The sequence below is a fragment of the Amphiura filiformis genome, chromosome 12, assembly GCF_039555335.1.
Source record: "Amphiura filiformis chromosome 12, Afil_fr2py, whole genome shotgun sequence".
Lineage (NCBI taxonomy): Eukaryota > Metazoa > Echinodermata > Ophiuroidea > Amphilepidida > Amphiuridae > Amphiura > Amphiura filiformis.
The window spans coordinates 59303901-59375989 of NC_092639.1; the positions used below are offsets into that span (position 1 = coordinate 59303901).

The 72089-nt window shown below is 36.0% G+C and overlaps 1 protein-coding gene across 1 annotated transcript; it reads right to left on the reverse strand.

Moving 5' to 3' along the window:
- Positions 1-29364: 29364 nt before the first annotated feature.
- On the reverse strand, positions 29365-38403 carry LOC140166959 (uncharacterized). Its single transcript, XM_072190441.1, has 3 exons — positions 38352-38403; positions 33292-33608; positions 29365-31149 (listed from the first exon to the last, which is right to left on the reverse strand). Exons 1-3 carry the CDS (start codon positions 38401-38403, stop codon positions 29365-29367), a joined length of 2154 nt encoding a protein of 717 aa, XP_072046542.1.
- Between the last annotated feature and the right edge of the window lie 33686 nt (positions 38404-72089).

Consider the following 72089-nt stretch of genomic DNA (forward strand, 5'->3'; position numbering starts at 1 on the left):
AAGCAGTTAGCTGCAACTTGTGTATCACACCCATCCCGGGTTCAAACCCTATTGTGGTATTCTATTGTTAAGCAGCTAAATAGGGTGATTCATCATTTACTTTGAGTGTGACGGTCTCACACATATTTTGTTTGAGGATAGCTTGATCAACCTCCTCTTTATTACATCTTCTCTGATCATACATACACATGTGCTGAGGTCAAAAAGGTAAAAATTTTGTTTTTGACCCCTGACTCACCTGTCATTCCAAACAACCCCTTAAGGGATATGAATGCAGTCACCGTGCACGCATGTGATTGATATCCGATCCATACATTGTTTACTTCAACATAACATAACATAAAGGCGGATATATTTTAGCCGATAATATGACTAGCACAACCATGACAATAGGCTATTATATACGTATATGGTACTATACACTAATTTGTGTCCTTCCTACACTAATGATGAATCCAAGGGTCTTTTTATCTTTTCAGTTTCCGTAAGTCTTTTGTTCAGATACGAAAACGCAAGGGATTCAGTAAGTTACTGTAATCTGACTTCATTGTTAACTCTGAATAGAGAAGATGTACCGTCGTTTTATCTTTTCAGTTTCTGTTTCCGTATCCGTAATAGTTTTTGTAAGTCATTGTTATTCTGAAGTGGTAGTCTCCCAGGTATGACCAATCTTTTACTCTAGCCTTTTGTTAGTTACTGAAAATTTGAAGCTCGTGAATTTCAGTTTTCGTTTTGTAAGTTATATTGATTTTTACATAAAACCTTGAGATGTGCGGTTGGGTGCCAATCTAGACAAAAGAAGAGTCTAAATTTTACGGTCCTAAATTCGCGGTAAATTGTACGGCTTCAATTGACATGTGTTTGGTGTATATGCACTTACGCCTAGACGTAAGTGATTCGTAAAAAAGTCTTGCATTGAAATATATACTAACCATGTTGCCAAGTTATAAGCAAAAGTCTTTCATATTGGCGATGAAACGAGCGTCTAAAATAGTCAAATATCTCCCAATGAGGCGCGTACAAGTGGTGATTTAGTAAACATGTTTTATATTGAAATGCAATACAAAAGAATTGCATTGGAGCAAAGATAATTTATTCTATTCATGGCAAGCTAATCTGATAATTGGTTGGGCCTATATGCAAGACTCGTGTTTATTTTAAAAGTTTATTTTTGCAGAGCTTATTTTCAGTCATAAATTTCGCGAGGGGGAGGGAGGGAGATACTTAAGTTGAGACTGAACAAGCGAGAGTGGGAGGGTGAGGAAGAAAGAGGGAGAGGGAGAGACGGAAAGACTAGAAAGAGAGAACTTGAGAGGAGAGAGTAGGGACCGAGGGACCGGGGAGGAGTGGGGAGACTGATCATGGGGGGGCAGGAGGAAGCAAAATAGGGAGATAGACATTGATACGAGGGAAGGGCGACACTGTGGCCCTGCACAAGTGCATTGGGGTGCGATATGCTCATAAGCGGGCCTTTTGTGATTTTAGAGCTTATTTTCAACGTTTTTACAGAAAAAAGTGGACTTTGTCATTCGGATTGGCATGCATCAAAGACGAGAGGGCGCTAGGCCATTAAAAACAGCGGTGTTGTCTCTCCCGCTTTTATTGACATAAGCAACTGCCTCTTTTGAAATAAGCTGATTGGTACTTCAAAGTTAACAATGAAGTCATGTTACAGTAAACTTACTAAATCCCTTGCGTTTTCGTATCTGAACAATAGACTTACGGAAACTGAAAAGATAAAACGAGCCGTAGTACCAATCAGCTTATTTCAATACAGGTGATTGCTTATGTCAATAAAACCGCGAGAAAAATTTATGTTAACACCAGTGTTTTTAATGGCCTAGCGCCTTCTCTCTTTAACATTGGTAAATTGATCTACATTAATTTCACAAAATGCATGCCAATCCGAATAACAAAATCCACTTTTTTCTGTAAAAACGTTGCAAATAAGCCCTAAAATCACAAAAGGTCCACTTATGAGCCTGTCGAACCCCAAAGCACTTGTGCATGGCCACAGTGTCGCCCTTCCATCAATGTCTATCTCCCTATTTTGTTCCTGCTGCCCCTCCCCCATGATCAGTCTCCCCACTCCCTCCCCAGTCCCTACTCACTCCTCTCGAGTTCTTCTCTTTCTCGTCTTTCAGTCTCTCCCTCTCCTCTCTTTCTTCCGCACCCTCCCACTCTCACTTGTTCAGTCTCAAGTATTTCCCTCTCCTCCCTCTCCATCCTTGCGAAATTTATCAGTATGATCCATGACTGAAAATAAGCTCTGCAAAAATATAAACATTTAAAATAAACCCGAGCCTTGCATTATAGACCTCACCCAACCAATTATCAGATTAGCTTACCATTGGTACGAATGAATAGAATACATTATCTTTGCTCCAATGCCATTCCTTTGTATTGCATTTCAATATAAAACATGATTACCAACTCACCACTTGTACGCACCTCATTGGGAGATATTTGACTATTTTAGACGCTCGTTTCATCGCCAATTTGCTTATAACTTGGCAATATGGTTAGTATATATTTCAATGCAAGACAATTTTTACGAGGCACTTACGTCTAGGCGTAAGTGCATATACACCAAACACAAGTCAATTGAAGCCGTACAATTTCCCGCGAATTTAGGACCGTAAAATTTAGACTCTTCTTTTGTCTAGATTAGCACCCAACCGCACATCTCGAGGTTTTATGTAAAAATCAATATAACTTACCAAAACGAAAACTGAAATTCACGAGCTTCAAATTTTCAGTAACTAACAAAAGGCTAGAATAAAAGATTGGTCATACCTGGGAGACAACCACTTCAGAATAACAATGACTTACAAAAACTATTACGGATACGGAAACAGAAACTGAAAAGATAAAACGACGGTATTACTCCATTGCTGGGCGAAACGGGCTTGGCATTTGCCCAATAAATGAAGTAGCAGCGCTTTCCCCAACGTAACAAAAAGCGCTCTGCCTCATTGCCTAATCGCTATCGCTCAGTGATGAAGCATTAATTCAACTTTCGGTGTTATGATTGCAGACAAAATCTGCTCCTGTTTTTAATTCCTTGGTTTTTGGTTTCTGAACAAAAGAGAAACTAAAATTGAGAACTTGAAACAAGGGATTGCTGAGTTTCCTATTCCTGGATATCCTCACACAAATAATCGCATTCATAGTCGTAGCTCGAAATAAAACGGGATCTTTATGAGCAGCTGAAATTTGAATGAAACTTGCCAACAAATTGCTATAAATTGATTTGTTAAGATTTATATTTTGATGAAATAAATATTGATCGATTTGGCACGAACTTCTTTCTTGAAATTGATTCACACATATTAATGATAGCTCACAATTAAGCACACTTTCAAGTTACTATATTCCTAAACTTTGTGATCATATTTCATGTGCTAAAAAGGCAGCCTCTCTTTGTTCTGGAACAGCCCAATATTACAGATTCAACGATCCATATACTAATTGTTAATTGACCCTAGTGGTTGTTACCTGATGATTCATTGAAATTCCTGTAATGTACTCTAATAGGCAATTCTTCCAAGTTCTCTGCTAAAAGGGTTCCATTTGTCATTACATAGGTTTCGTACCGAAATGTTCATATTGTTAAAAGTTCTAGTACTGCCTTCATTACACACCGTTAAACTTGCATGTGAGCGGTAAGAAATCCTGCGGGCTTTGAGCTACCAAATGCAATTGATTTTTAATATTCGACGTGATAAATAATAATATAACCCAAAGTGCTCCACTTCAATATGTAAATATTGTAAGTGTGAATTAATTTCCTATTCATCATACAATATCAGAGCAGTATGGTGACAGTAAATTTTGTTTACCATGTTTACGATCTATAATGAGACTATTGACTGGCTGCTCGTAACTTTAAGTAAATTCAAGATCAGGAATATAATTTCACATGGAAAAATCAGCATTGTTATTTTTTAAATGGAACTTTCTCAGCTAATATATCACGAGGTTTTTACTTCATGATATTGGTTGATTGTTATTGAGTTATTGGGCACGATTATCGTGTCTAAAATACGAAACTGCACATCATTTTGCCTCTTCTGCTAAAACCGTAGAGTAGGTAGACATTATCTTAACCATATTCTAATTTGAAAGATTTCCTATCGATTCATAGGTATTAATGAAAGATCCCAATACGCACACCTGCAAAAGATCCTTTTCCACAACCTGTGATTTAATTTCATTGTTCACATTCATTGAACTCTTTTACACACATTTTTTGCTTAATTTCCTTAATTGCTAAACTACTTTGAATTGCACTGACACTAATTATCAAAAGAAGGCTTGACAAATTGTTAAGTATTTTCTAAATTATACACGGTATAAATGATGTCATTATTAAGTTAGTTGCTTAGTCTTTACAGCTACAAATGAAAAAGGAGACAATCTGGTCTATTCACGCATGATGTTGTGGGAACGGCTCACGTGTTGTTGACAGATCCGAATTACCTACAACTAAACTTTGTGATCACCGTTTCATTCGTTATTAAAATTTCCTCAACCATAATTGGATGGTTAAACGTTCCTTATACAGCATTTATTTGTTCGCTGACGCAGTTATGCGTGGTCTTCAACCCGCTGTCATTTACTCAATAATTTAAACTACATGGTGATTAACTTACGAAGAAACCTGTGAGAACTGAATCACAAGTATTGCAATTGATTTCAAGCATTGTTTTGCATCTTTTATATGATATTTCCAATAACTGCATCCCAGTCTTTCTTAACCTTTATATTTTGGAAACCGAATTGCTTTATTGCTTCACAATTCACAAATTTCAACAGTGTAAATTTTCATGAACATATTTTGAATCAGCATGAAAAATGCATTACAATGAGTGCAAGCAAGACTAGTTTTGGTTCAGTAGTTCTTAAGAGAGCTCTTGATATTTTGAGAAAATATCTCAAAACTTGGAACTCTTTATGTTGAAGTTTATGGCTAGCACGCAGAGCATTAGGATATCAGTCGCTTGCGTGACAACAGCCGTGTTTCATGAGATTTAAATTTACATACCGTATGCGTATTTTAGACCAATTTTGTAGGTAATACAAAGTATCTTCATAGATGCATCATAGATAAGGGCACTTTTTGGTTATGAAATTCTAATATGTCGCTTAATTAATAATTATAATTAAGATATGATAGATATTCTAGCAAAACCAAACTTTATGACATGTTAAATTATGGTCCCACTAAAACTACTCAAATCATTATAAATATGCTCATTTATTTTTATTCAACAACAAAGGTATGAAACCTGGTTTTAGTACCAAGTAGTAAAACACAAATTGTAAATTCTTTTACACCAACCTTGGGTAGCCAAGAGTAAGACGATACCACACAGGAGATGGCATACCAAAATACAAAGTCGTAGAATCCACATTCTGTCTCGTCCACTTATGATCCATACACATTAAAACGCTTAGATCGGTCATCTACCGTAGATATACCACTTGATGAAGTATTGCTGCAGTCACTATTGCATACCCTACCTACGCTGATCTATAGCATCTCAGATCCGCTACTTAACTACACATTTGTAGCACACAGCAACTACCCACGGCTGTGTTACCTGTACGAGTTCTGATATCAGTCTGTGCAAGTATGATGTAATGTGTTCCTATCGTAGAGCTATCTACACGTACGCTCTTTGGAGCTACAATTCATGGCACGGATCTTAGTCCATGGATAAATAGGGTATTTTGTTAGTAGTGGGTGTCATTGACTAAACGATTGACGGAATCGATGACAGGTTATATTGAATATGCTTGAGCAAAATGAGTAACATGTCGGCTAAATTGATTATGTGTTAAGGCTAAAAACTGGAAGCCATTTCTTGTATATAGACCATTTTATCGGCGGCATGCGTATTGTTAATTTCAGAAATGTTTCGTCCAATTTGTATGGAACTTAAAGAAGGAATGGGCATCGTCAATTGCAAGCAACAGAAAATGGTACAAGAAAATATTTTAGTTAAACAACACACTGATTTGACTCATTGTATCACATAATGCAATACTGGGCCACGAGGACATCCCCTACTCAGGCACACAATTTATATATATCATTTCGCTAATGGAAGTAGGCGTTTAGGGATTACCTAACCAATTCCATACTATAGAACCTATTGAAAGAGAAGTAAGGGTTCAACATAGAATTTTGTGGAATTTATGACAGATATTATGCACCGGTGCATAATGAAATCAGCGGCTCTACCCTTACACTTCAAATTACCCCTAACCTCATGAGGCATAAAAGAGGTTAGCAAAAATGGAAAAGTTATACGTAAGCCAATAAAAACGACAACGTACATGTCACGAAGCTTCATACTTACCTTTAAAATGTTTTCAACAAATTAAATTTACGTAATGTCTGTAGATATGTAGGTATGATAAAATGTGTTAAACAAAGAAATTAATTTAGCAATTCTCTGCCATACATGGTATCAAATATTAAGAAAAATCAAGTTGTGTAATGTTCCGTTGAAAAAGCCTAAAACAGGTCTTCAATGCAAATGGATTTACTACGTTTGTTTAATGTGTTTTATAAGATACAAATCATGCCCCATTATTTAATCAAAATAAATGTACATTAAAATGATTATGATGAAAACATTAGCGATAATAGCTTTTAAGCTCACCATTATTGTAGCATGCATGTTTTAAAGGTAGTTAGTCCGATGTAATTACACAACGTTTTTCACCTTACACGGAAACCCTTCACCAAAGTTAAGTCAAATACCAAAAGTGGCTTCGATATTCCAAACGTGTTTAAATCATGGCCTAAATGGCTTGCTCTACCTCGAAATTTTTATTCGAGGGATAAGAGCCAGAAGGCCTTATCTGCAATAGCTCACTTATAGACATACGATAATTTATACATTCTATATTGTATTCAATTCTAAAAATAGGACACATGGCAGCTATTGTAGATAGGACCCTCCGGCCCCAAACCCACAATTTGATGTACATGAAGGCGTGTAGCAAGCCTAGGATCCTGTCTACAAATGCAACACACCAACCTTTGCAGTTGCCCCGACTTGCGGTGGATCAAGGGTGGGTTAAGGGGTGGGGGTATGAACGTTTGGACAGTATTTATTGTGGGACATTAGAGCACATCAGACATATCGAATTGCATTCTGAATACGAAGAATGTCCTTCTGATATCAAATAATTTAGATTTTTGAAATTCGCAATGTAATACACATTTTATGGCAAATGATTAAAATTGATATTTTGATATTTAACAGTACTCGAAATAAACTTTATAAATCTGATGATTTATACTTAAAGTGTATGTAGGTGGGATGAAAAGCCGACGATCAATTGAAAATTTTGACCTTCGTATTGAAGATATGGATTTTTTTCCCAAAACACCAAAAAAAATTAGGTCTTTTTGGAACAAAATCCATATATGAAAGGTCAAAATGTTCAATTGATCGTCGGCTTTTCCTCTCAGCTACATACACTTTAAGAATATGTCATTAGATTTATAAAATTTACTTCGAGGACTGTTATACATCAAAAATGTGAAAAATATCAAATTTTAATAATTTGTCATAACATTTGTATTATATTGTGAACATGAACTTCTCAAAGATTTTCTCAGTTAACGTATACGGTATACTATGACCTGAGAATTTTCTTGTTTTAAACCGCTGACGAGTAAAGACCACAAATTTACAGCGCATCCTCCTTTTTGCGACATGAGAGGAATACACCGGTAGGGGTTAAAATCGATGTCCAGTGGATGAATTTGGGGTAACTTTTCATCAAAAGTGTTAAATAGTGATAGAAAACATTCTGCACATTACTCTGAAATTTTCAGATTTTGGGCCATATAGCTTGGTATTCTGTAGTGATTTTAAAGCACCGTTTTCAGTTGACCCACAAGAAAATAGGTCATTTTGTTTTCATGCACTACCCAACTCAATAGTGGTATTTAACTTACTGGTACTACATATTGGTAGATCTCGGTTGCTGTGTGTCCAGAAATAAGCTGAAACAGGGCTGATCACCCGTAAAGCTGCTGGGACTGGACCAAAATAATTCCCAGCAAAATTCATGATTACGAAAACTACAAGCAAATCTTTGAAAATACCGAGGGTAGATGAGCGGCAGTCTACTGTTGACTTCATGACGGACCAGCGGGAACTCAGCACACCATCACGAACTGTTGGCCCTGATTATTGTCGCCTGTCTACCTTCAAACCTCTTGTAATATCTACTTATAATGTCCGTACTGTAAATCAACAAGGGAAAATGCGTCAGCTATTCATGGGCTGTGCTGATGCAGGTATTGACATTGCCGGAATTCAAGAACATCGTCTCATTACACCAAGCCCAACCGATGAACTTTGGTCAGATGATAGGAACTGGGTTTTATTATTCAGTTCTGCTACCAAGCAAAGGCACGGACGAGTTGGTCTGGTCTGGTCTGGTTGAAGCTGTTTCCGAGAGGATACTATTTGTAACATTCCATGGCAACCCTCCGCTCAGCATCACTGTTGTATATGCACCCACTGAGTGCGCAACATCTTCTGACAAGGAGGAATTCTATTCATCTCTAAATGACCACCTGGATGGTATGAAAAGGCACAACATCCATCTCATCCTCGGCGATTTTAATGCCAGAATAGGAACAGACAGTCATATTTCCCTTCCTTGGGTCATTGGTCCACATTGCTACCATGATTCAACAAATGACAATGGTGAGCGTCTGGTCAACACCTGCCAGGAGTACAATCTCAAACCGGCCCAGATGAGATTCCCCCAACCCAGGAACCGTCTCTGGACTTGGACCCATCCAGCTGGATCAACCCATGCACAGTTAGATCACATACTAATCAGTGGACTTCGGGTATATATATATAAATGCGCATTTATAAATGCGCACGTGACATGTACAAGTCGCCATACCGTGTTCAACGATGTAAGGTACCCGGATGTGCACAAATTCCACACGCAAAAGTATAGGCGAAAATGACAGGTTACAAGGAAAATTGGTTTTGCAAAATAGTGGCATTGATTGCAAAGGGCAAAATAATTTGACCCGAAACATAAACTCTTTATTTGGATTTTCCATTACGGAAAAAAAAAAAAAAATTATGACGGAAAAGCTAGATATAGCTGATTTAAAAAGTTATATTTCATTATTTCCGTGCTAAATGGGCGTGGCAATTGGCCATATTGATGACGAAATGTGATTCTTACTGGCATTAAGGTCAGAACTGGGTAGCTGCCGATGATGTTATTTGATAATGTTTGCACGTATGGAACTTAGGGGGCTGTCATTTTCTTCGGAAGGAAGGGGTCATGGATTTATTTATTTGGGAGTCAAGATAAGTATCCCCCCCGTAGCGCCGCCAATGAACATAACTCTGACCCTAATTTTAACTCTAATTATAACGTAAATTGAGGAAACTATAACTTTAGCCCTTTTCGGTATAATGACCCTCTCAAACTAATATAGGCTAGATGTCCCCGCCCGACTTCCTCAATTCCTTCCTTTTTGTGTCCCCCATGCTAAATCGGTAATCTGTACACCCTTTGTCACCCTTTGACGTACAATTTAGAGTATAAACACGTAGATGACTGTACATGATCTAATCATCCCGGCTGGAAGACTCGTATGCTATACATCACGCTCATACGTTATATGACAATATGACGTACAATCACGTATGTGATACATGGTTTGAGGTTTATTCAGCTAGTAAGTTAGATCTCGTCATACACATTATTGTCATGGTATATTGTAATTGTATAGGTCAATTTTGTTCAGTTTGATTCAACCGGCTTATAGAGTTTTACTTTACACGGAAGGGGAAAGTTAGCAAAAAAAGCAATTAATTTATGAGTGTAAAAGGGGAGGGGTGGTTTAGGGGAAAGGGGGGGAGGGGCAAATAATATTTATAAAATTATAAGTAAGGCGAGAAAGAGAGAAACCCTGTTCTATGGGCGAACGGACCTTTCAAGTAGGGTCGGTCGGTCGGTTGGTATTTTTTTTAAATTTTTTAAATAACCCAAAAAATCACAAAAATCTGTAAATAAATTTCAATTTGAGAAAATACAAAAAAAAATTGTCCTGAAATTTCCGAAATTTGGGGTCGGCATTCATTTGTACAGGAAAAATTTGTTTGTTCAAAATAGAACATGGTTGTCGTTTTTCGTCGCATAAATAACTAACTAACTAAATAAATAAATAAATAAATAAATAAATAAATAAATAAAAATAAATAAATAAATAAATAAATAAATAAATAAAAAAATAAATAAATAAACATTAGTTATGTTTGTACATAGGGGTGCTGTGCAATAATCATGATCCTTTGATATCCATGATTTATCCTTGCAAATTTATAGCATCGAACCTCCAGCCAATGTTCCTTGCCAGTGCTAGCCACGAAACAAGGTCACAACTGTAGCCACTCCTTCAATGGTCGCCATTTCAGTGATTGACAGTGATGTAATGCAAATCTAGCGCTGGCCATCTGGTCACGTGCGCATTTATAAAAGCGCATTTATATATACAACCGAAGTCTACTGCTAATAAACAGCAAGTGGGTAAATTCTCTCCGCAACTGTCGAGCATACAACTCAGTAGAAGTGGACTCCGATCATCGTATTGTGAGCATCCGTTTAGCTGCCAGTCTGCGAACTAGCAAAGGAAAACCTTGCAAGAGACCAAAATTCAACTGGAAGAAGTTGCAAGATCCTGATACAAAGGAGGAATTTCAGCTGGAGCTATCAAACAGATTCCAGGTCTTGAGCATGGATGACACCACACCCATCTCTGATAGGTATGAGACCTTCGAAACAGCGTTCCGTGAAGTTGCTGAGAAAGTTATTGGAAAGCAAGAGCCATGCGGACTACCAAGTTGGGTATCAGATGCAACCATCAGACTTAAACTTGAAAGGGATGAGGCCAAAAAGCGGTACTCCATTTCAAAGTCTCGTCAATCTAGAGAAAGATGGAGGAACTTGAACACCAGCCTTAACAACTCTTATAAATATGATGAGCTTGCTACCCTCAATAAGCAGATGAAAGACCTGAAGCTGGCCGACGAGATGGGGAACTATACCACCACCTGGAACATTATACACTCGCTTTCTGGGAAGAACTCAAGGAAAGGGGTGAAAGTCAAAAAGAGAAATGGATCAGCTCCAACCAGTGACCATGAACTGCTTGAGGAATGGAAGGAATATTTTAGCTCACTCCTTAACAACGACAGTGGCACAGCAGCTTCAGAACTTCCTGCACCAGCTGTTGAAGATCTTCCTATTATCACTGAGCCCCAACTCGTGAAGAAGTAGTCAAAGCAATAGCAGCCATGAAGACCAACAAGGCAGCAGGATTAGACTGCGCTATAACTGCAGAAGCACTTCAGGGAAGAGGGGATAGCATGATTGATATGATTCTCGAATTCTGTATGGAAGTATTCTCAACGCTGACACCGCCACGTCAATGGGTTACGAATGTAATCATTCCTCTACCAAAGAAAGGTGACCTCTCTCTCATGAAAAACTACCGTGGTATTTCGCGTATGTCCATTGCCGCAAAAGTGTACAACAAGATCCTTCTGAACAGGATCCGACCCCACATTGATCGTTTACTGAGAAGCAACCAGGCTGGCTTTAGATCGGGTCGCAGCTGTGCTCAGCAAATACACATTTTGAGGAGGATTATAGAAGGCTTCAAGGAGTACCAACTTCCCTTAACAGTCACTTTTGTTGACTTCAAGAAAGCCTTCGACTCCATCAACAGGTCCGTTATGTTTTCAGTGCTGCGGCATTATGGAATACCAAAGGTTGTGGTCAATGCCATCCAGGTGCTCTACAAAGACTCCAATAGTGCCGTTATGGTGGATGGCAGTATCTCAGAGCCTTTCCAAGTAACAACTGGAGTGCTTCAGGGTGATGTGTTGGCACCATTCCTGTTCATTATCCTGGTAGACTACCTTCTGATGAAATCAACTTCTGGAATTGACGCTGGAATTGTTACCTACCCACGTCGGTCAAGCAGTTATCCTGCCAAGATGCTGAATGACCTGGATTTTGCTGATGATATTGCCCTGCTGGAATCTTCCATAGCCCGGGTCCAGTCACAGCTTACTAGGACTGCAACTGCAGCAGCAGATCTAGGCCTTGTTATCAGCGCACCTAAGACAGAATATATGACTGCAAACTGTAACGCCCAACCAGCACTTGAAGTCTATGGTAGTACCATCAACCATGTCACAGACTTCAAGTATTTGGGTTCCAAGATGGGCTCTAGTGTTGGAGACCTAAAAAGAAGACAAGCACTAGCCTGGGCAGCTTTCTGGAAACTGGAACGCCTTTGGAGAAGCCCGTCCCTGCCAATCGAAACAAAAATCAAGCTGTTTCAGACAACGTGTGTTACTGTCTTTCCGTACGGGTGCGAGTCATGGGTAACTACCAAGGACATGGAAAACAAGATCAATGCATTTGCAACATCTTGCTACAGAGTCATGTTAAACATCAAGCGTGTGGATCGGATTCCAAATGAAACCATCTACAACCTGACCAAGACAACTAAACTGGTTGCCAGAGTCAAGATTCATCAACTCAAATTTCTCGGCCATATTCTGCGTCTTGAAGATGGCGAGCCTGTGAAAGAATATGCGCTTTATATTCCACCACATGGGAAGAGGAAACCGGGACGGCCGCGCACACTGTACTTACAGTATGTCCAGCACTTCCTGGGAGATACTGAGGGGATGCTGCAGCCAAACAAAATTGTTTCGCTTGCCCAAGATCGCATTAGTTGGAGAAAGCTTGCAGTAGCCTGCTCCGCAGCCGACTGATGATGATGACTACATACTCTTACGGTGGTAAACCTCCAGTACCCTGCTACCACGTATTTCATACATGTACAATCTATTAAAACGGTAAGATATGATGGGGTCGAGTAGAGGAAATATTAATCGGTTCACCCGTGCACCTTTAATCTTCCTATGTAAGTATAGTTATATCATTCTGGTCTAAGGGGTTTCAATCATCATTACTAGGGGAGCGTGTTGATACTTTACTCCTGGCAATACTAATGCTTTGAACCATGTAATGAGTTTATGTGTTACTCTGCACGTAATGTATTCGTTTTCATTCTTCATCACTCAGAATATGCAGCCTGTATACTTCTCCTATTAAACCCATTTGGGTATGTTTCGTCGAAACATGTTTGTTACAGCCCTACATAGCGGGTGGTCTTCTTGTACATTTGAATGCAAATGCGGTAAACAATTCGAGACTGTGCAGCCAGCAAAATTGTGATTATATTGTAAATATTTTTGCCATCGGCATAAACTTTGAAAATAATGTTTTTGATAACATATTACAAATTCGGAATCCCCCATGTGTAATGATTATGTTGCTATTCAATCAATACTTAAAATTGATGATATTTATCTAAAAAGTTCCTATCCTTTTCAATTACATGAGGGTTAGGTTACGCTTGCTGGCTGTGCTATGTCGTGCCATGGGTAACGTGCGTATTTATAAATACTTATAGTCAAAGGTATCTGGTGACCGACATTCATAATTATTTCCTCATTTGTGGTCGTATACACTGTAGCATCTTCATTGAGCACACGTACTTTCACCGTACGTTTCAAAACCCATTGTAGACATAATCAGCCCAGGAAACACAAAAACGTTTTTAAAACGTTTTAAATAAGTTATATTTTGGATTTTGGTTTAGGTAAAAACGTTTTAATAACATTGAAATATCGGGTTATATAAAGGTCATGAAAACGTTTTAAAACGTTTTGTATGAAAACACACTACAACAATATTTCTAAAATGTTTTCAAAATGTTATTGTAAACTATTTTTGCAAACATTTTTGCCAAATATTTTGTCAACACTTAAATAACATTATGTTAAAATATTTTCCCCAGCAAACACAGAAATGTTCTTAAAATGTTTCCTTCAAAACGTTTTAATAACATTTAAATGTCGGGTTATAAAAGGTCGTAAAACGTATTTAAAACGTTATTGCAAATATTTTGGGCAAACATTTTTCGCAAAATATTTTTTCAACTCAAAAATAACATTCTGTTTAGAATGTTTTGTATCAGGTTTTCAAAAATGTTTTTGGAATGTTATTAAAACGTTTTTATACCCTTTATATAACCCGACATTTAAACATTTTCTGTAAAACATTTTGTGTTTGCTGGGCAGTAGATTGTCAAAAAATGTTTTTCAAAGTTATGAAAACGTTTTATACCCTTAATATACCCTTTATATAACCCCACATTTTAACGTTTTCTGACAACATTTTATAACCTTTTGCGAATGTTGTCGAAAACGTTTTGTGTTTGCTGGGAGAATAGTCTTTGTCGTAGCCGTAGCTTCCTTATCTGGAATGTCCAACTTCATTTTCTTATCAACTATGTTATTTCGTCACTTTGTCGTGTTTTATCCTTTTGTTTTTATCTGTTGGTTGAATTATAACTTACCCTGTCATATTGTCTTCTTTTCAAACCAGAGGGAAGTTGTAAAATTAGATATTCAGGGATTTTACCCATTCAGAAGAATCCAACAACGACAGACTGATTTTCAAACAAAATTTTAAGCCGTAAGCTAAATTGGAAATTCGAAAAATAGGTCACATGTGCTCGGAGCCAGAGACAAAATAAGAAACGATCGAATTACCTAAACTGTTACTGATCATTACTGCAACCTCATGACGGACCTGTGCTAAAAAGACATTTAGTTGTTGAATACGGTGCTCCTCCCTCAAGAAATTAAGGCATGTTTCATCGTTTGAATCAAAGTACAAGCAAATGGTTTGTTTGAAATAACAGCTGTGATGAAGCAGGATCACTTCAACCCTAACGAAGTATAGCTGTCGTGGAATAAAGAGCGAATACTAGATGACGGGAATGCAGACCAATAAGTATGATAATGATGATCAATGTTCCAGGACGTTGTTGCAAATTGCATCCTTGTCTTTTATTATTGTATTTCTTCGCTTTGACATTTTATTGGGCATTCCTACCCTTAAGGGCTGGGGTATGAACGTTTGGACAGTATTTATTTTGGGACATCAGCGCACATCAGACATATCGAATTGCATTCTGAATACGAAGAATGTCATTCTGATATCAAATAATTTTGATTTTTTGAAATTCGCAATTTAATACACATTTTATGGCAAATCATTAAAATTGATATTTTTGATATTTAACAGTACTTGAAGTAAACTTTATAAATCTGATGATTTATACTTAAAGTGTATGTAGGTGGGATGAAAAGCCGACGATCAATTGAAAATTTTGACCTTTGGTATTGAAGATATGGATTTTTTTTCCCAAAACACCAAAAAAATTAGGTCTTTTTGGGAAAAAATCCATATCTTCAATATGAAAGGTCAAAATTTTCAATTGACCGTCGGCTTTTCCTCCCTGCTACATACACTTTAAGAATATATCATTAGATTTATATAATTTACTTCGAGGACTGTTATATATCACAAATTTGAAAAATATCAATTTTTATAATTTGTCATAAAATTTGTATTATATTGTGATTTTCAAAAAATGAAAATTATTTGATATCAGAAAGACATGCTTCGTATTCAGAATGCAATTCGATAGGTCCGAGGTGCTCTCATGTCCCACAAAAAATACTGTCGAAACGCAATAAACGCTCATTTTAGATCCCTTAACGACGGCTGAAAATAAGTGGAATGTTTAACCAAATATTGTGGATAATCTATCCATATTCGGCTATTTTTATAGTTTCCCATTTCATTAGGGATTTAGATGCGGTATTTATCTTCATATAACTCATACAATGTTTCTTGTCATTTGATTGGTCAATTATCAAATATTGATCGTTCAATGGAAAGATTTTTTTCTTTCGGTGAAATATTTGTATAATATGAACTTATGATGCATATTCTTGAAAATGAATGTTATTTGGAAACAAATGTTAGTAAGCAAAAACTTGACTACCAATGTTCAAAGGATACAAAATGTCCTTCGAGGACATCTAAAGCACCCGCCATTAAAACGTAACTCGCAATTGCAAAACTTCTCTCCATTTTGTCTCTATAAAATAAAGAAACTAATTGTAAACCATGTAGGTTTATGCCAAAAAAAAAGTTAAATTCTTTAATATATAAGGTACTCTTTTTCCTTAACATATAATTTTGAAAAGTTTATTCAATTAACATAAATTTGCATGACGACGAATCAATTAATGCAACTGTGCCTTGAATTATCATTTGAAGAAAAAATGGTATCAGTTTTTAAAGAAAAGTATTCTAATTCATTTATAATGTTATCTGCAACCTCGCCAACCAAGTATTAGACCGGGTGAAGATTGAGCACACCACTTAACAGCTTGATACTACAATATGGGCTTATGAACGCTATATTGGCCCGTAAAAAGAAGGGAAAAGATAGTGTGCCTTCAAAAAACAAAAGATATCTTAATGGCTCCGTAAAAAGAAAAAAAGAGACCTTAGTGGGCCCGTAAAAGCGACGAAGAGTTACCCTAATGTAGTAATGGGCACCGTAAGAAGCAAATAAAATAGACATTATTGTTTGCCCATACAATAAAGCAAAGAACAGATGCCTTTATTGCAAAGTACTTTTTAATGGGCCCTGGGCCCTGAGGTCCCTTTTCATTGCTTTTACGGGCCTATCAAGAGATATATTAAGTTGTACTTTCTTAACTATTTCACGGGGCCCTTAAAACCCCGGGCCAGAGCCTTGTTGGCCGTATACTACAGTACCACACTGTTCAAGGTATAAGGTACTTTTTTATGTTTACATCGGTTTATAACTGATCATCATGTTTTAATGATTTCTGGCCATAGGCTTCATTCATAAAAGTATGGTTTTAGCTATCTCAAAATCCTATATCTCACTGGGCCAATACTGGGTTTGCTTGTACTTATTTTAATGACTTTTTCGTCCTGATTCCAATTATGATCATGATAATCTACAATTCTGAAATTAATTTTTTATTATTGGACAGTCACACCTGCAGAGTTCAGTACATACGCCGTACATTTCGCCGCAGTAACTGTCGTACGTATTACCATCATCACATATGAAGAAATGATTGCAATCTGTTGGGTGGGGGTTGAATCCGTTAGGTTGGTCTTTCTGGAGTGTAGATACAGTCACACCAGCATAAATGTTGACACACGCCGTGCATGTCGCCGCAGTAACTGTCGAACGTATTATTATCGAGACATATGAAGAAGTGATTGCAATCTCTTCGGTCACGGTAAAAAAAGTCAGGTTTGCCTTTGCAAAAAACGTGAGATGGGTCGGGTGTTGGGGGAGATGTTGGAACCGTTGTTGTAGGAGTGTTGTATACCGTTGTTGTAGCCACTGTTGTTGTTTTTTTCTTGTTTGGGAACAGTGGTGATGCTGGAGAAAAGAGAAGAATATGGTTACAAATTACAGATTTCACATCAAACACAAAAAATGTTCTTAAAACGTTTAAATTTCGGGTTAAATAAAGGTAATGAAAACGTTTTTAAACCTTTATTGTAAAATATTTTGGGCAAATATTTTGTCAACAGTTAAATAACATTCTCAAGTTAAATAAAGCTCAGGTTACCATTTCGGTTATTATTGTTAGGTAATGGTATACCATGTGGGGAGAGGGTGTTGGAACAGAATTATTCTATTCAGAATTTAGCTTTGCATATTCAATTTTTGAGGATTTATATTTATTTCTCAATGATTGACTAAATTGGTAAAGAAGGCAAGAATAAAAAAATCAATACCGAAAGAGATAGGCCCATGAATTTAAACATTTAGATAACAATGCTTTATACGAGACATGGTCTTTTTATCTTTTCAGTTTCCGTAAGTCTATTGTTCAGATACGAAAACGCAAGTGATTCAGTAAGTTTACTGTAATCTGACTTCATTGTTAACTTTGAAGTACCAATCAGCTTATTTCAATAGAAGCAGATGCCTATGTCAATAAAAGCGGGAGAGACAAGACCGATGTTTTTAATGGTCTAGCGCCCTCTCGTCTTTGCATTGCTAAATTGATCTATATTAATTTGACAAAATGTAGGCCTATGCCAATCCGAATGATAATGTCCACTTTTTTTCTGTAAAAACGTTGAAAATAAGCCCTTAAATCACAAAAGGTCCGCTTATGAGCCTGTCGCGCCCCAATGCACTTGTGCAGGGCCACAGTGTCGCACTTCCCTCGTATCAATGTTTATCTCCCTATTTTGCTTCCTCCTGCCCCCCCCCGATCAGGCTCCCCACTCCCTACCCGGTCCCTACTCTCTCCTCTCGAGCTTTCTCTTTCTAGTCTTTCCGTCTATCCCTCTCCTCTCTTTCTTCCTCACCCCCCCACTCTCACTTGTTCAGTCTCAAGTATCTCCCTCCCTCCCTCCCCCTCCCTTGCGAAATTTATCAGTATGATCCATGACTGAAAATAAGCTCTGCAAAAATAAACATTATTTTAAAATAAACCCGAGTCTTGCATATAGGCCCAACCAATTATCAGATTAGCTTGCCATTGGTACGAATGAATAGACTGTTGTTGTTTTTTTCTTGTTTGGGAACAGTGGTGATGCTGGAGAAAAGAGAAGAATATGGTTACAAATTACAGATTTCACATCAAACACAAAAAATGTTCTTAAAACGTTTAAATTTCGGGTTAAATAAAGGTAATGAAAACGTTTTTAAACCTTTATTGTAAAATATTTTGGGCAAATATTTTGTCAACAGTTAAATAACATTCTCAAGTTAAATAAAGCTCAGGTTACCATTTCGGTTATTATTGTTAGGTAATGGTATACCATGTGGGGAGAGGGTGTTGGAACAGAATTATTCTATTCAGAATTTAGCTTTGCATATTCAATTTTGAGGATTTATATTTATTTCTCAATGATTGACTAAATTGGTAAAGAAGGCAAGAATAAAAAAATCAATACCGAAAGAGATAGGCCCATGAATTTAAACATTTAGATAACAATGCTTTATACGAGACATGGTCTTTTTATCTTTTCAGTTTCCGTAAGTCTATTGTTCAGATACGAAAACGCAAGTGATTCAGTAAGTTTACTGTAATCTGTCTTCATTGTTAACTTTGAAGTACCAATCAGCTTATTTCAATAGAAGCAGATGCCTATGTCAATAAAAGCGGGAGAGACAAGACCGATGTTTTTAATGGTCTAGCGCCCTCTCGTCTTTGCATTGCTAAATTGATCTATATTAATTTGACAAAATGTAGGCCTATGCCAATCCGAATGATAATGTCCACTTTTTTTCTGTAAAACGTTGAAAATAAGCCCTTAAATCACAAAAGGTCCGCTTATGAGCCTGTCGCGCCCCAATGCACTTGTGCAGGGCCACAGTGTCGCACTTCCCTCGTATCAATGTTTATCTCCCTATTTTGCTTCCTCCTGCCCCCCCCCCGATCAGGCTCCCCACTCCCTACCCGGTCCCTACTCTCTCCTCTCGAGCTTTCTCTTTCTAGTCTTTCCGTCTATCCCTCTCCTCTCTTCCTCCTCACCCTCTCCCACTCTCACTTGTTCAGTCTCAAGTCTTTCCCTCCCTCCCTCCCCCCCTTGCGAAATTTATCAGTATGATCCATGACTGAAAATAAGCTCTGCAAAAATAAACATTATTTTAAAATAAACCCGAGTCTTGCATATAGGCCCAACCAATTATCAGATTAGCTTGCCATTGGTACGAATGAATAGAATACATTATCTTTGCTCCAATGCAATTCTTTTGTATTGCATTTCAATATAAAACATGATTACCAAATCACCACTTGTACGCGCCTCATTGGGAGATATTTGACTATTTCAGACGCTCGTTTCATCGCCAATATGAAAGACTTTTGCTTATAACTTGGCAACATGGTTAGTATATATTTCAATGCAAGACAATTTTTACGAGCCACTTACGTCTAGGCGTAAGTGCATATACACCAAACACAAGTCAATTGAAGCCGTACAATTTACCGCGAATTAAGGACCGTAAAATTTAGACTCTTCTTTTGTCTAGATTAGCACCCAACCGCACATCTCAAGGTTTTATGTAAAAAATCAATATAACTTACCAAAACGAAAACTGAAATTCACGAGCTTCAAATTTTCAGTAACTAACAATAGGCTAGAATAAAAGATTGGTCACACCTGGGAGACTACCACTTCAGAATAACAATGACTTACAAAAACTATTACGGATACGGAAACAGAAACTGAAAAGATAAAACGACGGATACTAGTCCGACCCAATCAAGACCACTTAACGTGTAATAGATCATAAGAACTACAAGTTGTTTTTAAAGCCATAATTTTCTTCGTTTTACCTAATTTGTTTAGTTCAAAATTATAAAAGGGGATTTAAATAGAATCTGTTATTTATGCAAATCACCGATTATGGCTTTAAAGGTGGTAACCCTATTGATTTTTGGTATATGACTTGTCTTAAAACTTACATAGGCCTACAATGCCAAATATCGAGGACATTTTCAGAGTAAATGTGAATAAATATCAGAATTGGCAATCCAATACGTTGATACGCATGAATTGCATTATGGTCCGGCAAAGAATATACCATGTTTACAGTAAAAATGAAAATTATATTCCAGACACCGTCAAAATGTTAAACTTTTTATTTTTTTGTATTGATCATACTTAAAATTTATGATGAATGAACAGACGTTCATTAAATATTGAAAAAAAAACCACCAAAATTACTTATGCCTAATTTGCATAATAATATCATGAATACATAATTAGCTGTAATTACCTAATTTGCATAATTAATTACTTTTTGTGTATTTTTTGTTATCAATTGAAAGAACTTTGTATACATATGTGTGCAAAAAAACCCGCACCTTTATATCGTGTACGGTTTTCTATTGGCATAAATTTTGCATATTAATTAGCTGAACTCGGTCATTTTTGGAGATTTAATTTGTCAGCAGATTGGCCGAAATTGTTAAAATAGTATATTTGGTTAATTTATTATAATTATTCAATGATAGATTTTTTAATTTTGTTTTCTTTAACGAAGTCAGGAAAGATAGGCATTTAACATGTGATATTTAAATTAACGCTGCTTTTTCAAGCAAGCGTCCAAATAAACCTTCAAAATCTCGAAATGTGCCAATTTTGTCATTACAGCCATTTGTGGCAGAATTTCATTCCATCTACGAGCATCTTTAAATTGACAATACATCACAATGCATTGACCGATTTCAATTCTGTTTTTTGATTTGTGATGCTTTAATAAAGCTCAATAATGTAGGAACATTAAATAACGTGTTTCTGCTGAGGTGATATCCCTATTATTACGTCACAAGCCTTAGGCATCACAAGAGGGCCGAACGCCGTATGCAAAAATCGTTGTTTCATTATGTACAGCTTTTTACGCACTGGCACACTCACTCCCGCACCGCTCATGGACAAAGTCCCTCGGATCCTACCGAGTACAGAAGTAGAAGTAGAAGTCATGTGGTCCATATGTACGCTATAGACCTTTTCCCTTTCTTCCCATCATGCACTATTCCAGGGGGTATGACCTGGTCAATTAACCACATACATCGTGGGCATCTAGTGGTTTTTGTAATTATTTTATCTTAATATGGGCATATTGATTGCATATATTCGGATTATCGTATAAAGGCCATCGATGTTACTAGTTATGTAGGCCTAATTATTGAATACACGATTGATGCAGTCACGGAACGATGCAGAACATCTGTGTAAGAGATTATTGTTTACGTTTTATTTTCATCTCTGAAAAAAGTGAAACGGACGCCGACCTGCGTGTCCCGTCATTAGTTTTTCACCTCTAGGTCTAGAAAAAAGGTATACAAAGTTTCAATAACAGGAATTTTTTTCGCGACAACACCATGTCAATAAGGCATAGAAATGTTGCTTTCTGCCCCGAAAGGTATTAAATATCGTACGCCAGTAGCCGTGATTCCTTTTTTCTGATAAAGGCACCATCCGAAATGTCCGTATTCCGGAATGTAATGAACATAACTCTGTACTCCACCGGGGAGATGATGTGTTTTGCGACACTCATACCCTCCCCCTGGAATAGTGCATGATGGGAAGAAGGAAAAAGGGTCTATAAACGCACGTATGAACGCACGCACCGCGATTGGAACATCACAATCTCTCTATTATCTTTTCATCACTGCATTGTCTTTTTAAAGACAGTTCTTGTTTAAAATGGGTTGTACCCGAAAAGAGTGTTCAAGTGGTCTCTTAATATTATGAGATCTTATGACTTGAATGGTATAATAACTACATTAAATATGGATACGAAATACGTATAACAGGTCTTGCAGGATGCGATCTCAACCCCCCCACACACACACAATCAAAGAAAAAAGAACACTGAATATTCCTTGTTCTTAACTCCTGTGTAAATACGCACACATTCAGTAAAATTGCAAATTTTCGCGCGCATCGAAATTTACCCAATGTATTTCAACTTCAACAAAACCGGTAAAAATTGGGCTCAACTAATACTCACTGGGCATTTTGCCACCTCCCCCACACACACACCCCCCTACCCATACAAAGACCAGATACGCCCCCGGGGAGGGGGCACATCAATTTGAAATGGATATAGGTGTAGGGCTGGCACTTTCGCACTAAGGGGCATTCGGTGAGAGTAAAATGTAAAAATATGGGGTCATTGCCCAGCAAACACAAAACGTTTTCGACATCATTCGCAAAAAGGTTATAAAAGGTTGTCAGAAAACGTTTAAATGTCGGGTTATATAAAGGGTATATTAAGAGTATAAAACGTTTTCATAACCTTAAAAACATTTTTGATAATCTACTGCTCAGCAAACAAAAATGTTTTACAGAAAACGTTTAAATGTCGGGTTATATAAAGGGTATAAAAACGTTTTAATAACATTCCAAAACATTCTTGAAAACTTGATACAAAACATTCTAAACAGAATGTTATTTTGGGGTTGAAAAAATATTTTGCGAAAAACGTTTGCCAAAAATATTTTCAATAACGTTTTAGAAACGTTTTCATGACCTTTATATAACCCGACATTTAAATGTTATTAAAAGGTTTTGAAATAAACATTTTAAGAACATTTCTGTGTTTGCTGGGTTCAAACATTTTAACATAATGTTATTTAAGTATTGACACAATATTTGGCAAAAATGTTTGTAAAAATAGTTTACAATAACATTTTTTGAAAACATTTAAAAATATTGTTGTAGTGTGTTTTCATACAAAACGTTTTAAAACGTTATCATGACCTTTATATAACCCGACATTTTAATGTTATTAAAACGTTTTTACCTAAACCAAAAGCCAAAATATAACTTATTTAAAACGTTTTTAAAACGTTTTTGTGTTTGCTGGGTGGGTGAGAGCATGATTTTTGGCATTCGGTGAGAGCAAAATGTAAAAAATATGGGGTCATTGGGAGTGAACATGACCTTTTTTAAATGGAATCTTTGGGTGAGAACCGAAACAGCGCCACAGAAACCTCGAAAATTGAACTTGGTCTTTGGGTGACAGATCAAATGGAAAAATGGGGGATCTTCGGGTGACAGAGCATGTGTTCGTAAAATTATGGGGTCTTTGGGTGACAGCGATGTTGAAAAGGGGGTCTTAACAGCCCTACATACGCGTCACCTTCAAAGTTGGAGTCCCCCCCCCCCCGGATACGCCACTAATTCAATGGGACGTTTTCGTCTTACCTGAGACAAACACAATGACGACCACTACGACAAGCGTGGTAAAGCTATACATTCTCACTGGATAGTTTGTTCCTTGTGATAAATTCCTGAAAAACAGTATTTGATAAAAGATACCTTAATAATAATTTACATAAAACATAAAACATATCAGTAAGCAAATTCTATGCAGATACAAAAACATACATTTGATTGTAGAAACAATAAATAAATCAATTTGACAGTAGAAATAAACTTGATTTTGATTTCGGGTAATCCTGTTTTTGAGTGAGCATATTTGAAAAAGAATGCAAAAATCATTAACCCTCTCCACACTGGTGTTTAAATGGCGGACAAGAACCGGTCTCTTTTGATAACTTTAATTTCTTTAAATAAAGTTAGTGGACCTTATTTAAAATTAGAGATAGCGAACCTTATTTAAAATTAATGATATCGAACCTTAGAGATAGCGAATCTTAAAAATAGCGAACCTTAGAGATAGCAGACATTATTTAAAATGAGAGATAACGAACCTTAGGAATACTGGACTTGTTAAAATTAGAAATAGCGGGCCTTATTTAAAATTAGTGATAGCGAACCTTAGAAATACTGAACCTTATTTCAAATTAGTGAAATCGAACCTTAGGTATAGTGAACCTTTTTTGTAATAGTGATAGCAAACCTTAGAGATAGCGAACATTAGAGATAGTAGACTTCTCCGTAGTCCACTTGCCCATTTTGCATACTCTGGCTATTACATTTAAGCATAAAACTCCGATTTATATTGATTTGTGTGCAACTGATAGATTTTCACATCTGTATCTGATCTTTTCAGTCACCGCACTCCCTCTGTTTGTTAGCTTCCCAAGTGGACTACTGACTTTGCCTTGCGGTTAGGATTTTTAACACGGGACTCTATGGAGAGTTAGGCCAATTTCTGGCCTAACTAAAATTGGCCATGATGTAATGCATCTTTAAATTGTGATTGGTCGCCCATATCTCGCTATGGTTTAAATCTTCCGGGCCCGCGTCGTTACAATTAACTACAAACTCACACAACTATCTGTGGTATTTGCGGCGCTTTTGTGTTGACGCGAAAGTTAATCTCTCATCAAACATCTAGCGCGTCTTGTACTATACCATGCTTAGTACTTGTGGTTAATGGACTGATAGACAAGTATGCTTGACAGTGTATTTTTAGAGAGCAAAGTCCCGGGGTAAAGTTCTGCCCGGGGTAAAATTCAAAGTCCATAGTCGGATTTTCGGGGTTCATTATCAATAAACTGGTAGATTCCAAAATCAGAATTGTTCAGTATTAAAGTGAGCCATTATAATTATGCAAGATAATGTTGCATTCAATTACTTTTATTGTCACTAATCATTTGATATTTTTAACTCTTTATGACCATTTTACTATTGAATACTTTAATTTTAATAAACATCAGTATAATTTTGAGTTCAACGAAATGGATTCATCATGACTAATAATAACATATTTTTAATAAAATTCGACTATGACATAGTCTATGATAGATCTAGAGATAGCGGTCCTTACAGTTAGCGAACCGGCGCCCATTTTCGCTCTTTTTCTTTCTTGCTTCCATACAATTCAGTCCCATGTTTCCATTTAGCGCCTTTCTTTACTTAATTTATGCATAGCGCAAAGATTTACCGATGTGCAATCGCGTCAATGTACTGGTGTTCAAATTGTTGTAACTTTGTAACCAAAATGTCGTATTTTACATGAGGTTTTCACTGTGGAGCTTTGAATACGCTGAAATGAAAATGTAAGAATCCCAAAATTGATCTGGGGCTACTTCAGAAAGATTTTGCTTGATCGCATCACAAATATGAAAAAAGTAGAAAAGTAAACGACGTCAAACACTTCATTTTTCATTCACTTTTATCTTGGTGTGCGGCGGTTGATGGGGAACGATAAAATAGTAATTCGGTATGGTAGGCCATTGGATCGCCATATTATACATATTTCAGCGATTCTTCCCGTTTTAGTGATCGCTCCCATTTACTCAGCTAGCGGGGACCCGCTAGTCTCTATTAAAGATATAAGAAAGTAAAACTATCTTTTGAAGGCAATTTCGATTGACTGGTTTGATAACCCTCTGATGTTCAAAAAAATTTAGATTGTTGAAAGTTTATTTGAAAATGGCAAAATTGCCCAGTAAAATATTGTGTGAAAACACAAGACGGACCTGCAAAAACAGAGAGCTTTTGGATTGATACTTTAATTATAGATCAGGATACAGATTGCAATGAAGTTCATCATTACTGGTCGACCTACGATAAATCGTCCAATAAAGCGGACTTAAAAATGCTTAAGTACAGGCCATACGGTTTGAATAGATTGACCGGTCTCGATTTTCTTTTGACAGGACTCGCTAGTATTGTGGAGATGACCATGGAAATGAGATGACTGAAAATGGTCCTTTCAAATATTAGATTTTTTGTCTTTGAATGACCAATTTGGTTGAAAGAACTACATGTTTCAGCAGGTAAAGGACATCATTAAATTATTTGAAAAACTGAATTTAAATGGTAAAATGTGTAGTCGAAAATTAGCAAATTTTACTGAATTAAAACCTGAATAAAATTTCACCCCACCAAAAAATAAAGGGTATCAGATGGAAGCTGAGCCTTTCAACTAAATAAAGTTCTGTGTACGTGAAGTCCATTTGGCTTAAGAAAGTCAAGACCACGCAAAATATCAAGCTTCTCAATTATAAACAGCCAGACAACGGGTCCTCATATTGAAAACAACCGTACGATTGAATGGTTTCCTGTCAGCAAAATGCATACATCACCATGGCCTTGTGTACTACAAAGGCCCCATTGTTATTTAGATAGATGGCTGCACAACAACGTACTGCCAGGAAAAAACTAGGCGCGAAATTCTATCTGTATTTTCAATGCAATGGCGTGCTCGCTTTTGGGCCATTTTTTGGTGGGTATGTTTCCCCGGAATTTTTGAGTTGGTGGGTCTTTGGGAGCTGACGGCGATGCCGGTCTTTTGGAGATGCGACCCGGGCTGCGAACAAGTAAAATGGGGACTTTTGGAGCTGCGAACAGTCAAAATCAAGGGTCTGACTTGGCTCTTTGGTTGAAAGTCGCCTGAAAAAACAGAAATATGAGGAATGCGCAATTTTTGGGTCTTTTAGAGTTGAAATTATCAAAATCAAGGGTCTTTCGGAGCTCTATTTTGGCCAAGTATAGTGGGTTTTTATGAGCTGCGAAATCCAAAAAGCATCTTTCCGGGGGAACATACCCGTATGGCCCGATGTGTTGAGCGCCCCCCCCCCCCGGACGGGGCCAGCCTCCTACATGTGATAAACAGTAACACCATAATCATTATTTGCCTGTATTATGGATGAGTCATCAATGTTGACATAACTGTAATAATAATAATAATAATAATAATAATAATAATAACAATAACAATAACAATAACAATAACAATAATAATAATAATAATAATAATAATACATGATAATAATAATAATACATTATATAAATTAATAAAACATTAAATATTTGAAATATTCATCTCATTCATTTAGGCCTAGGCATATCAAACTTTTTGTTGGGCTCACTATCGACGATCACCGAATAATGATAGGCCTAAATGATCATTTTTCTTGCAGTATTGATACTCAACTTAGGGCTTTTTATTTAAGAGGTTTCACAAAGCAATTTGCACAAATAAGTTTCTTCATAAAATTTGTATTATTGATTCAAATAAAACGTTTGACAAACATTTTTTTAAATAACACGTTAAACTGGTGTGTGGCTTTTTATCCGTTTAGAAACCGTTTGACTATAAACGTTTGACAAACGTTTGCACAAACGTTTGTCAAACGTATGGCAAAAACAGCTGTGAATACGGGATAGCATTATGGTTACCATCTGATCACGCACTGTCTCCACATGGCTCCGTAACAAACAGTTTATGTGACCGCCTCAGTAAACTACCTCAGTGGGAACTCAAGTGATTAAGTCAAAATAAAATCTTTGATTAAGGCATAGATAACGTATAACGTTTCAGTAGACCCACTCTAAAACATTGCCATTTTAGAAGATGTGATATCAAATAGGTAAAGACATGCATGAAATATAAAGTATACCATCAACACGGAAACGTCACTTACCTGGGCTTCAATGTCACTCTTAATTCTGTCGGTACTAGTCGAATGATGCTGACCGTTTCAACTTTTCCCATTTTATAGATTTCTCCTATTATGACGTGTTGAGTCAACACTAATATTATCAATTTGACCAATATCAGTAATTCTTATCTTGTTTTTGACATGTTTGGTGAGAAAGTATCACTTGTTTCATAAAAGGACGCGTAATAATTAAGAAAGGGTAAAGAAACTTTCCAGTTCTCCTTCAACATTCTCATTATTGTGATATTTTCTCAAATTTTTGCTGATTTTAATGCTGTAATTTAGTACCTGAAGTACACAACACATACGGACATACCCTCGTGGCGCCCTATTTCTGAAAAGTGTGATCAAAATTTGGTATGTAAAAAAACCTTTAATCATTAGCTTTACAGGGGGGGTAACCCTGTTGGTTTTGGATATGGATTGTCTTTAAAATTACATAATAATATCAAATATCGTTCATTTGTGTGAAAAAACGAGAGCATTTTCAGCGTAAATGTGAATAAATAGCCACATTTGCAATCCAATACCTTGGTATGCGTGAATTGCATTACGGGCAGGCAAACAACAACAACATGTGCCGTAATTCCCGTTCGTCATGTGCCGTGCAGTGCGTGCGTGATTGCATTGACAATCAAGTTGCAATTATTGCAATTATAGCAAAAGAAGTCCCATCCCACATCCATTGTACCCACAAATTAATGACACTTAATCGGTAATGACACTTAATCGGCCACCGGTAAAGCCCATTCCCTAAATAAAGTTATTTTATAAAGTTATCATTGTTAAATATTGAGGTCGTCCTCATCAGCAAATGTTATAATATGGCTTTAAATAAAAGGCTATGACTGTAGGCTCTGGTGATGATAGTCTGTAAAAACAGTACGTTTGTGATAAGAGTTGGTCGGACAGTCCTTCCGGTAAACTGTCAACTTGAAAACCACTTATATACTCTGTTCGTCCTGAAGTTGCAAGTTGTATGTGCGAGTAAATGTTTGAAACCACTAGTCTACTCAAATTATTAATATTTCCATTCTATCAATCACAACCATGACAACTATTGTTCATGAAAGTTCATCTTTGTTGGTATAAATCATGATTTTGGTTTAAACTTTTGATCCAAACACAAGGAAATAATTCCTACCTCGGAATTTTCAGATGGTACTCCATCTTTCATCAGCGAGTGAGTGACTGTATCAGGTCGTGATTTTCTTGACCTTTGACCTGATAACAGACTCGTAGACTCCTGAAAGCTTGAACCGGCCCCCGTCTTTGTTGAGAGATGGTTGGTTGGCTTTGATGTGAACTGCTTCTTTGACTCCACGTTGGAACCACCTGCTGTCTCTGTCAAGTATGCGGACTTTATCCAAGTCCACAAAATGTCCCGGAGACTCGATGTGAATGTGGTTCGAGACCTCTGATGCTGTACTACTGGGTCTCCTGTGTTCATTGAAACGTGTTTTCAGAGAGCGTTCAGTTTCGCCAATATAGGCTTCTTTGCACTGTCCAGTACCGGTAACAGTTTTGCCCTGGCAAGGGATGTAATATACCGGACCTGTAATGTCTTTCTTATATGTCTTGTCCTTGGGTGACACGAGGATTTGTCTAAGTGTGCGAGACGGTTGAAGAAAACGCTAACACCGTAGTTGCTAAAAGTCCTTCTAATGGCTTCAGAAGTGCCTTTGATGTAGGGTAGAACTACGTGACCTTTATTTGGGCGTTTATCGCCCACGTCGCTCGTTTTGTGAGTTTTTGGTTCTGTAGCTTTATCGAGAGCCCATTTGGGGTATCCGCATTTCACTAAAGCATTGTTCACATGTGCTTTCTCGTCTACGCGATCCTGGAGGTTAGTGACCACGGTGTCGGCCCTATGGTACAAAGTTCGGATGACTCCAAGTTTGTGATCAATGGGGTGATTAGACGAGAAATTGAGATATTGATCGGTGTTTGTGCTTTTGCGGTAAATGATAACTTTGATGGATCTGTCAGGTTGGATTACGGTGAGAGTGTCTAGAAAAGCAAGAGAGTCGTTTTCCTCTCCTTCGGTGGTGAATTTGATATCCTTGTCCAGCGAATTTAGATGGTCGGTAAATTCTTGCGAGTGACACTTCTTAAGTTTGCAGTGGGTGTCAACTACATAGCGAAACCACCACAGAGGGGGGTGGGGTGCTGTCGCAATAGCTCTCTGTTCAAGGTCTTCCATGTAAATGTCGCACAGTATCGGAGAAAGCGGAAGGCCCATGGCCGCACCGTGTAACTGTTCATAATAGTCTCCATTGTAAATAAAATACTGTTTCAGACAGGTTTCACAGAGTCTAACTATCTGGTCAGGTGTTAATTCAGTTCTATCACCGAGAGCGCTATCCTGTTCTAGGCGAGAACGTACAATCCGAAGTGCTTTGTCCACATTGACAGATGTAAATAAGGCACTGACGTCATACGATCTCAACTCCTCATCCTCCTCTACTCTTTGATCTTGGATAAGTTCAACAAATTGCTGCGAGTTGGAAATATGATGTTTGGTTTTTCCGACAAGAGGTGACAAAATGTCCGCGACTAATTTGGAACAGTTATAAGTGATGGAGCCAATGCAGCTGACAATTGGGCGCAATGGAGTGTTCAATTTCATGTGCACCTTGGGTAGTACATAAAACTTAGGGGAATTTTCAGCAGTTGAGTACAACTTCCGATACTCGACCCTGTTTATGGCACCTTCATTTTCAATGTCCTGCAGTACCGACACAAGATTTTTCTTGTATCTGGAGGTAGGATCACGTTTTCCTAACTTTTTGTATATGTTGGTATCCCCAAGTAAAGCTTCACACTTTTGATGATATTCAGTGGTGTCCAAAACCACACATAAACGGCCTTTATCGGCAGGTAAAATACGAATGGATTGATCTTTTCTTAGGTCTTGAAGCGCTTTCCTTTCGTCTTTGCTAATGTTCGAATCAATTTTCTTGGGCTTACTTACGAGATTCACAACTTTGGAACGAAATTCATTCGCTTGAGTCTCGGGTAAATTCCGACATGCAGACTCTGTAGCTGTAATAAATTCCACTATCGGAACTTCATCCTCAGTGACAGCGAAGTTCAAACCGCGAGCAAGAACATGCAATTCTGGATCACTCAGAATACGTTGAGAACAGTTCTTAACCCATTTGGAGATGCAATCCGCGGCAATATTGTTGTTAAATTTGCGTTTATCCTGTTGTTCTTTCTTTTCCACGAGACGAGTAAATTTACGCTGTTGGCGTTGTTTACATGTATCGTGCTCTTTGACCTCTGATTTCGTCACACGTTTTCTTCAAACCGACTCGCACACTTAGACAAATCCTCGTGTCACCCAAGGACAAGACAGATAAGAAAGACATTACAGGTCCGGTATATTACATCCCTTGCCAAATAAAGGTCACGTAGTTCTACCCTACATCAAAGGCACTTCTGAAGCCATTAGAAGGACTTTTAGCAACTACGGTGTTAGCGTTTTCTTCAAACCGACTCGCACACTTAGACAAATCCTCGTGTCACCCAAGGACAAGACAGATAAGAAAGACATTACAGGTCCGGTATATTACATCCCTTGCCAAATAAAGGTCACGTAGTTCTACCCTACATCAAAGGCACTTCTGAAGCCATTAGAAGGGCTTTTAGCAACTACGGTGTTAGCGTTTTCTTCAAACCGACTCGCACACTTAGACAAATCCTCGTGTCACCCAAGGACAAGACAGATAAGAAAGACATTACAGGTCCGGTATATTACATCCCTTGCCAGGGCAAAACTGTTACCGGTACTGGACAGTGCAAAGAAGCCTATATTGGCGAAACTGAACGCTCTCTGAAAACACGTTTCAAATTAATGAACACAGGAGACCCAGTAATACAGCATCAGAGGTCTCGAACCATATCCACATCGAGTCTCCGGGACATTTTGTGGACTTGGATAAAGTCCGCATACTTGACAGAGACAGCAGGTGGTTCCAACGTGGAGTCAAAGAAGCAGTTCACATCAAAGCCAACCAACCATCTCTCAACAAAGACGGGGGCCGGTTCAAGCTTTCAGGAGTCTACAAGTCTGTTATCAGGTCAAAGGTCAAGAAAATCACGACCTGATACAGTCACTCACTCGCTGATGAAAGATGGAGTACCATCTGAAAATTCCGAGGTAGGAATTATTTCCTTGTGTTTGGATCAAAAGTTTAAATCAAAATCATGACAACTATTATTTGGTTATTTGAACGCATAGTAAAATGCTCTTAAAACTGTTCACTCACGATTTCATCACCGACAACGGACATATTTTATAAAGGTAAAAAATAAACACACAAGAAAAAATTAAATATCAACGATCGCAGAAAATCAAGAAATACAGGACACTGCTTGCGATTTGATAATGCGGATATACGTTGAAATTCAGACGAATCCAACAACAACAGACTGATTTTCAAGCGAAATTTTAGGCGCAAGCCGTAAGCCAAATTGGAAAAGCGAAAAATATGTCACGGTGTACTAGGAGACAAGAGTAAAAATGATAGAATTACCTAAACTGTTACTGATTACTGCAACCTTATGACCTTATTTATTTCAATGGCGAGTGAAAAATCATTGGTGACCACTTTCCTGTGAAATGAGGTAATGTGTGGTTTGAACGTGATGCTTAATTCTTTGTGATTCATTTAATAGCATTTGATACAATTTAATTCATTCCATCCACACTCAAATATTCGTCTAATATGTGACGCGATCAAGCAAAATCAGTCGGAACTCGGCAATCCTAGTTTTGAGATATGGGCCAAATAAAGGGGTTGAAAAATTAAAATTGACTTGTTTTTGCAAATAAAGTTTTGATAAAATTCCGAATTTTTCACCCCATCCAAGTTCGAAAATTGTCAAATTTCTTAGCAATATCTTAAACCATTATTGTATCGTTGCTAAGTTGACTATGTATAACATGTATTTTAGGTGTGCTAAAATGATTTGATTTTCTTCGTTTCTTTCTTTTTAATATACCGGTGTTCAAATTGTTGTAACTTTGTAATCAAATGTCCTATTGACAAGGGGTTTCACTAATGTCGAGCTTTGACTGCACTAAAATGAAAATGTAAGAATCCCAAAATTGAACTGTGTCTACTTCAGACTGACGTTGCTTGACCGCATCACATATATGTTTTATATTTACATCGGTAAATTGATCTACAACATGTAATGATTTCTGCCATAGGCTTCAACATATAAAGTACAAGTTTTGAAGCTTTTTGAGATACTTTAATGCATTTTTAATGCTGATTCCAAATATGATCATGGCAATGTACAATTCTGAAATCGAATTGTTAATTAAAGTTTGGAACTTGTCATCTGCAGTCAACACCCATGGAGAGAGTTAAATTACCGATGGTTTATAATCACAGTCTACCAATGACGCATCAATACAACACGGTTGCATTAACTCTTTGGGGCAGGCTGGATCAAACGCCAGATCTCCGCAGTCACCACCGGTCAGTGTGATGTGACTAATACATAAGTAGTAATGATGGCAATTAGTTGGCTTGGCGTAAATTCCGTCTTCTAAGGTATCGCAGAAATGCATGGCCGGCTCCTTGGTTGTGGCAATTATTATACCCTTTGTTGTAGGGGAAGGTGTTGCAGCCATTGTTGTTGTTGTAGCCACTGTTGTTGTTGTTTTCTTGTTTGGGAACATCGGTGTTGCTGTAGAGAAGAGAAGAATATGATTACAAATTACAGATTTATATCAATAACATCATCAGTTGGGGTGGTGCGGTAGTTGCGGTCACCCCCCCCCCCCCCGCACACGTCGACACCCACCACCCCTTCAGAAAGTCCACTGAAAAGTTCACTTTTCAACTAAGAAAGGGACAAATTTTTCAGTTTCAATTTTTCAAAATAATCCCGGCAAAAAGTCTAATTTTAAAGGGCTGAAGTCCACTTTCTAGTGAACGTTAACACCACTTGCAGCTACTTGCACCCACATCTCATATGCACAGTTTATCCCTTACATGCCCTGTGTCTTGAATAGCTTTTGTAACCCACCAACCCTCGTTTGTGTGCCTTTATCTAATCCTGTTACCCATATTAATGACTTTTTTGCACATTTAATCCTGAGTGAGACTGCTCAGTGTAGGAATTTGTTAGCCTTTTTTAGTAAACATGTTTGCAATTGGCTAACAACCATAACATACGAGGGGGTATCAAAAAGTTTTAGAAATCGCCCAGAAGTGAAAGAGCTATATCAATGAAATTTTGTCAGTGTAATCACTGGTCCTTATGCACATTATGGTCCAAAAATTGTCTCATAAGAATGTTTACTTTTTTTACAGGTGGCACTACATGCCAATAACCTGCTGCCCCGGTTACTGCGCATAAACTGCAAGATTGAGAAAATTGAGGCAAGCAGCATTATTAAGATCCTGCTTTTGAAGGGTTGCAGTGCCTAGAAAATTGATGATGAAATGAAAGTTATCTTCGGTGGTGATTGTGATATGTCACTGTCGCTTTTTGGAAAAGGAATTTTTATTTCATCACAGATTTTCTGGGCACTGTAACCCTTAAAATGGAACGTAATCATGCTGCATGCCTCAATTTTCTCCATTTTGCTGGTTATGCGGTTACATAGGCAGGTACTGACATCAAGCTCCTGTAAAAAAAAGTAAACATACTTATGAGACCATTGATATAGCTCTTTCACTTTTGATACCCCCTCGTATATGTATGTGATGCGATCAAGCAAAACTAGTCGGAACTCGGAAATATTGATTTTGAGATATAGCCAAGTAAAGGAAATATTTCCTTTTGTTTCCTCTTGTTTTGGAAACGCTTTTTAAATTAAAATTGCTCATATCTTTGGAACTGGTTGTTCAATTTCAATTTAGTTTTCTTTAAAATGCAGCTTTGCAAATGCTTTTTACTATCATTATAAGAAATTAAAAATCTAATATTTCCGAGTTCCGACTGATTTTGCTTGATCGCATCACATATGCCGACAATACACATAACTGATTGGTCAGTATAATTAGCTATAATTTATTTACTTAGTGATTAGGCATATCTGTATAGAAACCTATTCAGCAAGCTGCAATAGGCGATTTACTTCAGAAAATCACTACACTGCACAAAATTAAGTCCATTCTCTATAGTCAATTGAACACTGTTAGTTAATTTACTGTTTATTGGCTCTGGTAATAACCAAGCAATGTGTGTATAAACATATCCAATGTATATTTTCTGTTACAAAATAATAAAATTGGTGTTCATAAAGCTATTATGAGACACATATCGCTGACAAAATGTAGCAAGACCATAATGTATTTAATTTAACTAATTGTTTACTTTAGTGATAAGGCATCTAGCATCTGTATAGAAAATTATTCAACAAACTAATTTGACATTAGTGTTCCTGAAACACATTAGGCGATTTGCTTCCAAATAAAACTTCTTTTAAAAAGGAATGGGGCGTCCAACGGGAAATAACATTTGATGCACGATGGGCTGATGCATTTTCATGTAATTTTCTTCGTATAATGAATTTGTTTCCTGTAGGTGGCTTAAAAACCTAAATGCAAAATGAGGTTTTCCAGAGTCAAGATGCAAGTATCATTTACACCTCAAATCACTTATTTATTGTCAAATCAGAGCAGAGTAGGTTAGTATATGAATATTGAAAGCTAGACCAAAGTAGCTCAAAGTACTATACACCTGTTCCGTGAACTTTGTCTTCTTAAAGACAAATTCTTGTCTACAAGGTAATAATAATTTGAAAATGCAAAATTTCACTTTGAAAACGCTTTTGGCTGCAGGAGAATGAGCGCATGCATCTGATGGTTTCACAAACATGGTAAGAAACAACGGTGTTTTCAGTTGTATTTTTAAAGTATCATAGATAAGTTGAGTAAAAACACAACATGTGCTTGGACTGTGGAAGGGCTATCACTCATCAGGTAACTCGCATTTCGTCCAACATAGAATAGTGTTTTGAAGATACGAGATGTCATCAGGGCAGATAATACTGTTTTAGATAAAGAGGGACATTTTGAGCAGATTTTACAAATGTACCCCCTGTGTACATTTTTTTAATAAGTCAAGTACTGACCGTGATTTATGATATTAAATACTCTGTACTTTCAAAAACCAGAGAGTTGACAGAAATTCCAAAAATTGTCATTATCAGGTCACAGGCACTTGATCGATATTTTACGCGACACGGGGTATGGGGTATTCATAGAATCAAATCGGAATAAATTCGGAAGACTTCACCCCAGTACCAATTCGTCCGCAAAAATACATCAAATAGGCCCCCTAATATCAAACTATAGATGGCGCTATAATGATATAAAACAAAAAACAAAAATAAAGAAATACATAAGGGGCGAAATGAATAAGAAAACATGACCTATCTGATTGGCTAGAAATCGATCGCTAGATCACTCAGTGGTAAAGTACAAACTCAAAATGTATTCGATTCTATTGAAATCAATATTCTATTATTGACACGGTTAAAGAAAGTTTACATATGCATTGTGTTATAGACTTGTGATTTATTATTCTATACAAGCACCTGAATCTTAACTGAATGGGCTAAATGTGTTCCTTTATATGATTGAAATTCTCAAAATTAAATATATCACAATTTTGATGAACGATTTAAAAATCGGTACGGATAAAACGCAGTAAAATATATCCACAGCAAACAGCAATCGCCGCTAATTCATGTATTGCATTTCAAGTTAGTGTATTGGAAACAAAACCTGGATTTTACCTGACAACAAATCAAATTTTCTTGTAATAGCAACATCATATGGGGTACTAGAGCATGCGCAAATCGTAATAATGTGTAGAATAGAAACTCTGTGGTATCTCATATGATAGTCATATGGTGTAAATTGGTGTAAATTGTATGCTTAGCCAAAATCGCCATGCGTAGCTGTTGAAAAACGAGAGGATTCGCCGTACTATCACGGCAATTTTTGACACGAAGGTATAGGGATGATGACGCTGTGCAACGTATGAGCTTGCTAATTATGCTAATTATTCACATTTACGCTGAAATTGTTCACGTTTTCTCACATAGATGCATAAAGGGGCGATATTTGACATTGTATGTATGTTTGTAGAGAATCCATATCCTAAACCGATAGGGCTCCCCCCCCCCCGTTAAAGCCTTACTGTACGATCTTTATTCAGAATTTACCTTTATTTTTGTTTTCAAACCCGATTTTGTGGCATATTTGTAATACTTACACATGTTCTACCTTAAAGCTATGAGCAAACTGTCAAATTCGCATTATTTGTAGTAAAACAGGATGATTTTCTGTTGGTCCGACACAAAATCATAATTTTTTAGATTATGATTTTATGTCGACCGCGATCGCAAACCGTAGTCTCCTACAAAACTAGTTTGGTTACGCTCCTTCCACATGTGGAGGGATCGTAACCAAACTGGCCGCGTAGGAGACTAACTCTGAGGCCGCACTCGCTGTCCTAATCCAAGTAGTGCGAGATGTTTCGAGTGATAGAGGTGAAGTTTATGATGTTGTTTCTTTGCAAATTCCCAATGTTTTTCGCGTCCAAATGTATTGGGAACTTTCATAATGATTGCATATTATCATTTTGGAAGAAAAAAAGAAAAATCTAAAAATTAAAAAAGATCGTACATTAAGGCTTTAAGACGAGATATTATTACTTATGGTGTAATAACTATTAACTAAATTAAACATGATACGGAATACGTATAACAGTACATTATCAAACTGATTTTCCTGATGGGGGGCTTGCGACCCCTCCCCCTACTCAAAAAAAAAAAGAAAACTTAATATTCGCACACATTCGGTAAACACCTTTATTTTGGTGGCGAGTTGGCGCAGCGGTAGTTCCCTTGCCTTGCACCACTGAGGTCCCGGGTTCAAGCCCCGGCGCGGCCCAAGGACGCATGTGCACTTGGTTTATCCCGATTCCATGCTCGCTCTCGCAGGTTTTCTCCTGGATCTCCGGTTTCCTCCCGTATCGCAAAAATCGGTGCTTAGTTGTTTGGTTATCAAAAACTTCCTTCACCCAATGGAATTTGGGGAGCTGCACAGATAATTGGTGGATGTTACAATCTAAATGCGGATAGGTGTGCGCCGTTTGGCATCAACTGGCCTAGTTGATGCGATCTGATTGTTATGATTCACCATTGCAGCGAAATTACAGCGATTTGAGTCCTATAAGATCTGGAGAAAGGCGCTTTATAAATCCAACATTTTATTTATCTATTTTACAAAATATTGCACGAAATTAACCCAATGTGTTTCAACTTTCTTCTTCAAATAGTACAAACCCGAACAAATTTGCGCGCACTACGCACGCAAGTATCCCGGTAAAAATTGGGCTGAACCCATTCTCACTGGGCATTTTGTTTGCCTGGCACACCATCAATTTAATGGGACATTATCTTCTTACCCGAGACAGACACAATGACGACCAGTACGATAAGTGTGGTAAAGCGACACATTTTCACTCGATAGCCTGTTCCTTGTGATTAAGTCCTGAAAAACAGTATTACAGATACTTTAACAATAATTTACATAATTTACATAATACCCCTAAGAAAGAAATAATATCAGTAATATCAGTAAGCAAATTCTATGCATAGGTATATTTCATCGGTCGCAACACATAGTGGCGTAGGGTGATTTTGGTAATTTTTATGAAATTTGGCAGTTTTAAATATCAAATTCGTCAAGTACACCAAGTAAGAAACCTTAACTCTACTTAATTAATTAACTATTTTAATTAATTAATCGACCTACGGTATGTTAATAATTCCGTAAGAATCCGATATCTTCCGTTTCACATTATGTGACCATCCAGCAAAACTGAGCCAATCATCATTTTTGAGATATTCAACCAAAATATTCTGCTTGAAATTAGCTTTAAAATGATGTATATCATGTCTATAGTACTTGACATTTAAGTAGTGAAAAATCAATAAAACAGTCAATAAATCCTTTGTTTCCTATTGTTTATTGTTAAGTTCAATGGAGCATATCTCAATACTGGCACTGGCGACATCCGGGCTCAGTTGTGGTGGATGGTCACATATGTGACACGACGAAAACTGATTTGGTGACATTTATGCACAGAATCAGCATAATAGGCGAATTTGGCGTATGCTTCAGACACGGGCCGAGAACCTTTTCGCATAACACAATGCATAATGACAGCTGATGTGGCGTAAGGTATAAAAGACATTCAAAGGCTGATATGCTCCGTTTTACATAGTGGCGTGCGTGCGACCTAAGCTTCAAAATGGGCCGCAATCCCCGAATCTTCTGTTTTACACAGTGACGTGTAAGTTTAGAGCTAGATATATCCTATAATAGTTGTGCCTTTTTAAATATTAAAGTTACAATTTAATAGTTTAAGCCTTAAACTTCAAACAGAATCGGTCCACTTAAGTAATAGATAATAGTGCAGTGGAGGAGTACTAATTCTGTTATTAGTAGCATATTTTTCAAACGCGTTTTTCTCAGAAACGTATTTTGCATCTGTCCTTGACGTATGCCATTATGTGTTGCGACCGACGATTTGATTGTAGAAACAATTAATAAATCAATTTGGTCGTAGAAATAAATTTTGATTAGGATAATCCTGTTTTTGAGTTGATTGGAAAAAGAATTCGACATTCATATTAACTCTTCGACTGCTTGCTACAAATTTTCATTATCGTATATTGTCCTGACCAGCATAGAAAATGCATTAAAATGAGTACAAACAAGCCCAGTATTGGTTCAGTGATTCTTGTGATAGCTAACTAGAGAAAATACAGTAAGCAAAATAATTAAGGTAGCAGTTGTGTTTACCCATGTATATCCTAAATAAAGACAAATGTGTAAAAATTAAAACATGGAGCCGATGCCTGTACACTTTAGCTCTGATTTAAGACCTTATTTGTGGAAATTGGTTGAGAATTAAAAAAACGGTAGTCCAAAACCTGATGAAAATACGAAATAAAAAGTTGCACTTTTGCGTTCAAATCAATGAAAGCACGACGCTAGTTTTTCGTGCTAATCAATGAAAGCACAGCACTAGTTTTCTTGTTCGCGATCGCTATGTGTACAAATCAATAGGGCATGCAATTGAGCAATCTGCAACTTTTAAATTTGCATCTTCCTTGGGTTTTTGGGTCATCGTGCCTTTATTTCTTGAACAATTTCAACAAACGAGGTCTCAAATTCGAGCTAAAAGATGCAGCTATTGGCTGTTGGTTTCAATTATGACATATCTGCCTTTGTTTAGGATATACAGGGGTGAACGTAACTGGTACCTTAATTTTTTTGGCTTACTGTATATCAAGTCTGTGTTTAGGACGCAAGGAAACATTAATCGTATTCATTCAATATTGTGTGAAAACACAAGCCGGACGTGCAAAAACAAGAGCTTTTGGATTGATACTTTAAATATGGATCAGGATAATACAAATTGGAATGAAGTTCATATATATAAATAATAATTTTTCTTGCAGTATTGAAACTGAACTTAGGGCTTTTTATTTTAAGAAGTTTCACAAAGCAATTTGCACAAACAAGTTCCTTCATAAAATTGGTAGACTTGATTTGTTTTTGGTGGTTTATGTAATAACTCTGATTACCATAAAATGAAATGCTTGTGGAACAATCTCACCCAATTGATTGAAAGTGAAACTGGTGATAATATTACAACTTTGTAACTATCAAAAATAATGTTAAAGATTAATATTCATGACTCTGATAAAAAAATTTTTTAAATTTATAAATCTAATGATATGTCCTGAAAGCGTATGTAGCTGGGAGGAAAAAGGTTAAGGTAAAGGTTTTGGCCTTTCGGGTTGGATATTCATGAGGTTTCATAAAAGACCTAAAAACAATCTTCAATCTTTTTCATTCCATTGATGGTAATAATATTAGTAAAACAGTGCCTGTATAGCATTAAACTCATGTGGGACCATCAACATTAATTTGACGACCAAATGCCTCAGCACAGACGAAGGTCACAGTATCTGAGCTATAATACGAGCTTGCATTATGGTTACCATCTGACCACGCACTGCCTCCACATGGCTCCATAAAAACCAGTTTATGTGGTCGCCTCAGTAGACTAGCTCAGTGAGAACTCCAGTTGTAAAGTGAAAATGAAATATTTGATTAAGGCATAGACAACGTATAATGTTTTAGTAGACCCACTCTAAAGCATTACCATGTTAGAAGTTGTGATATCTAATAGGTAAAGCAGTAAATGATATATAAAGTATATCGTCAACACGGAAACATCACTTACCTGGGCTTCAATGACACTTTTCTGTCGGTACTAGTCGAATGGTGCTGATCGTTTTATCTTCTCCCATTTTATGCAATTTAGTCTGATACACGCCCACGTTCGTCAGCCCTAATATTATCAATTTGACCAATATCAGTCATTCTTATCTTGTTGTTTTGGCATGTTTGGTGAGAAACTACCACTTGTTTCATAAAAGTACGCATGTAAAATTTAAATAAAATAATATTAATAATTTTAAAAAGGTAAAGAAACTTTCCGGTTCTCCTCCAAAATTCACACTACTTTTAATGCTGATTTAGCACCTGAAGCGCACAACACATACGGACAGAAACAAAACCATCATTGCGCCCTCTTTTTCTCGTAATTTTGAAAAGTCGATCAAATGTCTTTTGGATTGTTACGAAACCTTTAATCATTAGCTTTAATAAGCCAAAAGAATTATTTCAATCGGCTCACAACTTTTGAAAATGTGCCCTTTTAAAAATTGTACCCGTTTTTCACTCTGTCCATGGATAACAAACAGAGTTGGGATGGGTCATACTGTGGAGTGGCCTGCACGATCACCAGACCTCACATTACTTGATTTCTTCCTTTGGGGCAAAGTCCAAAGCCACGTCTATGAGCGAGGACCATCAGCTAGCTTCCAAGATCTTTGCAAATGTCTGCGGCATTCGCAAGTATCCAGCGCACAAGAATAGCACGCAACGCAATTTATGCTGTGATGACCATGGGTATGATGGATGAGACCTGTATTCAACAGGGAGTCAACCAGGTAGAGGACAGAGCGGCACAGTAAATTCACTTCAGAAAAACCAAAGACACACCAAATAGGCCATTTTAGGGCTACCTTTTATCCCAAAAAGAGAAATGACTTATGTTGTAAATAAAAAGGACGCAAGAAACAACAAAGTAAGAAAAAGAAACATAATAAACCAAAAAAAGGCATAAATAACCAAGCACATCCATTTTACCCACAAATTACTGACACAAAATCCAAAGCCCAAAAGCCCACCGGTAAATCACATTCCCTTAATTTCAAAAGATCACAGCGTGAAAAACCAAAACATATGCAAAATATATACAAGAAACAATTGAAAAACAAAAGAAAAACGAAGCAAGCAAAATTCTGTTTGCGGAAACAGGTGGGTTTTGAGGCCTTTTTTAAAGGCAGAGACTGTTTCAGCACTTCGCACAGATGATGGTTAATTGTTCCAGATCAGAGGTGCATTGTAGGTAAATGCCTTGTCGGCAGCGGATTTAAAAGTCCAAATGCGTATGATCGGCACATTCAAACGAGTGCGATCTGAGGCGGATCTATAAGTTATTTTATAAAGTGGCCATTGAGGAATGTTTGATATTCATACATGGCACATGTACTCCTTTTCAATCTTTGAAGTAGCCAAACCTCTTCCATGGACAGAGTGAAAGATACCTTCAAAAGTTGTGAGCCGATTGAAATATTTTTTCGGTTTACTAATGCTAACGATTACAGGTTTCTTTACATATACTTTTCTGAAATAGGAGAATAAGAGGGTTCTGGGTTTTTTTGGACACCATGTATGTGTGAGTAATGGCACATGTGTGTGATGGGCGGGTGTGGGGTGTGCGTGTGAAATTGCCGTACATGATACACCTCCCACACACACCCCTACACAGCATGCATATTTGCATAATATTTGCAAGACTCGCGTACTTCAATCGCTTTAATTACCCATCAAAATTAATGAAAACTGTGGTTTAACATCGCCTCCATCTATATTACACGTTATTAGTTAGGTCGTGGGGGAAATCTTGCCCCGTGAAACAAGATTTAGGTTAACAATGGTTAAAACAATGACTTTAATGTGACTAATGAGGATATCGATAACATACCTAAAGCAAGCATGATCAGAACCATCATTTCGTTAATATGGAAAAACAAAATACAAAACGTTGGCAATAGCATACTGTGTTTATCCTATACAACCAGCTTCAATTAGCAACATAAAAATGGCAATGATACTTTAGCTACAGCTTTAAGTTGGCCGGGTCTTTGAATCAGAGTAACAAGCAACATAAGCATCTTCCTTGCGTTGGTTGTTCTTAATTGGTGAATTGGTGAAACTTGTCATCATTAGGGCTCCAGTTCATTACAGAAAATATAAGCAAGCGTTGTTGGGTAGACATGTATTCAAATCCTATGAAGCAAGAACAGGGACTAAGTAAATCAGCTGCCAGAAAATATCCAGTTCTTTTTTCCTATGCTCAGCCTTATCACTTAGTAAACAATTGTACTAACCTTGCTAACCAATCAGTAAGCGTATTATATAATCATGTGATGGTTAGAGCCAATTGTAAACATGCTTTAAAAATCCTGGCTGCCACTATCTCAGTGCAAGATTAGATGGGTTAAATAGTCCTTGTCATGTGGGGCAGGATTAGATAAAGAAGGTATGAGATATTGGAAATTATTTCCTAGCCTCTTAATCTCAGAGTTGATGGGCTACAATAGCTATTCAAGACACAAAGCACAGTGTCATCGACCCTATATCTTCATGGCATAAATCGCCATGGTAGGTTGAATCCACAACCACGATTGGCCATTTGGTTCAGACCTTTGAAGCTCTTTGAGACGAATAATTAGTCGAGGGACATGACTAAGGCTACTCACAATAGCCGGGTAATTGATCTTGGTTGTGCGTGAATAAGCTTGTATACCCCATTGAGGTCAATGGTCATCAACTTTTATACTGCCTAGTAGTGAGTGCAGCTGTACTACACGATGTAGTCCATACAGGACCAACGCAATATAAAATTAGAGTTTTGGTCCGATTTTGAGTTCAAAGCGCACGGCCAATTTTCAAAGCGCATTCTAGCGACCATCATATCTGTTCAACACGTATTTTCAAGTGTATGAGACCACATCTAGTTTCTTGAGAAAAATTCATTTACGGGAGATATTCATCATTTTCTAACCAGGTATCCGAAGATTTTCGTCTGATATCAAAATCGTGCATAGCAATTCACGTGTATCGATCCCGTGTATTCATTTTAGTGTCTCTGCTGCACCAAATAATTATTAGCCAGGCGGTGTCGGTGTGCAAAGTATAAGGGATAAACTGTACATATAAGATATGGGTTCAAGTGGAATCATAGTTCACTCCGTGAACAAAAACGATAATATATCAACGATTAGAGTAAGAAAAGGCGATATATACTTAGTTATCTATCCAGTTATCCAACAACATATGGAATTCAGCATAAATTTCGATGACCCATACAATCTGATATGACCAAAGATAATCATGTCGTTTAGCTATAATTTTACTCATTATCACTTACTTTGTTTTTAACTTGGTGGAAGACAAAACTTACAGAACTGCTGATTGCTTAAGGTATATTGCTGATAGCAACAGGCAAAACTGATGTATGCTGGCAACGAAACGGGCTCAAATTGGCCGTCGCCCTTTGAGCCCTTTTCATTCCCAGCATAAACCCGGGTGCATACATCATGTTTGCCTAATGATTGCTTTCAGCAATATACCTTATTATTTGAATTTCTTGGCAGATTCCCTCTGAAAATATGAATATGCCAAGAAGCTGTCAAATATAAAAAGCCTGAAGGTTAAATATGACCTTGAGATTTTAGATAGCTCATACATATCGCACACAAAAGTCTCGTCATGGGTATAAGGTGCATTATTGACCAGATTGTGGCCCAATTGTAACACACTGTGTTTTCTACTTCACATTGAAGTCCATCACCCAAACACAGTCTTATTCCAAGTTTTGAAATATTGATTCACGGTTGCATCAGTCACCGACAACACACATATTTATAAAGGTAGAAAAAGAAACACAGAAGGAAAAATGAAATATCACCGATCGCAGAAAATCAAGGAATTCAGGACGCTACTTGCGATTAATTGATAATACGGATATACGTTGAAATTCGGATGAATCCAGCAACGACAAACTTAGCCTCGGCATCGGTTGGAGGCGTCTGGGCTCTGGGATTGTTTTTTTTTTTTTTTCCTTTTTTTTTTTTTTTTTTTTTTTTTTTGCTTCTCGATTTATTTTTTATTCATTTGTCTTCATATCCTGTCCACCCACCTCTGATCTGTACATGATAATATCAGAGATTACTACCTCTCTTCGTTGTCATGGTTCTGAGAAAATAACCAGAGAAAATTGCTGATTCCAACCAGTTTTGTATGTCTTACTCACAACACCGTAATGTTCTCAGTGTATTGTACGCTCCTTCTAATTCTTTCTTGCTGCCCTACAGGAAACAAAAAAAAAGGAAAAGAAAAACACCATCCCAGAGCCCAGACGCCTCGAACCGAGGCTACGACAAACTCAACTGGTTTTCAGACGAAATGTTTGGCGCAGGCCGTAAGCCAAATTGAAAATCGAAAAATAGGTCACGGTGTGCTCGTCACGGTAGCCAGAGGCAAGATTAGAAACCACGGTAAAATGACCTTACTCTGTCACTAATTGATGCAAGCTTATAACAGACATGAGCCAAAAACACATTTATTAGAAACGTACAGTAGTTGAATAAGTCCAATAGTCGATCGATCTTGGGCCAAGGGAGAGAGTATGTTACACAATTTGAATAAAAGTAAACTCATATAATATGTTTGAAACCCGGGGGGGCACTCAACTTTGGAAGTGACGGGTATGTGCCTCCCGGAGTCGTGAAGTAGGGGCCTATCGGGTACAAAGCGTTATTTTAAAAAAGGGGGTCATTGGGTACAAACAAAATAAAAAAGGGGGTCATTGGGTACAATATTTTGAAAAAAGGGGGTCATCGAGTATAAGATTTTTTTAAAGGGTCATCGGGTAGAAACTTTTGAAAAAATTGTGCAAAATTTTGAAAATTTCGGCATTTTTTGTTGTTGCATATTGATGATGATTTTCTAGAAAAAAGGGGGCGATTGGGTAGCCGCAACCAAAAAAAGGGGGTGATTGGGTAGCCGCAACGAAAAAAAGGGGGTCATCGGGTATGGCTTTTAAAAAAAGGGGGTCATCGGGTATAGTCGACAGGCACATACCGTCACTTCCAAAGTTGAGTGCCCCCCGGTTTGAAACAGTAACGGTGATAAACGGTAAATATTGTAATCATTGATTTTATAGATGTGAAAAGGGCCGGTGGCCTATATTTACAATGTAATCAAACTCTCCATTTGGAGAGGCTGAACTGAACTAAAGCAGGATCGCTTCAACCCAAACGAAGTATAGTTGCCACGGAATAAAGAGAGAATACTAGTTGACGGGAAAGCAGATCAAATATTAGTGATCAATGTTCCGGTCGTGATGCAGATTGCCGACAGCATCCTTGTCTTTTATTATTGTATTTCTTCGCTTTGACATCTTATTGGGCCGATGGCATTCTTACCCTTAACATGCTTGCACCACGGTATTTGGAATCAAACGACGCTGAAAACAAGTGGAATATTTCCCCCAAATATTTTGGATACTGCTGTTGGAAACTATACCTATCCATTGGCTATGATTATTGTTTTCCATTTCATTTGTGATTTAGATGTGGTATCTTTTCATTTAATATTTGCAAAAGCCCTTACATCCACCGCTGAAATTGCGTTATTGGCGTGACAAATATAATGTGGGTAAAAATACACATTTTCGTTTGACCTTCATACCACCTTACCTTCCGGAGATTAATTTTTGATGTATAATAGTAGCCTTGAATGTCCAGTTTTGGGGTGGAAAAAATCATTTTAATTAACAAAAGTTGCAGCTTCGGAAAAACTCAAAAAATTGGTATTTTGCCGAATTTAATCAAAATTCATAATTAAAAAAAGTAAATGAGATATTTTAATTTTTCTTTTTGATTTTGAAAGCATTAGTCAAGATACATAAAGTAGTGCGAAAAATGGACTCAAATTTGATTGCAAAGGTGGTTTCTAGAAAAGGGGCAAATTTATTTAGTTGCAAGAGGCCTTACATCTACAAAAGGCGCTTTATAAACGAAATAATAAAATAAATACAGGGTGAGTAAAAAAAAAGTGCAATAGAGCAAAGAATCAATAATTGTGTAAGAACCACGTTGAACTTTCCAATTATTAAAAATTGTTATAAATGCCACACTCAATAATCACCTGTTGCGAAAAAATGAAGTCAATCACATCATGGAAGAAAGAGATGAGAAGGAACCACAACGACTTCGATCGGCCAAGTTTTAATCCGCTTATCTATTGACGCATGAAAAGAAAAGCTATCAATGGTACTTACGTTCATGTATGATCCATTTACCGCGATCGATGCTTGGCAAATCATTACTGGAAAAAATTTATAACAAACCCATCCACGAACAAACAAACGCTACCCAGAAGTAAGATTATGGAATTTCACTGATGCTCTGAACATGTATAGTAGCTTTGTTTTGGGATCTACAGTCAAACTGTTTTCTTGATCGTGTTGTGTAGAAAATGTCCTATAAAACATCGAAAAGGTAATCAAAATCGGCCGTTTTTTTGCTGAGTTTCATCTTTAGCAAATAAGGTAAGATTTTGGTGACTTTTCGATGAAAAATAGATGTAAAATGTTCTTAAATAATGCACAATGTTCCGGTTGAGTCCGGTACATAAAACCTGTTTAATTTAATAGTTTATATGTGTATAATCGTAACTAGCTAACTCGTTTCAGTGCCAAAGACTGCCAACTCTGAGAAAAAAGTCATCAAAGTTCGGAAAAATTGGGCAAAATGGAAGAAAAAGATGTAGGCCATCAATGACCGATGATCACGTCACTAAAGAAAATCCTATAGGGTGCTTGCACGGAAGGTCATTAGTTCAAATCATCCTTCACACACGCTCCAGAAGACATGCAAATACATGGAATACAATACCAATCACCTATTTAACGCGGGGTATTGATCAAAGTAAATCCTCATGAATAACAATGTCAACTAAATGTCGGTAAAGGGAGTGGACAAAGTGAATGCGTTCGTTGTGGTTCCTTCTTATCTCTTTCTTCCATGATCACATCTACCGTTTAATTTTTATGAGTCCTTTTGCTACGATACCCAATTTCATTATTTGTCCACGAGGTACCATGTATTTTGAATGAGAACACACAATGCACGATAAAGTCACCAGCTCTGAAACTGACTTAACCTTAATAAGGTTGATTTTTGCGTTATTTCAATTTCTTTTTTCTGTTCAAACAAACTTTCTAACATTACTTATAAGTCCTTCATACCTCACTCGACTCCAACTATAATTCACTCCACTTCAATTTGCGCGCATTTCATTTCGACATTTGAAAAAATCCGCCTACGAATGTGTATGTTTTTGATAGAGAATAAACATCTTTAAAGTAAAGGTAAAATGAAAATAACAACAAATGATGTTTCTTTTCCTTAAACAAGACCAAGGACAATAACAATTTGGGTGCTCCATTTTATTTCAATGCCAATGAGGTTAAGAAAATAGCAGTTGTTCCAAATCTACCTTACACAGAGTGGGCTGACGTTCACATTTTAGACGTTTCTTGGACAAACATTAAAATTGGGTATCGCTATAAAATGGGTCATAAAAACAAAACGGTAAATGCTAATTCCTTGGTTTTTTTCACAAAAGGTCACTAATGGATATATCACTTATAAAATGTTTTAAAACCTAAAAGGTTCAAATCGGTTCTTAAATAAAAATGGATTCTTTTCTCTATTGCACTTTTTTTGACTCACCCTGTAGGAAGGCTTGATAATTGTATTCCTTTAGTTTCTATTCATCAGCACTTTATCTAAACTTCTCCATAGTCCACTTGCCCATTGTGCATATTCTGGTTATTGCATTAAGCTTAAAACTCTGATTTAATTAATTTGTGCACAATTGATAGATTTTCACATCTGATCTTTAGTTCAGTCTCCGTACTCCCTCTGTTTGTTAGCTTCCCAAGTGGAATCTTTAATCGGGCCTTCGCGAATAAACTTGTAGATTCCAAAATCAGAATTGTTCAGTATTAAAGTGAGCCATTATTCAAGATATGTTGCATTCAATAACATAAGTATACTTGCTTTTACTGTCACTAATTATATAAACTCTTTATGGCCATTTTACTATTAATTATAATACACATCAGTATAATTTTGAGCTCCAACAGGATGCGTTCATCATGATTAATAATAACATATTTTTATTTAAATCAAAATTCGACTATGGCAGTCTACACTTTATCCAAAACCGAAATGAATCAAATCGAACAAGTAATAATTACAGACAATTTAAAAAAAACTGTTTTTCTCAAAAAGTCAAGAAGCGGATGTAAAGGTCTTTTGCAACAAAGCTCTTCATTTGTTACTTTCCATGGATGCGTTGATTGTCAAGACAGGGCTTAAAGAAACCATTAAGTACTTTTTAAAATATCTGATATATTGTTTAATTGCGAAACCTACCTTGTAAATCAATTGCTAAAAACTACTTCTGTCAATTATCTATAATATTATGGTGCTTTGAATAACCATAATAGCAGAAAGTGAGCCGTCTAGACCACCATAAGATTAAGGCGACCTTTTCACTACAGCATGTCAAACACGCACAGGTGTAATCCACTATGTATTATCACGTAGCATAAGAAGACACTACACTTGCATAGTATAAAAATAATTGTCTTTGGGATTATTGTTTCCATTAACATAAAGTAATTAGCAAAAAAATTTAATAATGTAAACGTGCCAGATACAGATATTTGGACAAATCTTTTTAAAGATAATTATCTGAATTCGTTGATATTTTGTTATCTGCAACCTTATCAACCAGAAAAAGTGACGTAAATTTTTGACTATATCGCCCTGCACTACGACGTTCACGCCTATACATTGAACCATATCATGTTGATCACTCGCACCTGTAAGATTAGTATCTTACCTGTAAGTTATAGTATCGGTACTATATTCAATCTATGATTGCATACATACACAGGTGATGAGTGCAATCTGCTTGTACTACAAGCAGATTGATAGGGTCAAAATTGTATGATAGGGTCAAAATTGTATTCATCTATTATTTGTTATGGTAGTTGATCAGATTATGATGTAACTTCTACAGCGAATAACGGACAAAGATTTTTGTTAATACCGGTATGTGTTCATAGAGTATTAATAATTATTGATAGCCGAAGTTAAAATCATATTCCAACTTGGCAGCTGCTGTTTGAAATTTAGGATATATATACATTTCCCAGGGGAAATGATGACAAAGATGAACTTAATAAAGAGGCATTATTATAAAAACGATGATATGTCACGTCAATGATTCGGGTAAGGAAATGACAATGTATATTTTGTTATTCCTCTAGTTACATATAGATCAACAAAATCATTGTAATTTCACATTATGGCCCATACCATCTGATATGAAAAAAGATAATAAGCGTTCGTTTTACTTCATCTACATTGTATTCTTTTAGTGATATTTAACCATTTTAACTAAATTAATTGCAGCTTACTCAAGTTCTTAACATTAATACAATGATATTAGCAAATTAATCAAGGAAACTAATAATCGCACGGTACAAAGGGATATAAAAATTGGAAAAAAACGTCACAACATTATATAAACAGAAATGGCAGATAGGGTACATATAACTTTGAGGGAAACAAGATCGATACTTCCGATTCATCAGCTGGGATATTATACTACCCTACATTTCAGCAAGTTTTGAGTCATTTATGGTAACATATGCCAAGATGTTACCATGTAAACCCTTTAAATGCGATTTGTTTGTTTCACTTCGTCGCTTTTCATTAAGAACGTATGAACAGCTTCAACAATCAATACAATCCTGTCGCGATTCTCAATTCACGACATATCAGTGAGTAAAGGTGACATGAGATATATGTTAACCTTCTTATCGTGGTGCAGACTTGCTGGTATTTACCTTTAAATAAGACAGAGGAAAAGCACTTAAAAGGCTATGACTATAGGCGCTGTTGATGATAGTCCGTAGAAGCAATAGAACCTTCAATTTGTGAGAAGAATTGGTCGGATAGTCCTTCCGGTAAACTGTCAACTTGAAAACCTCTAGTTTTACTCTGTCCGTTCTGAATTTTAAAGTTTTAACATTGTTAAGGATGTTAAGCCACGACGAAACTATTGAACGCGTACCAACATACTCTTAAATCCACCCTCTCGTGGTTGCACCATCGACACATGACATATTTATTTATTTTTTAATCAATACAGAAGGGAAAAAAGAAAGATCATCGATAGCAGGAAAGCTATAAAATCAAGGGATTAGGGACGCTATTTGCGACTTGATAACATGTTTATAGCTCATTGACCACACCACTCCACGCCATACATAAATCCTCCCAGCCACATTTAAAAAAAGTAAAAATTAAGTTTGGCAGAGGCGGGGTTCGAACTCACGGCGCACCGCTTTGGATACTCCATGAGCCTAGCGCCTTAGACCGCTCGGCCACATGTCTTGTTGGTATCTATTTGAAACTTGTTTAAACTTATAATCGCAACTTCAACATAGGCTTACCACGTGACAAGCAAAGGCAGAAAACGTACCATATTTTGGAATCTTGTATTTGCTTAAAAACATTAATGTGTATTAATGCGCCCAATTTTTGTTAACTGCGTGTTCTGCATACAGAAATCCGACAGAATATGGGCCTCTACATGGACAATACGTTATATCGATTTTAATCGCCAGACACGTGCTCGTATACATGTGTATCAGTATAATACTATAGTGAAGCCTACCATTTTTCTTGTATACACGTTCGATGTTTTATCAATTATATAAAAAATCCACATTAGACCCCAATTTTCTTTTCAGGAAATAAAAGATTAGATTACCATAAAAACGAAACAGTAATCTTTGGCGGGGTCTAATGTAATTTTTACATAGATTTTTCAACGTTTTTTCTATCCTTATTCTTGCTCAATTAAAAAATATTTTGGCGTATATAAAATTGAAATAAAATTCTCTGCCTCTTAAACGACATCAAATGTGCCACAATTGGGTATCACGAATCGTTATATATGATGTGCAGGAAATATTCATATATTCTTTTATACATAGGATGCTTCAATTTTGACACAAAAAATATTTCATTGAAAACCCTCTCACTCGGCTATTTAAAAAAGGTAACCACCCTAGAATGTGCAATAAATTAGCATTAAAAGTTTTCTTATTTTAGCAGCATTTCAGAAACACTTGGCGTTTGGCGTGAAGAGGAGAACTCATTGACGTTCAGATGAATCTAACAACTACAGGTTGACTTTGAGACGAAATTTTTGGCGCAAGCCGTAAGCCAAATTGGAAAATCGAAAAATAGGTCACCTGTGCAGCCAGAGATAAGATTAGACCTTATTCGCGTATAAGGCACATTTCACAATTTGAACCAAAGTAAACGCAAATTGTATGTTTGAAACAGCAGCGTTGATAAAGCAGGATCACTCTAATCCGAACGAAGTATAGCTGTCACGGAATAAAGAGAGAATACTAGTTGACTGGAAAGCAGGCCAATAAAAATAATGATCAATGTTCCGGTCGCGATGCAGATTGACAAAAGCTTCCTAGTCTTTTTATTGTATTTCTTCGCTTTGACATCTTATTGGACCGATGATATTCTTACCCTTAATATGCTTGCACGTGGTATTCGTAATGAAACGACGGCTGAAAACAAAGTAGGATGTTTTAAAAATATTGGGGATAATGGGGCTATAGAAATTATATGCATTCCTATTAATGTTTCATATTGTTTCATATAATTTCCATAATAATGGGTACATTGAGTATAGAGATGTGAAACCTTAGTCGCACAAACACGGTGTAAAAGGAAAAACTTTGGAAAATCCAACTTATGATGCATATTCTTGAATGTATTAATGAATTCTATCAACCGAACAGAAAAAAAAACGTTTGTGCAAATTTGTTACTATAAGCACTAAGCACAATCTGTATCAGTTAATAAAAGTTGTATAGCCTTTTGTAGACTTCTCCGTAGTCCACTTGCCCATTTCTGGCTATTACATTTAAGCATAAAACTCTGATTTATATTGATTTGTGTGCAACTGATAGATTTTCACATCTCTATCTGATCTTTTCAGTCACCGCACTCCCTCTGTTTGTTAGCTTCCCAAGTGGGTGGATTTTCGTGCTTCGCTATCAATAAACTGGTAGATTCCAAAATCAGAATTGTTCAGTATTAAAGTGAGCCATTATAATTATGCAAGATAATGTTGCATTCAATTACTTTTATTGTCACTAATCATCTGATATTCTTAATTCTTTATGACCATTTTACTATTGAATACTTTAATTTTAATAAACATCAGTATAATTTTGAGTTCAACGAAATGGGTTCATCATGACTAATAATAACATATTTTTAATAAAATTCGACTATGGTATAGTCTAAGCCTTTTGTGATGTACTTAATCGCTTAAAGGTATCATTACAATTTGACTAAATATATTAAGTACGATACATAAAGCATTCGCCAAATAATTAGCTCGCAGGTGCAATATTTGTCCGTTATTTTTTATCTCTAGAAAGTAGTTTAAATAACTGATAGATTGCCTAATTGCGAAACCTACTTTGCAAACCAAAAATGACACCGCTAAATTTTAATATTTTAATATTATTGAAGAGCCATGATAGCAGAATGTGATCTGTCTAGACCGTAAGATTAAGGCGACCTTAAAACGTCAAACACGCAGAGGTGTAATCCACTATGTACTATCATTTAGCATAATTCGATATTAAACTTTTTTTTATCAAAGTATAAAAGTAGAATTTTCTTATTAACGTACAAGTATTTTGGAATTTGTTTTTTTTATCAATTAACATTAAGTAATTAGCAAGATATTGAATGTAATAATGTAACCGTGCCACAGATACAGATAATGAAGAAAACTTTAATCACTTTTTTTAAAAAGAAAAGTGTCTAATTCGTTCATGATGTCTATGTTACGACAACCTCGCCGACAAAGTATTACAACGGGCGAAGATTGAGCACACCACTTTCCAGCTTGACGCTACTTTATGAGGTTATGGAAGCTAGCAGCACTTTTCCATTAAGTCTGTCAGCGTGGAGTTAAAATTGAGACTAGAATCCATTTCTTTTACCGAGGCATCTCAAAGCGGGAGAAAAAATTGCAAAAATTAGAAAATAGAAGAAACGTATTAGCCATTAAAGGTATATGTCAACATGTATCATAGTATTCGTAACAGAATACAAGATTATAGATAGTATGCGTACTTCTACATTAAAGGAGTATTTCGTGATATTAGTATCCTTTTTTATGACATTTTTCAGTAGAAATCCACGAAAAAAGCTTATTCCCAAAAATTCAGTTGATTCCGATTTTGCAGTTGCGAGTTATGCGTATTACACTGCTCCATAGACAGTGTGTTGTAATTTTGTTCTGGTATACCAGAACGAAATTCAAATTTCACGTTATCTTTGCTAAACGAATTAATCTGCAAGATATTTTTTGTACATAAACATTATGTAGCCAGAGGTTTCCAGTGAAATAAAAATGTCAACTTTTTTGAGAAAAATGGGGGGATGATGCTGTGGATAACGAAATGCCCTTTTAAGCGTCTTGGTGTTTAGATAACGAGTTAAAATTGGGTCTTGAGACTACTTAAATGTATTTAGGTTAACCGCACAGCTAGATTTTAAAGAAACAAAATTTAAAATATTTATTTTCATTTTGTTTTCTTCTTATTTTCGCTGAATTTTGCTGATTTTCAGACTACAAGATTAGAAACGATGACAACATATCCACTGTTACCTAAGACCTAAGACTATACTAAGACTAAGACTCCGCTACAATCTAAGACCTGTTCTAATAAAAAAATTCCCTTTAAAAGGGAAGGCCAGCGTCAATGCAGAAGAGGTCTTGTAAATAGTTTGGGTCACCGTGAAAGGCATTTTTAGGATCACGCTTACATCCATGTTACATGACAGTTCACCAAACCATCAATGGTGAGAACATGCACACTGAAACAGCAAAACACATTAACTCCTATAACTCCTGTCAACTCTTTAATTCATTACTCCAAATTGTTCTGTATTTTTGTCTTTACTGCTTTTTACCCATGCTTATTATAAAAATCAAGAAATACACCGCAGTTGTTAGTTAATTCGCTATGTTAACTCAACTTACATGCACATTTTATTTTAAAATAATTTTATATTATTTCGCAATGTATAGTTTACTATAAAGTAGATAGTGGCAAGCACATGATAAAGGACTGATCATTCACTACAATCTTCACTTTTAAACTGTATTTTTTGAATGTGTTGATTGTTAGTCCGAAACTCCTGCAAAGCTATGGACATGGCATCTTACCCGGTAGATGTAAAAGACAGAAAACAGAAATGACAGAAATGACAGAAAAGACAGAAAAGTTTGGAGTTATGAATTAGAGAGTAGTTATTGATAGTAATGAATGCAAATGAGTGAGAATCCCGTTGAGAATGAGTCGAAGTGAATCAGTTTGACCATATACACTCTATGTGGTCCTAATGTAACACTGTCACAAAAGTCTGGACTGTGCCTCAAAGCATGTTTTAAATGGTCTATGCTCCAAGGCAGAAAGCCTTGACCAGCTGCAGGACCTGCTGATACACAACAGGTTTGTGTTGCATACCTGCATATTTTTAGAGTTTCTTAGTGGCGCAGTGAGTATAAGCTACTTTATTTGAAGTGCATGTGATGTTGGCGAGAACTTTGTGGTGGTGGAGTACATGGAGAGGGGTGGATGCTGATCCCTACAAATCATCACAATTATTATATTTTATTAGCTTTTACTATTTATATGGCACAACAAATTGTTATAAAGCAGGAAACACAATTCTATATCCATTCCAAAAATAAGCAAAGTTCACAAGTTACCCACAATTAGATGAAAACAATTTAATAAAAAAGCCTAGGCCGGCTGAAAAGCTGCCCCTTTTCCCCTGATGCCCCTCCCCCCGTTGGCCATGCCACTGTTGATCTGAGTGCATGAAATGATGAAAGTAATCCTTGCACGGACATGGTAGGTAAGGAGGCAGTCATGAAGCTGTAAATAAGGGTGGCACTGTTAAAGTGTCTGTAGCTCAAAAATTTGTTTAATTACAGAAACTAAATTTTGTCAAATTCACCAAGTTCGATGGCAATCCAACAATGTATACTCGGATGACCTTGACCATTATCGGCACCCGATGGTAGTCGCGTCGCATCCACCAAGTTTGATGGCAATCCATTCCAGCAAACTCCCAACATTTTAACTCCCACAGCTTCCTGACAACTCTCTAATTCATAACTTCTAACTTTTCTGTCTTTTCTGTCATTTCTGTCATTTCTGTTTTCTGTCTTTTACAGCTACCGGCATCTTACCTACTCCATTCTGTAGTCTGCATTGTGTGTTTTCTCAGTCTTCAATCATTTTGTTGAATGTAATTTTATGAATCAAATAAAAAAGATAGAAATTGGCCTCACTTTAGTTATGTGTCATTTTACAGTATTTATCATTTATAAAGTAAGACAATAATTTATTTATTTTCTATAATTGCATGTCAAAATATGGGATATATTGTTCAATATTATAGCTAGCCCCTAAAAACTTTATTTTCAATCGGATTTTTCCTGTTGAAAAGACAAAACTGATGTTAAAGATAGCAATAATATCATCAATAACATTTTGAGTCAATTTTATCCATAAAACGATACAGGATAGGATAGATAATTACTTTGACTTCAATGTGGTCCATATAATGAAGATTTTGATTCCACAACATTATTAGATCTGTTATCAACATATCAATTATGCACTCACAGGCAACCAAACATCATGCTATGCCCAGTAGTCCACTGATATGACCTCGTGATCATTCCCCCGCTTTGACCATGTCATTTTTTTGATATGCTGATTGCTGAACAAGATTATGTTTATATGTGTAGGCCTATGATAACTTTTTAAGTCATCATTTATAATTCAAACATTCAAATTCAAAACTTTGGCAATACTCAATCGTTTTCGTTCGTTGAAACGGCAAAACATACTTTCTTTTCCTTGCAAATCGAATTAGCAGACATCAAAAACATTTCCACCACGAGAAGTAAAAAAAATAATTCATACCAATAGAAGAAGGCTATAATCTTAGCTAATCTTTAGTGTACACAAACCCCGGTGGGTTCAGTTTGTATTTAAAGGTAGGACGTATGACCGTTCCAGGATTTGAAAATGACCCCTATTTCACGGGGAATCGAGGACATTTGCAGCAATTTTACCCCTATTTTGCGCGAAATCAAGGAAAATTTGCCCTCGAATACCTCCCCTATTTTTATCATTTTGAGGACACATTTTCATTTCACCCCCTTATCACGAGGAAGCAAGGACATTTTTTCAAAATAAATACCCCTATTTTTACCATTTAAGGACGCTTTTGAATTTGTACCCCTATTTCACGGGGAAATGAGGTCAATAACGAAAACTGTAGCGGTAAAACACGGACGAAAGTCCTAGAAATATACCCTATTTTTCATTTCAAGGACAATTTTGCTCCAAAGCACCCCTAATTTGGACAATCGCGAACAATTTTGTCCTTGAAAATTCCGCGGACATTTCTTAAAAAGTACCCCTAATTGGAACCATCATGCGTACACATTGTCAGTGAAGACTGAACCCACCGGGACACAAACCCCATCTCAGAATTAGGTACCAGCGCCCTATGCGCTGGCGAAAAGAAATTTATTGTTTGAAACAGCAGCTCTGATGCAGCAGGATCTGCACTCCAACTCGAAGGAGGAATAGCTGTCATGGAATAAAGAGAGAATACTAGTTGACGGGAAAGCAGGCCAATAATGATGATCAATGTTCCGGTCGCGATGCAGATTGCCGATAGCATTCTAGTCTTTTATTATTGTATTTCTTCGCTTTGGCATCTTATTGGACCGATGGCATTCTTACCCTTAATATGCATAATATGCTTGCACGTGGTATTCGTAATGAAACGACGACTTAAAACAAAGTAGAATGTTTTACAAATATTGTGGATAATGCTGGTATAGAAACTATATGCAAACCTATTAATTTTTGATATTATTTGTGATTTATGTACGGGTTTTGTTTTCGTTTTATAGTTCATATACTTGCCATAATAGTGGTTACTTTAAGTGTAAACTTAATGACACCGATTGTCTCACAAACATGGTGTAAAAGATAAACCTTTTTTTATATATGCATGTAATATATTGCTCTATTACTGATTGGAAATTTTAAACTTATGATGCATATTCTTGAGTGTGGTGAATTCTATCAACTGAACAGACAAAACATCTTTGCAAATTTGTTTGTGAGCGCAGACTGTATCAGTGAGTTAATAAAAGTTGTAACTTTTGCGACTTTTGTCTCTAGAAAGTAGTTTAGATAACTGATAGATTGCTTAATTGCGAAACCTACTTTGCAAACCAATTAGGTGTATGCTAAAAAACCGAAACGCGAAATTTAACATCAAAATGACCCCGCTAAATTGTCTTTGATATAATCATGATAATGGTGCTTTGAATAGCCATAATAGCAGAAAGTGAGCTGTGTATACTGTAAGATTAAGACAACCTTTTCATTACAGCATGCCAAAAACGTAGAGGTGTAATGTAATCCTCCATGTGTATCACGTAGCATAAATTCGACACTAAACTTTTTTTTATCAAAGTATAAAAGTAGAATTTTCTTATTAACATATAATTATTTTGGGATTAACACAGAGTAATTTGAATGTAATAATGTAACCGTACCACAGATACAGATATGTGAAGAAACCTTAAATCACTTTTTTTTAAAGAAAAGTGTCTAATTCGTTCATATTATCTATGTTTTCGGCAACCTCACCGACAAAGCATTCGTTCGGGCGGAGATTGAGCACACCACTTTCCACTGCTAGCAGCACTTTTCCATTAAGTCTGTCAGCGTGGAGATAAAGAAGTTAAAATTGAGACTCCATTTCTTTTACCGAGGCATCTCAAAGCGGGAGAAAAAAATTGCAAAAATGAGAAAATAGAAGAAACGTATTAGCCATTAAAGGTATATGTCAACATATATCATAGTATTCGTAACAGAATACAAGATTATAGATAGTATACATACTCCTCCATTTAGCGTCTTGGCGTTTAGATAACGAGTTAAAATTGGGTCTTGAGACTACTTTTAAGTAGTCTCAAGACCCAATTTTAACTCGTTACAATTTAAAAATGCATTCAGGTTAATCGCACAGCTAGATTTTAAAGAAACCAAATTGAAAATATTTATTGAAAAGAAATATTTTTGTTTCGTTCTTATTTTTGCTGCAATCTTATGTACTAAAAAGACATTTATAGTTGTAGTTGTTGAATATTAAAGTCGACCTTGTCTCATGGAATTATTTCACAATTTGAGTCAAAGTAATCACAAATGGTTTGTTTCAAACAGCAGCAGTAATAAAGCAGAATCACTCCAACCCGAACGAAGTATAACTGTCATGGAATAAAGAGACAACTACTAGTGCTAGACGGGTAAGCAGGCCAATAATAATGATCAATGTTCCGGTCGCGATTTAGATTGCCGACAGCATTCTAGTCTTTTATTATTGTATTTCTTCGCTTTGACATCTTATTGGACCGGTGGCATTCTTACCCTTAATATGCTTGCATGTGGTATTCGTAATGAAACGACGGCTGAAAACAAAGTAGGATGATTTACAAATAGTATGGATAATGCTGGTATAGAAACTATATGCATACCTGTTATTTTTTTATGTTATTTGGGATTATATACGGTGTGTTTTTTTTCGTTTAATAGTTCATATACTTGCCATAATAATGGTTACTTTGAGTGTAAACTTAATGACACCGATTGTCTCACAAACATGGTGTAGAAGTAAAACTTTTTTATATAATTTTATGCATGTATATATTGCTCTATAATTGATTGGAAAATTTTAACTTATGCATATTTTTTCTATCAACTGAATAGAAAAAACATCTTTTATGCAAATTTGTTTGTGAGCACAGACTGTATCAGTTAATAAAAGTTGTAATTTTTGCGATGTACATAATTGTTTAAAGGTATCATTACAATTTGACTAAATATATTTAGTACGATACATAAAGCATCCGCCAAATACTTAGCTCGCAGATGCAATTTTTTCCTTTTTGTCTATAGAAAGTAGTTTAACGCGGCTGTGTACTCTAGACATTGTTTCTTTCGCGAAATTGAGCTTTTTTGAAATGTATTTACTTTGTTATGTTTTTTATAAATACAAGGAAAGAAAATCCAGATTTGTTAACTCCAAATGCTCTATTTTATGGATTTTATTTCACTATTTCACTCGTTTCCGCAATTTAAGGAAAGAAAATCTTTGTTGTACCATCGGGGTATACGCGCGCAACAACGCATCGCGTTTTGTAGACGCGCAATTTATTAACGCACAGATACGCTACGCATACGCAACGCTTATCTGCATGCGCGGCGCATCTTATATATCGGAAGCACTGATTTCATAAAAACCTTGCGGTCAAATGGCTCCGTTTTAGCTGATAAAATGTGAATTTTTTCAAGTTCTTTCCCCCGATTTAAACACCAAGATATGAATAGATTTCGCCCAAACTTCTCAAGGGGCTGTGGATTTACCCGATGTTCACGAAGTGTAAGGTAGAAAAACGAGAACTGCCGCATTCTCCTGTGAGCTTCGGTCAAAGTGCAAAATGTGACCTCTTTAAACTTCAACGGCCTTTATTTCAATGTTCATTTTCTCGGTAAAATGACTATTTAGGTACACGATAACTCAATAAATACAGCATCTATAGGTAAGCAATTATGCTCATCATAAAAAGCATGATCGACTTAAGAAACGGTTTTCTCATTTTTTATATTTTGGTCTATTTCCGATTTTAGGCATCATTTTGTGCAAATAGGCGTTTGTGAATTTTAAAAGTTCATTTTGATGCCTTATATGGTCAATATCTAAAAAATAAGGCCAATATCAAAAACTAAAAAACCGTTTTTGGAATGATGTCTGAAGATTAAGAAAATAACAAAACAAACATTTTTGGAAAGAGTGTTTTTTGTTATGATGTATCGAACAAAAATTGCCAAAAACTCACTTTTTTGTGATTTTATATGTCTTGCGTGAATAATTACAAAGTTATGGCACTTTTACTACATGCATGTCTGAGAGTACACAGCTGCCTTAAATAGTTGATAGATTACTTAGTACTTAATTGCGAAACCTACTTTGCAAACCAATTAGGTTTATGCTAAAAAAACGTGAAATATAACCTCAATATGCCACCGCTAAATTTTCTTGGTGCTTTGAATAACCATAATAGCAGAAAGTCAGCTGTCTAGACCGTAAGATTAAGGCGACCTTTTCGCTACAGCATGTCAAACACGCAGAGGTGTAATCCATTATGTATATCACGTAGCATATAATAATTCGACACTAAACTTTTTTATCAAAGTATAAAAGTAGAATTTTCTTATTAACATACAATTATTTTGGGATTGTTTTTATCAATTAACACAAAGTAATCTTGATCTTGAATGTAATAATGTAACCGCGTCACAGATAGAGAAGAAAAGTGTCTAATTCGTTCATAGTTATCTATGTCATTGGCAACCTCACCGACAACGTATTAGAACGGGCGAAGATTGAGCACACCAGCTTGACGCCACAATATGAGTTTTGGAAGCTACAATCTTGGAAATATTGTGTTGGGACACGTGGTCAATTTTAATCCTCGTTTCGATCCCCAGTCACGTAATTTTTGATGGACGTTTTTCAAACAATGTTCTACGTGTAGCTTCAACCCTCCTGTAAGCTATATCCCGGGGCTATATCCCTCCCCTTCCCCCACCAATCAATGTTGCAGAATCCAACACGGAGCCTGATGATAAGACCCCGATCAACATTGTTACGGGGGAAGGGGGATCAATTTTAGTGCATGGCCCTAAACTGTCCCAAGACTAAATTCCATGATTGTAGCAGCACATTTCCATTAAAGTAGTGTTTCGTGATCCTAGCATCCTCTTTTTATGACATTTTTCAGTAAATATCTATGAAAAAAGCTTATTCCCAAAATTTCAGTTGATTCCGATTTTGCGTTTGCGAGTTATGTATGATTATGTGTATTACACTGCTCCATAGACAATTTCACGATATCTTTGTTAAACGAATTAATCTGCAAGAAATATTTTGTACATAAACATTATGTAGCCAGATGTTTCCAGTGATATAAAAACTTCAACTTTTTTTAGAAAAGTTTGGGGATGATGCTGTGGATCACGAAATGCCCTTTTAAGTTTTTCAGCGTGGAGATAAACGAGTTAAAATTAAAACGTATTAGCCATGAAAGGTATATGTCAACATATATCATAGTATTCGTAACAGAATACAAGATTATAGATAGTATGCATACTCCTCCATTAAGTGTCTTGGTGTTTAGATAACGAGTTAAAATTGGGTCTTGAGACTACTTAAATGCATTCAGGTTAATCGCACAGCTAGATTTTAAAGGAAACCAAATTGAAAATATTTTTTGAAAAGAAATATTTTTGTTTCGTTCTTATTTTTGCTGCAATCTTATGTACTAAAAAGACATTTATAATTGTAGTTGTTGAATATTAAAGTCGACCTTGTCTCGTGGAATTATTTCACAATTTGAGTCAAAGTAAACACAAATGGTTTGTTTGAAACAGCAGCAGTAATAAAGCAGAATCACTCCAACCCGAACGAAGTATAACTGTCATGGAATAAAGAGACAACTACTAGTGCTAGACGGGAAAGCAGGCCAATAATAATGATCAATGTTCCGGTCGCGATTTAGATTGCCGACAGCATTCTAGTCTTTTATTATTGTATTTCTTCGCTTTGACATCTTATTGGACCGGTGGCATTCTTACCCTTAATATGCTTGCATGTGGTATTCGTAATGAAGCGACGACTGAAAACAAAGTAGGATGATTTACAAACAGTGTAGATAATGCTGGTATAGAAACTATATGCATACCTATTATTTTTTCATGTTATTTGGGATTATATACGGTGTTTTATTTCGTTTAATGGTTCATATACTTGCCATAATAATGGTTACTTTGAGTGTAAACTTAATGACACCGATTGTCTCACAAACATGGTGTAGAAGTAAAACTTTTTTATATAATTTTATGTATGTATATATTGCTCTATAATTGATTGGAAATTTTTAACTTATGATGCATATTTTTTCTATCAACAGAATAGAAAAAACATCTTTTATGCAAATTTGTTTGTGAGCACAGACTGTATCAGTTAATAAAAGTTGTAACTTTTGCGATGTACATACTTGTTTAAAGGTATCATTACAATTTGACTATTTAAATATATTTAGTACGATACATAAAGCATCCGCCAAATACTTAGCTCGCAGATGCAATTTTTTCCATTTTGTCTATAGAAAGTAGTTTAAATAGTTGATAGATTGCTTAATTGCGAAACCTACTTTGCAAACCAATTAGGTTTATGCTAAAAAAAAGCGCGAAATATAACTTCAATATGCCACCGCTAAATTATCTTGGTGCTTTGAATAACCATAATAGCAGAAAGTCAGCTGTCTAGACCATAAGATTAAGGCGACCTTTTCGCTACAGCATGTCAAACACGCAGAGGTGTAATCCATTATGTGTATCACGTAGCATATAATAATTCGACACTAAACTTTTTTATCAAAGTATAAAAGTAGAATTTTCTTATTAACATACAATTATTTTGGGATTGTTTTTATCAATTAACACAAAGTAATTAGCAAGATCTTGAATGTAATAATGTAACCGCGTCACAGATAGAGATATGTGAAGAAAAGTGTCTAATTCGTTCATAGTTATCTATGTTATTGGCAACCTCACCGACAACGTATTAGAACGGGCGAAGATTGAGCACAGCACTCTCCAGCTTGACGCCACAATATGAGTTTTGGAAGCTACAATCTTGGAAATATTGTGTTGGGACACGTGGTCAATTTTAATCCTCGTTTCGATCCCCAGTCACGTAATTTTTGATGGACGTTTTTCAAACAATGTTTTACGTGTAGCTTCAACCCTCCTGTAAGCTATATCCCTCCCCTTCCCCCACCAATCAATGTTGCCGATTCCAACACGGAGCCTGATGATAAGACCCCGATCAACATTGTTACGGGGAGAAGGGGGGTCAATTTTAGTGCATGACCCTAAACTGTCCCAAGACTAAATTCTATGATTGTAGCAGCACTTTTCCATTAAAGTAGTGTTTCGTGATCCTAGCATCCTCTTTTTATGACATTTTTCAGTAAATATCTATGAAAAAAGCTTATTCCCAAAATTTCAGTTGATTCCGATTTTGTGTTTGCGAGTTATGTATGATTATGTGTATTACACTGCTCCATAGACAATTTCATGATATCTTTGTTAAACGAATTAATCTGCAAGAAATATTTTGTACATAAACATTATGTAGCCAGATGTTTCCAGTGATATAAAAGTTTGGGGATGATGCTGTGGATCACGAAATGCCCTTTTAAGTTTTTCAGCGTGGAGATAAACGAGTTAAAATTGAGTCAAGAATCCATTTCTTTTACCTCTCAAAGCGGGAGAAAAAAAATTGCAAAAATTAGAAAATAGAAGAAACGTATTAGCCATTAAAGGTATAATTATGTCAACATATATCATAGTATTCGTAACAGAATACGAAATTATAGATAGTATGCGTACTTCTCCATTAAGTGGCTTGGTGTTTAGATAACGAGTTAAAATTGGGTCTCGAGACTACTTAAATGTATTCAGGTTAATCGCACAGCTAGATTTTAAAGGAAACCGAACTGAAAATATTTATTGAAAAGAAATATTTTTGTTTCGTTCTTATTTTTGCTGCAATCTTATGTACTAAAAAGACATTTATAATTGTAGTTGTTGAATATTAAAGTCGACCTTGTCTCATGGAATTATTTCACAATTTGAGTCAAAGTAAACACAAATGGTTTGTTTGAAACAGCAGCAGCAATAAAGCAGGATCACTCCAACCCGAACGAAGTATAGCTGTCATGGAATAAAGAGACAACTAGTGCTAGACGGGAAAGCAGGCCAATAATAATGATCAATGTTCCGGTCGCGATTTAGATTGCCGATAGCATTCTAGTCTTTTATTATTGTATTTCTTCGCTTTGACATCTTATTGGACCGGTGGCATTCTTACCCTTAATATGCTTGCACGTGGTATTCGTAATGAAACGACGACTTAAAACAAAGTAGGATGGTTTACAAATAGTGTGGATAATGCTAGTATAGAGACTATATGCATACCTATTATTTTTTCATGTTATTTGGGATTATATACGGTGTTTTATTTCGTTTAATGGTTCATATACTTGCCCTAATATAATAATGGTTACTTTGAGTGTAAACTTAATGACACCGATTGTCTCACAAACATGGTGTAGAAGTAAAACTTTTTTATATAATTTTATGTATGTATATATTGCTCTATAATTGATTGGAAAATTTTAACTTATGATGCATATTTTTTCTATCAACAGAATAGAAAAAACATCTTTTATGCAAATTTGTTTGTGAGCACAGACTGTATCAGTTAATAAAAGTTGTAACTTTTGCGATGTACATAATTGTTTAAAGGTATCATTACAATTTGACTAAATATATTTAGTACGATACATAAAGCATCCGCCAAATACTTAGCTCGCAGATGCAATTTTTTCCATTTTGTCTATAGAAAGTAGTTTAAATAGTTGTTAGATTGCTTAATTGCGAAACCTACTTTGCAAACCAATTAGGTTTATGCTAAAAAAACGCGAAATATAACCTCAATATGCCACCGCTAAATTATCTTGGTGCTTTGAATAACCATAATAGCAGAAAGTCAGCTGTCTAGACCGTAAGATTAAGGCGACCTTTTCGCTACAGCATGTCAAACACGCAGAGGTGTAATCCATTATGTATATCACGTAGCATATACTATACCCAAAATTATTGTATGTTAATAAGAAAATTCTACTTTTATACTTTGATAAAAAAGTTTAGTGTCGAATTAAATTCGACACTAAACATTTTTATCAAAGTATAAAAGTAGACTTTTCTTATTAACATACAATTATTTTGGAATTGTTTTTATCAATTAACACAAAGTAATTAGCAAGATCTTGAATGTAATAATGTATAACCGCGTCACAGATAGAGATATGTGAAGAAAAGTGTCTAATTCGTTCATAGTTATCTATGTTATTGGCAACCTCACCGACAACGTATTACTATTAGAACGGGCGAAGATTGAGCACACCACTCTCCAGCTTGACGCCACAATATGAGTTTTGGAAGCTACAATCTTGGAAATATTGTGTTGGGACACGTGGTCAATTTTAATCCTCGTTTCGATCCCCAGTCATGTAATTTTTGATGGACGTTTTTCAAACAATGTTCTACGTGTAGCTTCAACCCTCCTGTAAGCTATATCCCTCCCCTTCCCCCACCAATCAATGTTGCAGAATTCAACACGGAGCCTGATGATAAGACCCCGATCAACATTGTTACGGGGGGAAGGGGGGTCAATTTTAGTGCATGGTCCTAAACTGTCCCAAGACTAATCCTAGATCCTAGCATCCTCTTTTTATGACATTTTTCAGTAAATATCTATGAAAAAAGCTTATTCCAAAAATTTCAGTTGATTCCGATTTTGCGTTTGCGAGTTACCCAGCAAACACAAAACGTTTTCGACATCATTCGCAAAAGGTTATAAAAGGTTGTCAGAAAACGTTTAAATGTCGGGTTATATAAAGGGTGCATTAATGGTATAAAACGTTTTCATAACATTAAATAACATTTGTTGGTAATTTACTGCACAGCAAACACAAATGTTTTATAGAAAACATTTAAATGTCGGGTTATATAAAGGGTATAAAAACGTTTTAATAACATTCCAAAAACATTTATGAAAACTTGGTAGAAATCATTCCAAACAGAATGTTATTTTGGGGTTGAAATGAAATATTTTGCAAAAATTTGCCCAAAATATTTACAATAACGTTTTTAAAATGTTTTCACGACCTTTATATAACCCGACATTTAAATGTTATTAAAACGTTTTGTAAAAACATTTTAAGAACATTTTTGTGTTTGCTGGGTGCAATAGTTTACAATGACATTTGGAAAACATTTTAAAAACATTGTTGTAGTGTGTTTTCATACAAAACGTTTCAAAACGATTTCATAACCTTTATATAACCCGACATTTTAATGTTATTAAAACGTTTTTACCTAAACCAAAACCCAAAATATAACTTATTTAAAACGTTTTAAAAACGTTTTTGTGTTTACTGGGTATGTATGATTATGTGTATTACACTGCTCCATAGACAATTTCACGATATCTTTGTTAAACGAATTAATCTGCAAGAAATATTTTGTACATAAACATTATGTAGCCAGATGTTTCCAGTGATATAAAAACCTCAACTTTTTTTTAGAAAAGTTTGGGATGATGCGGTGGATCATGAAATGCCCTTTTAAGTTTTTCAGCGTGGAGATAAACGAGTTAAAATTGAGTCAAGAATCCATTTCTTTTACCTCTCAAAGCGGGAGAAAAAAAAATTGCAAAAATTAGAAAATAGAAGAAACGTATATTTAGCCATTAAAGGTATAATATGTCAACATATATCATATTATTCGTAACAGAATACAAGATTTAATATAGATAGTATGCGTACTTCTCCATTAAGTATCTTGGTGTTTAGATAACGAGTTAAAATTGGGTCTTGAGACTACTTAAATGTATTCAGGTTAATCGCACAGCTAGACTTTAAAGGAAACCGAACTGAAAATATTTATTAAAAAGAAATATTTTTGTTAAGATAAAAAGCGCTGTTACCGCATATATTGCTGCAATCTTATGTGCTAAAAAGACATTTATAGGTATAATTGTTGAATATTAAAATCGACCTTGCCTCATGGAATTAAGTAAACCAAGATGGTATGTTTGAAACAGCAGCAGTAATGAAGCAGGATCACTTCAACCCGAACGAAGTATAGCTGTCAGTGGTGCTCGGTAAGAGACAACTACAAGTTGACGGGAAAACAGACCAACAATCGTGAACAATGTTCCGGTCGCGATGCAGATTGCCGACAGCATCCTTATCTTTTATTATCGTATTTCTTTGCTTTGACATCTTATTGGACCGATGGCATTTTTACCCTTAATATGCTTGCACGTGGTATTCGTAATGCAACGTCGACTGAAAACAAAGCAGAATGGTTTACAAATAGTGTGGATTATTTTTTATGCAAACCTATTAATTTTTGATATTATTTCATATTCTACACAATAATGGATACTTTGAGTGTATAGATTATTCCTTAATATGAAACCAGTCTCACAAACATGATGTAAAAGTAAAACTTTATAATTTTTTTTTATATATATAACATTATTGCTCTATAATTGATTGGAAAATCTAACTTATAATGGTGCTTTGAATAGCCATGATAGCAAAAAGTGAGCCGTCTAGACCGTAAGATTAAGGCGACCTTTTCACTACAGCATGTCAAACACGCAGAGGTGTAATCCACTATGTGCTATCATGTTGCAAAATACGACACTAAACATTTTTTTATCAAAAGATGATAAGTAGAATATTCTTATTAACATGGGATTTTTCTTATCAATTAGCACAAATTAATAAGCAAGACGGTGAATGTATTGATGTAACCGTGCCACATATATAGATATATGAAGAAAACTTGAATCACTTTTTTAAGAAAAGTATATGAATTCGTTCATGTTATGTTGTCCGCAACCACGCCGACAAAGTATTAGAACGGGCGAAGATTGAGCATACTACTTACGAGCTTGACACTACAATATGAGTTTGTGAAAGCTAGCAGCACTTTTCCATTAAGTCTGTCAGTGTGAAGATAATCAAGTTAAAATTGAGTCAAGAATCCATTTCTTTTACCGAGGCATCTCAAAGCGGGAGAGAAGAATAGCAAAAATTAGAAAATAGAAATAACGTATTGAAGCTATGCCATTAAAGGTATACCGCACAGTGGTTTAAGATCTTCATTAAATGAATATTAAAGTCGACCTTACCGCAAGGAATTTTAACATAATTTGGGATTGTTGTTATCAATAAACACAAATAAATTAGCAAGACGGCGAATGTAATGAATTTGTATCACTTTTTAAAAAGAAAGTTATCTGAATTCGTTCATATTATGTTATCGGCAACCTCACCGACGAAGTATTAGAACGAGCGAAGATTGAGCACACCAATTACCAGCTTGACGCTACAATATGAGGTTATGGAAGCTAGCAGCACTTTTCCATTAAAGTCTGTCAGCGTGGAGATAAACAAGTTAAAATTGAGTCAAGAATCCATTTCTTTTACCGAGGCATCTCAAAGCTGTAGAAAAATTGCAAAAATTAGAAAAAAGAAGAAACGTATTGAAGCTATACCGTATCATTAAATGTATACCGTATGTCAACATACATCATGGTTTTCGTAGCCGAATACAAGATTATACATGTACAGTATATAAAAAGTATACGTACTTTTCTATTAAGTGCCTTGGAGTTTGGATATTAAAAAGTAGCGAGACTACTTAACTATATTCAGGTTAATCGCACAGGTACTCCCAATTCCATAAAAATACAGCATTAACGCTTTGCAAATTCGATTTTGGCAAAACAGACTTATATTTTTATTAATCCACAAAACTTAGTGCTGTATTTTTCTGAAATCGGAATTAGATTATAAGGAAGCAAATTTTTTAAAAACAATGACATGAAATATTTTTGCACATGGATGTATGTCTTATTTAATCTCTTGAATGATATTACGGTAATTGAAAATATATTTGACGACGGTAATAGTTTCGAGTTCTAGTTTTCGTTTGCGTTGAAAACCTTTTAACGTTTCAGGCTCGTCTTCTTTTTTCTTTTTTAATGTAGGCCATACATATAGGATAGCCCCTTATCAGCTAGACTTCTCCGTATAGACTATGGGACATGGGCATTTTAGTCCATATATGAATTTGAAAGGGCCATAGATCAAAAACTATAGGTCACAGACATTCACCATCATTAACTTTTTTGTTCAGAATAACTAGGTTGACATAATGACATATTTTTTAAATCAATAAAATTTATATTTATTTTTTTCCCCATGCAAAAATTACATTTTTAGCTCAAAAATGGCCGAAATAGCACAAAAATATGTTTTTTGCCATTTTGAGTCGTGCTGTGACATTTTTATTCACCAGTGTTAGACATCCATGTAATATGTAACATCTACAATAGAAATGAAATTTCTACTCAATTTATTTTGAAAGTTACAGCTATTTTAATATTTGACATTTTTGGGCAAAAATGGAAAAAAATCACGAAAAAACACATTTTAACCCCAAATAACTCCTAAATTACACAGTAACGTGCAACTTTTGAAAGTGGGAAATGTTATATTATTGATCAGTGATATAATAGCTATATTTTCATGTATAAACCATCCTCTACCCAGAAAGGGAGAACGAAAACTACTTTCTGAAGCACTTAGCAAGCCTTGTCCCATGGTCTAGTAGTCCACTTGCCAATTGTGCATATCTGGCTATTACATTTAAGCTTAAAACTCTGATTCAATTATTTGTGCACAATTGATAGATTTTCACATCTGATCTTTTTAGTCACCGCACTCCCTCTGTTTGTTAGCTTCCCAAGTGCACTACTGACTTCGACTTGCGGTTAACATTTTTAACACGGGACTCTTTGGAGAGTTAGGCCAATTTCTGGCCTAACTAAAATAGGCCATGATGTACTCTCTAAATTCCAGGGACTTATTAGAAGGACAAAACCTTGAAATTCAAATCTAATGGATTTAAATTTTACTCTAATAAAGATTTGAATTTTAAGTCTCTGAAAGGTTTTGTCATTCTAACAAGTCTCTTAGACTTATTTTTAAATCTTAGGAATTTAGAGAGTAATGCATCTTTAAATGAATCTGGCTTGTGATTGGTCGCCCAGATCTCGTTATTGTTTAAATCCTCCCGACAAGTACCATTACCATTAACTATACATGGTACACAACTATCGATGGAATGCGGCGCTTTTGTGCTGGCGCGAAAGTTGGTGGATGTTGATGAACGTACGCATCTAGCGCGTATTGTACCACCATGCTTAGTCTTGTGGTTAGATTTGATTGATAAACAAGTATGATTGACAGTGTGTTTTAGAGAACGAAGTCCCGGGGTAAAGTTCTGCTTAAAAGTGAAAGTCCATAGTCGATTTTTAACTCGGATAATACACTGGCAGATTCTAAAATTAGAATTGTTCAGTATTGAAGTGCCACGCATTTATTCATTTATTATTTGTTCCTATTTCATACACGAGAAAAAAATCCCGTGATTTTTGCTATTTTTATAACAAAATGTTGGAAAATGCGAGGAAATATTAATGTATCAACCCGAAAGAAAAATTAACGCGTCCAAAAGCACTAAATTAATGCACTCCTAGCATTTTGATCTGATTGGTGCTCGCTATCCAAAGAGTATGCCTATATGAATCTGGGATATCTCGATCTCATGCACAACTAATCGTATGACACGCCCTTTACTCAAACGTAACTTTTGAGCAGACCAATCCTGAATATATCTTGCATTAAATTATACCTCAGGGAACTACGCATGTGAGAGACATCGAGCCTATCGAGGTACACGAGTCCTATCTTATCCCAATTAATTCTTAATTTCTTAAATTCTTACCCATGTCAATAAATTCAAAGTACAAATGTCTACTTTTGACTTTGTCAGGCATAACAATTCAATCATTCACACTTAGTAATCCTAGAATTAAATGCTTTGGGGAAATATGGACTAAGGATT

What these genes read in the sequence shown, in the direction of transcription:
- LOC140166959 (XM_072190441.1), bottom strand. Translation starts at nt 38,403, where the DNA reads ATGTGTCGCTTTACCACACTTATCGTACTGGTCGTCATTGTGTCTGTC. An exon ending in CGTCATTGTGTCTGTCTCGG is followed by an intron (nt 33,609 to 38,351) that starts GTAAGAAGATAA and finishes TCTTCTCTACAG; the next exon opens with CAACACCGATGTTCCCAAAC. An exon ending in ACTGTGATTATAAACCATCG is followed by an intron (nt 31,150 to 33,291) that starts GTAATTTAACTC and finishes CAACGCCAACAG; the next exon opens with CGTAAATTTACTCGTCTCGT.